At 44.5% G+C, this 72089-nt stretch overlaps 1 protein-coding gene and 1 long non-coding RNA gene across 9 annotated transcripts; both read left to right on the top strand.

Moving 5' to 3' along the window:
* Positions 1–48109: 48109 nt before the first annotated feature.
* Positions 48110–59798, top strand: LOC125513246. Of its 4 annotated transcripts, none has more exons than XM_048678299.1 (9): positions 48110–48369; positions 55824–55974; positions 56074–56202; positions 56313–56428; positions 57805–57886; positions 58067–58126; positions 58214–58321; positions 58411–58456; positions 58808–59798. In XM_048678299.1, the coding sequence occupies exons 1-9, from the start codon at positions 48296–48298 to the stop codon at positions 59023–59025; spliced, it is 984 nt and encodes a 327-aa protein (XP_048534256.1). In that variant the 5' UTR covers positions 48110–48295; the 3' UTR covers positions 59026–59798. The 4 variants fall into 4 exon arrangements, with proteins under 4 accessions (XP_048534256.1, XP_048534260.1, XP_048534259.1 ...); XM_048678303.1 differs by lacking the exon at positions 48110–48369 and adding an exon at positions 54833–55344 and having other exon boundaries at positions 55848–55974; XM_048678302.1 differs by lacking the exon at positions 48110–48369 and adding an exon at positions 54834–55344.
* An 832-nt stretch (positions 59799–60630) lies between these two features.
* Positions 60631–66791, top strand: LOC125517197. Of its 5 annotated transcripts, none has more exons than XR_007287466.1 (4): positions 60631–61051; positions 61145–62140; positions 62249–62390; positions 66732–66791. It is a non-coding gene; the product is annotated as an uncharacterized LOC125517197 (long non-coding RNA). The 5 variants fall into 5 exon arrangements; XR_007287469.1 differs by lacking the exon at positions 66732–66791 and having other exon boundaries at positions 61145–61239; positions 61533–62140; positions 62249–62491; XR_007287467.1 differs by lacking the exon at positions 66732–66791 and having other exon boundaries at positions 61145–61239; positions 61522–62140; positions 62249–62491.
* Positions 66792–72089: the final 5298 nt, after the last annotated feature.

Here is a 72089-nt window from a genome sequence, read left to right as displayed (position 1 = left end):
GAAAAGAATTCTTGAAGATCGGAACAAAATAAGAGGATAGCAACAAGCTAGCACCACGAATCTCTGAGAGAACGGAAAAGATTTAGGGGAAAACTCTTCTTCGGTCTTCAAATTTTGAGAATGACGACGAGGAACAACACCAAAATTGTTGGGATTCTTCGGGAGAACGGAAAGTGAAGAGGTTGAGCCAACAATGAAAATAATTTGAAATCGATCTTGGACAAGCATCTGACTAATGAAATTCATACTTACGTCATGCTTCGAAAAGAATTTGAGAATAACTCCGGAAAATTAGAAGAGTTAGGTAAGATACTAGGAAAAGACCTGTGGGTTAGGGACCACTGAAAAGAAACACCGTTGGAAAGGATTGTTGAAGAGATGATGCACCGGAACAATTGAAAGACTCGAATGAGGTGACAACCTTGAATTAATTGAATGCAAACACGAATCTTCTCATATGTCTTCAGCACTCTGGAAGGATTAAATGGCGAGAGGTGAACAAGAAAGAGGAAATATTTGAGTAATGTGAAAGAATATGATCACGACCGAAAACTTTAATTGAACCCACCGGAAAGGAAAGCGAGACAAACAACGATGAACTTGACGAGAATTACACCGGTTGAGACCATTGAGAAAAGAATGAAGAGGCTCTGCATGAATGAAATTGATGCTCGAATAGAGGCTCTGACTCTGGGAATAAAAGGGGTGGGAGGGCGGGTAAAACAAAGGCAACTTGGAATGGGGAACCGACAAATAAGAGAAAACACCAGTTGAAATAAGTGAGGAAAGAATGCAAAGGCTTCGCACGAGTAGGATGGATACTCGATTATGGACTCCGGCTCCGAAAAAAAAAAAAGGGGGGGGGGGGGGGGGGAAAAAAGAAAGACAACTTCATATGGGGGAGCAACATTTTTGAGAAAGCACTGAGGATTGACCTTGCAAAAGATGAAGAGAACCAAATCAGCTTGACGAGAAATGCATCGGATGAAAAGAGCTGGCATCGCAACGAATGAAAACAAATTGTGTGATCCTAAAAATAATTTGAAGGGGAAGAGGAGTATATCGAAACACCTATGACAAGATTCCTTACCAGAGCGACGAAAGGGGTTGAGGAGTAAAAACAATTCCTACTCTCCGATATAACTAGACTCCGAAAAAATTTCTTCTAGAATCGACAAAGACCAAACTATACGATCAAACAAGGGGGATCCTATGGTCGGTCGAGGCTCTGATACCAAGCAGCCTGTCATGCCCAATATGCGACACTATCCTAAAGGGACTCGAAGGTCCCACCAAGGATAGAACTGCATATTGACACGCTTTTGCAAGGTGGATATCATTACATCGTACCATTACATAAAATATGGGGATACATACAAGGCATACAAATGCCGCAAGAATACATGAACATCATATATGAGAACAACATCCAACTATGGATGAATCACAAACAAAAGCTCTAACGACATCCACCCTGCTATCCCAGGCTGCCGACCAGGAACCTAACCCAAGATCGAAGAAGAAGAAGAAGAAGAAGAAGAAGAAGAAGAAGAAGAAGAAGAAGAAGAAGAAGAAGAAGAACTCCAAGTCAAGCAAACATCGCTCTCACGTCATGATCATCGCATTACTGTACCTGCAACTGTTGGTGTAGTAATCTGTGAGCCACAAGGACTAAGAAATCCCATTACCATGGGTATCAAGACTAGCAAAGCTTAATGGGTGAGGAAGGGGTAAACTGGTGAGGTTGCAGCAGCGGCTAAGCAAAGTATGGTGGCTAACTTGCGAATACCAGAATAAGAAGAGAAACTACACAAACGGTCGCCAACTAGTAATGATCAAGAAGTGATCCTGAACTACTTACGTTCAAACATAATCCAACCGTGTTCTCTTCTCGAACGCACCCGAAAAGAGACAGTCACGGTTACACACGTGGTTGGTGTATTTTAAAAGAGTTTACTTCAAGTCATCTACAACCGGATATTAACAAATTCCCATCTGCCACATAACCGCGGGCATGGCTCTCGAAAGTTTAAACCCTGCAGGGGTGTCCCAACTTAGCCCATGACAAGCTCACGATCCGCGGAGACAATCCTCCATCGTGGGACCCTCCGATCAGACTCGGAATCCCGGTGCACAAGACATTTCGACAATGGTAAAACAAGTTCAGCAAGACCTCCCGATGCACCAACCTAGCCTGATAGGAGTTGCACGTATCTCGTTCTCAGGGTACACCAGATGGGCAAGACGTCAGGTTGGCTGAGACCCTAGTTGCCCAGGGGGCACCGAACATCACCCAGTTTGGACCAACACTCATGCGGAGCATTGTCTCGGGGGTTGATTAAGAGTCATCGGGTGCTAGCTGGTCCTTATGCAAGTTTTAGTTGTTATTAGGCAAATGGTAAAACCAATGTTGGGTCTTGTTGGAAAAAATTTATTCAAAGCAAACTGTCAAGAGGGCCCCATACCCCTCACCGTGTTAGGGATGCAAAATCAAGGAACATAACACCGGTATGACAGAAACTAGGGCGGCAAGAGTGGAACAAAACCAAGAACAAAAGGCCGAGCCTTCCACCCTTTACCAAGTATATATGTGCATTAATTAAATAAGAGATATTGTGATATCCCATGATATCCATGTCCCAACATGGAACAACCTGCAACGGCACGTGCAACTAGCAATGTTATAAGAGGGGCTGAGCAAAGCGGTAACATAGCCAAACAACAGTTTTCTAGGAAGGGTAAAAAAGGGTAGAGGCTATCAAGGCAATTTGGGAGGCTTGATAAACAAGTGGTAGGTAGCGCGACATAACAATAGCATCAAGAGAACTAGCATAGCAAAGATAGTAGTGAGATCCAAGGTGACGGTCATCTTGCCTGAAATCCTGCTAGGAAGAAGAACGAGTCCATGAAGAAGACGATCCCACGTAGTCAAACGAATCCTCACAATCGCAATGAAACAGGAACTATCAGGAAGAAGCACAACTGGAAAGAAGCAAACAACATGGTAAACACACAAGCATGAACAAGACATGATTCTCAACCAAGTATGATGCATGACAAGGATACATGATGCTACTCATGGCAAGAGATGATGCATAGAAGAACAACACATCAAAGCAAGTTTAAATGAGGCCAGAAACAACATATAACAATTCCGGTAAGTCCCTATATGCAAATTTCGAAATTGGTCCAGATCTGAACAAAACATTATGTTAAAGTTGTTAATAATCAAGTTAAACTGCACAAGATGATCTACACGGTTTTCTAATCAAGTTACATATAAAGTTCGTTTAATTCGGAGCTACGACCTAGAATATATGAGCAAAACAAGTTAAACATGGCATTGATGCAAATGCAAGCAAAACAACATCACAAACACTCCAAAACACGGATGCAACAAGGTAACATGAAACTACATGCAAAATCAAGAAGTTTCATATAGAGCATGCTCAAAACGGAGCAACGGTTCAACACATACAGTCAATACAAGTTTCAAACTCAATCTGCCCAAAACAGCAACTAATCACTTTGCAATCAAGGAAACAACATGCTACAGGAATCATATGGTCACGAACTTGATATGCACTTCAAGTACATATAGCATACTTCAAATACCATTAAGGTTCAGGTTTATAAGCATCAAGATTAAACCAATATGATCAATGCAAGAAGCAACTTAATATCACAGATTATGACTTAGTGAAAAACAAGGCATACATGAGCAGAAATAACATGTTGACATGTTGGAGGCATGAAACAAAGATGATATAGGGCAAGATCATGGCAAACAAAATCATGGCATTAAAGTACAGGTTAAACATGGAAAATCATGATTACTAAGCATCTCCATATGAGCCCTAGATCAATGGCAATCAACAAGACAAGATGCAACATGACAAAAGCTGATTCTCAGACTTACAGGAAATCTGGGAATATAAAACAATATCATTATGATGCTGACTTTGGAGGTACATAACAGCAAGCATAGAAACTTTAATAAACATGAAAAATACATGGGCATGTGGTATACATGATATACTTGAACTTAGTCCATGGGCACAACTTCATATGATGCATGGAGTAATAACTATGATACTTGAAAAATGGAACTTACTATTGACAGATTGACAGATTTAGCATGATGGCAACTTGAGAGCAAGAAAGAGACAAACTACAGCAAGTTTTATGGCAACCAAGGGAATGGCATCAAAGTACAAATAACAAGGAGCAAATAACCACAAGGCATCATATACATATGACTCATGGACTAGTGGGAACCATCAAGACAAGTTTGAATGTAGTAACAGTTTTAGCAAGTGTAAAATAGCAACATCAACATAGCATGTTTGCAAGCTTGGAACATGGGTCATATGAAGTCCAAAATTATCAAACTTAGCATGTGGACAAATTAATCATAGTATACTTCAAATCATATAATTGGAGCATCTCCAAAATAGGCATAGATTAATCAATAACAAGCTCACAACATGGCATCATGAAGTTAACAGAAAACTGGAACATCATTTAGGCAAGTTCATGGCAATGAAAACATATGCTAAAGGACATGTATGAGACAACAAAAGGCCTGGCATGATAGAGTAAAGCATGGACATCAAAACACGTCAACTAGGCATCTCTAGATTATGCATGGAATATATGGTAGCATCAAATTAACATGGCCACACAATGTAACAGTTACACACTTAGCAAAAATCACTGTCTCAGAAATCGGCAACATTAAGTAGCACACTTAACAAGCTTGTGCTAGTCACCACAAGGCACATAAAAATACATGGATGGCACCACTGTAAAGAAGTCATGAAGATGCTCCTAAAACATGTAGACATGATGCTCAAAAGATAAACACACAAAATACTATGAAAAAGAAAAATCAGCAAGTTATGTCAATCTTCAGCAGTTTATATCATTTAGCACTTTTGCAACGATGATTAAGGCATCAAGATTAACATTAACATGCATGCAAACTACACCACCATCTATAGGACTCAGAGAGGAACACCTGCATATGAAGAACATATCAATCGGACAAACATGCACATAGTTATCAACCACACAAGATGCACATATGACATGATTTTCTAGGACTTAGCCAAGATCATAGGCAACAAAATAGTGGGTGCCACATAACTAGACAACGCACAGGGCAGGGAATAGTGGGCAGCTCACCATTGGGCTCGGCCCAGGACGGCGGAGACAGCGGAGCGGGCCGGCAGATCTGGGCACTGTTGGGCCTCTAGCGCGCGATCGAGGCCGGCCCAGGTCGCGGTCAACACCGGGGAGGCGGCCCATGGGTCGATGTCGGGGTCGAGCAGGACCCCGACGGCGACGGCGACGGCGGCGGACCCCGGCGATGGCGGGCGGCGGCGAGACAGGGGACCGGCAGGGACGGGAGGAATGGCGCAGGGAGGGTCGGATCCGGGGGCACCAAGCCCGGATCTGACCGGAGCAGGGGCGGCGGGGCCGGCCTGTGGCTGGAGTCCGGCGAGGCAGCGGGTGCCGGCGACGGGCGTGGGGCGGGGCGCTGGCCTAGAAGGGTGGCGGAGCTCCCCGGCGGCGAGGTGGCGGCGTAGGGCGGCGGTGCACGACGTGGAGGTGGCGCCGGCGACGGGGACGGGAGGAGCTGGGCAGCACGGGGGCTCGGGCAAGCGGCGCGGCCGGATGGGCTCGCGCAGGCCCGATCCTGGTCCGGCGGGCTATGCGGCGGTGGAGAGGCTGGGTGGACACATGGCGACTCCTGGTTGGACGGGGCGGCAGCTGTGGACGCGTCCGGCATGGAGTGGACATGTCCAGCAGCGCGGGGAGGAGAGGGACTAGGGTTTGGACCCAAAATTTCAGAGGGGAGGCTTATTTATAGGTGGAGGGAGCTAGGAGAGTCCAAATGAGGTGCGGTTTTCGCCCACATGATCGTGATCCAACAACGGAGAGCATGGAGGGGGTTTAGATGGGCTAGTGGGCTATTGTGAAGGGGTGCTGGGCTGCAAAGAGAAAGGGTCCGGCGGTTAACGTGGTTAACCGTTGGGGTGTCAAACGACCTCCAAATGGAATGAAATTTGACAGGTGGTCTACCGGTGATATACCAAGGCCACTTGATAAATCTTGTCCCATTCCGAGAACGTTTTTCTCCCACTCACGAAACAAGATCTGAGAGGTGCAACAGGTGCATGTGAGAGTGTTGGATTCTGAAACGGACAACAGAGAAAGTGACCGGCTACAAGAGACGGACATGAATGCAAATGAGATGCACATGATGACATGACAAAGTGCAACATGCAAGAAAATGACATGGCAATGACGGCGAATAACTGGAAGACACCTGGCGCATCGGTCTCGGGGTGTTACATAGCTGTAGCGAGCCCATGGAGAGGCGCGGCAATAACCTTTACCGCTGACAACGAACCAAGGGCCCGCTCAGTCCGAGCACCCTCCGCTTTAGTACTAAACCCCATTGTGGACGGCTTTCGACTTACCAAAGTGCTCATGAACGGCGGCAGTGGGCTAAACCTCATTTATGAGGACACGCTCGACAAAATGCAGATCGATAGAACACACATCGAGCAAAGCAATACCACCTTTCGAGGCATCATCCCCAATCGAGAAGCATGATGTTCGGGGAGAATCAAACTTGATGTAGTATTCGACACGCCTGAAATTACAGGTCAGAGGAGTTCCTCTTTCATGTTGTTCCCTTCAATAGCGGATATCACGCCCTTCTAGGGCGGGGCGCTTTCTCACACTTCCAAGCAATACCCCATTACGGGTACATGAAGCTTAAAATGCTAGGGGCCAATGGAATAATCACAGTTATGAGTGATCCAGATAAGGCACTCCGTGCCGAAAACAAAACCACATCCTTGGCTCTCGAGTCACTATCCGAAGCCTTTGCGGCCGAAGAAATAACCACCCTACGATCCACGGTGGACAAGGATGATGTAATACTTGACAAGAGACCTAAATCCACCTCTTTCAAGGCAGCAGATGAAATAGTTAAATTTCAAGTGCACCCGATGGATCCTAATAAAACAGTGTCCATCGGAGCATAGCTGGATCCGACAGTTGACGCCGCTTTACGCGCGTTCCTACATGAAAATTGGGATATCTTCGCCTGGAACCCTTCAGACATGCCTGGGATCCCACACAGACTGGCCGAACACAACCTCAACATAATCAAAGGGTTCGAACCAGTCAAGTAAACGCTGTGGCAATTTTTCGAACCCAAACATCGGCTATGGGGGAGGAGCTAGCCAAATTACTTGAGACCGGGTTCATCAGAAAAATCAAACACCCGAATTGGCTAGCCAACTTGGTCATGGTGCCGAAGAAGGATAAATCTTGGCGCCTTTGTGTCGATTTCAAAGACCTCAATAAGGCTTGCCGCAAAGACCCTTTCCCGTTGCCCCGCATTGACCAGATCATTGACGCAACTGCGGGACACGACTCACTGTGTTTCCTTGATGCTTACTTTGGATACCATCAAATTAAAATGAAGGAGTCCGACCAGGCCACGACGGCATTCATCACCCCGTACGGGCCTTTCTATTTCAACACTATGCCTTTTGGGCTTAAAAACGCTGGTGCCACTTACCAACGCATGATTCAAACGTGCTTGGAAAAACAAATCGGCAAGACAGTTGAAGCATATGTGGACGAGTAGTCATCAAGACTAAACACGTTGAATCATTGGTGGATGATATCCGCCTCACATTTGACAACCTCCGAACATACGACATACGGCTCAATCCGAAAAAATGTGTCTTCGGTGTTCAGCCGGAAAGCTGCTAGGGTTCATTGTCTCCCGTAGAGGAATTGAAGCAAACCCAGCTAAAATCTGAGCCTTGTCGCAATTGGCTACACCAACAGACTTAAAGCAGGTCCAAAAGCTAGCAGGGTGCATGGCGGCTTTGAGCATTGTCGGTGTCAAAACCGGCGGATCTCGGGTAGGGGGTCCCGAACTGTGCGTCTAGGCCGGTTGGTAACAGGAAACAAGGGACACAATGTTTTACCCAGGTTTGGGCCCTCTCGATGGAGGTAAAACCCTACGTCCTGCTTGATTAATATTGATGATATGGGTAGTACAAGAGTAGATCTACCACGAGATCAAGGAGGCTAAACCCTAATAGCTAGCCTATGGTATGATTGTTGTATGATGAAGTTGTTCTACGGACTAAACCCCTCCGGTTTATATAGACACCGGAGAGGGTTAGGGTTACACCAAGTCGGTTACAATGGTAGGAGATCTTGAATATCCGCATCGCCAAGCTTGCCTTCCACGCCAAGGAAAGTCCCATCCGGACACGGGATAGAGTCTTCAATCTTGTATCTTCATAGTCCTGGGGTTTGGCTGAAGGTATAGTCAGGCTACCCGGACACCCCCTAATCCAGGACTCCCTCAGTAGCCCCCGAACCAGGCTTCAATAACGACGAGTCCGGCGCGCAGATTGTCTTCGGCATTGCAAGGCGGGTTCTCCTCCAAATTCCGTGTACCTGCTGAATAATGTCCGATTTTCGTAATGTAGCGCACCTTGGCTCCCACGCCCAATAATGGCCGTCTTCCACGTGTCAAACGAATGTGAAAAGTTGGGGTGTTTTTACATTCACACCCCTAGCCGCATAAACGAGCCACCTATTTAATGGGATGGGGATTCAGATCCAAACCACACCTTCTCCTCTCCGCGAGTAATCATCAGAGCGCCTCCAGCAAAGGTTCATTCCAACATGGCCAGCCGTCACAGCTCCTCCTCTCGCCCTTCCAGTCCTAAACCTGGAGACTGGGAGAGGTGCTCCATCCCGCACAGCGAGCTAGTGTCGCATCAGGACAAGGGATTTCTCCCTCAGGCCTATATGGTCCCGGTCCGAGCCGGACTCGCCACCTATAATGGCGGAGAGCAAGCGGAGAGCACCCCCTGTCCCTCCAAAGGAGAGCAGGTGTGCCTCGTCCCTTATCTAGTAAGAGGACTTGTATTTCCAATCCATCCATTTCTCCGTGGGCTTCTGGAGTTCTATGGCCTCCAGCTGCACGATCTCACGCCCGCCTCTATATTGCATATCGCGGGCTTCGTCGCTCTTTGCGAGCTATTCTTGGGTGTTGAGGCTCATTTCGCGCTGTGGAAGAGATTATTCTGTCTGGTGCCCCGCTCTCAAGAGGGGTCTATATATCAAGTGGGCGGAGCCGAAGTGTGGCGTATCGCCGGGACCGGATATCTATCCGGAACCCCAAAGAAGGCGTCTGAGGACTGGCCTTCGGAATGGTTTTATATAGATGATGTCCTGCTACCGGACCCTATCCGGGTCGGTCTCCCCGAATTCAATAGTGCTCCCTTAAAGAAACGCCTAAGCTGGCGTCCGCGGAGCTCTCAGAGAGAAAGCGATAGGGACGTCCTTCACCTGATGGGCCAGATAAGACTATTGGCTCATTCTGGACTAACCATGATTGGAGTCATGGCCGCATGCATTATGCGGGGGGTGCAGCCGCTTCAATATAGAGGCCACCCCATGTGGGATTTTAACGGGGAGGATGACGCCACCCGTTACGGTCGTAAGGGGCTAGCCTCAGCTGCCGCTCTAGTAAAGATCTTATCCTCTTTGTACAAGGGAGAAGAGGAGGAATTCCTCCGCGTCAACCCGCAGGGCGGATTTAGTATGAACAACCCCCCGAGTTGGGTAAGTGAACAATTGTGCCTGCCCATCCGCTTTATATTCCCATGATTAAATATGTAGTCCAACGATTTCAACGCAGGAACTACGTCAGGAAGTAAAGGATATAAACAGCCGTCCCCCACAACCCGAGGATCCAGAACGGTCCCTCGATCCGGACTCCGAAGAGGATCCAGATATATCGGTGGAGTTGATTGACGGGGTGTTTCGTCAGTTAAGCAAGGACAATACATTGGTGGCCATTACGGCTGATTACCCAGGGTTAATCCCGGCCTCCCAGGTAACAGAGAGCGGAGTCTCATCCCTTTGAGAAGGAATCCATTCTCACTCATTTCAGTTTTCCTGACCGTGTTTTGCAGGGGAGGTTTCCAAGGCGGGAGGCCGAACCTGCAGCGACTAGCCAACGAGGGGCCGCAGGGCCCCGTGGGGCAAAAAGGAATGTAGTCCGGACTCGGACGCCGGCGCAAAGGTATAGCGCATCCTCTTTTTACCTAGTGTTATTTCTTCAGGGCATATTAATGTCCGTGCTATCTTCAGGACGAAGAGACCTCGCCGGACTACATCCGGAGAGGTTGCCAACCGCGCCTCCACCAGCCAGGCTCCAACGCCTGGCCCGGAAGCGGGAGCGAACACGAGGCGCGCACCGGACGCTCCTCCGACAGAGGATGCGGACAGGCTGTCTGCCACCAATTCCGAGGTGGAGAGTGCCATGAACCACAGGCGTCGCCGGACAGTTCTTCGCGACGCTTGTTTCTCCCGAGAGGCATTAGATGCCTTCAATTCGGGAGATGCGTACCTCCGTGCCGCTCAAAATGGTTTAACCAGAGCCACGGAGCAATATGTAAAAGACATACGGGTAAGAAAATTTTGGTAAATATATATGTATATACCAGTAGCCCCCGAGACTTGAAACAGTTAGAGTAACTGGTTTAAGGATCATTTGTTATGCAGGTTCTTACAGAGAAGAATACCGTACTGTCCCAGGAGCTGAAAGAGTGCAAAGCCCAACTGGAGGCCGCACTAGCCGCGGCAGGGGAGCCTAAAGAGACCCCCTCTGGTAAGATACACTTCGAAAGATTAATATCTTGCGAAGTGCGGCGTGGGTATGAATCTACCAAATCATATTGCAGATGGCGCCGGACTGGATCCGGAGAGGCAACAACTCTTACGCCGGCTAAAGGCCGGTGAGAGTATGTTGACAAGGGTGAGGCGTGAGAAGAATGAGCTTCAGGATGTCAACACCAAGCTGGACATTGAACTTAAAGATGTTCGTGGCCAGCTGTCGGACTCTACTAAGGAGAATCAGCGGCTTCGACGCGGCATATTTAGTAAGTGCTTAAGCGAATCTTTGAAAGAAAAGAGTTCGGCGAGGAAGTCGACTAACAGAGTAATGTCTGTAGGTATGCTAACGGGTCGTCCTGCAGAGGAGATGCCCGGTTCTATGGGTGACCTTCTTCCCGAGCTCTCGCAACTGCACGAGCGAGTTCGGCAGGTGATGCGAGGCGTTGCCCAAGCCTTATGGCCTTCCCACTCCATGCCCGAGGGCCTTGGAGAGCTTTTGGAGAAGCTTAAGGGAGCTCGGCGGCGCTTCCGGTTGTGGAAGATATCGGCCTGCCGACAAGGCGCTAGGGAGGCCTGGGCCATGGTGAAGACGCGGTACACGAAGTCTGACCCAAACCACATGGCCGAGGTCGGACCTGTGGGGCCTGACGAGAAGGAGATCCCTGTCAGTTTAGTGTACGGCCAAGTAGAATTGGCCGCAAAGTATTCCCAGCAGGACTGTAAGTTAGACAGCCTGTTAGATGGTATTGAAGAGGAATACAATCAGTCAGAGTGACTATATAATTTTTAATTGACATGTGTAATGCCTTCTAGCCGGATTGTAGATCATTTGTCGTTGCCGACCTTTTTGCTTCAACCTCAGGACCTGACGGTCCGGAGTGTGTCCGAATACCCTACCGGTTATGTAAGAACCGGGGTATGCATGGAGACCAGGCGTAGGGGTCATTAGTGCTTTATCAGACAAGTGCCCAACTAGTTATGTTATATTACATGGTTAGTAAGAAACATCTTCCAGAGAGAATAGTTCCGTTAGGGGTTCCTTTCTCTGGGAGGCATGCCCTAACGTGCATGTCCGGACTGCAAACACAGGAAAATCATCTGGGGGCATATACATAAATAAGAAAAAAGGTCATCTTTTAGTTCACCGACCGAATATTCCCTTAAGAACGCTAGCTTTCGGCTTCACCCAGTCTGAGGTACACATCCGGCTAATCTGGCAGTAACAATCGCAGAGGTGCTCCCTTTACCACCTAGCCGAACAATCGGGGATGTAGGGGTAAGCACAGGAGCCAGGCAACCCAGCTTGGCCAAAACTTAAGTCATATCGATGCATATAATGGTGAAGAAAAGGTACATGCGGAAGTTTGACACATGTGGTGGGCGTGAAGCCCGTATAAATAAGCTTCTGTTAAAGAAGCCCCCAGGTTTAATGAGCGCGAGTAGCACATCACTTGAGGAGCCTTTAAGGGCTATAAAAGAGAAGAGGGGAAGGAGAGAAATGTAAGACAGAAAATGTAAAAAATGGACAGAGGAAGGAGACAAACACAGAGTCCAGCGCTAGGCATAGAATCTTTGGAGACGGGCTGCGTTCCATGGGTTCGGCTCGAGTCGGTTATCCGACGCATCTCGCAGGCGGTATGCTCCACCAGTCAGGACTTGGTCGATTATGAAGGGACCTTCCCACTTGGGCTTCAGCTTGTCCTTTTTCTTGTCCGGCAGGCGTAGAACTAATTCGCCAACGTTGTAGCTTTTGGCCCGCACTTCTCTGCTTTGATATCTTCGAGCCTGCTGTTGATAGAATGCGGAACGGGCTTTTGCCACGTTGCGCTCCTCCTCTAAGGCGTCCAAACTGTCCTGCTGATCGAGCTCGGCCTCCCTTTCTTCGTACATGCGCACTCGAGGTGAGTCATGAATTATGTCGCAGGGCAAGACTGCCTCTGCGCCGTACACCATAAAAAATGGTGTGCATCCGGTGGTGCGGTTTGGCGTGGTCCGCAGCCCCGAGAGTATGGAGTCGAGCTCCTCTACCCAGTGCGTGTTAGATTCCTTGAGGGACCGCACTAATCTAGGTTTGATGCCGCTCATGATGAGACCATTTGCACGTTCGACCTGACCGTTAGTTTGTGGGTGATAGACGGAAGCATAATCGAGCTTGATGCCCATGTTTTTGCACCAGAGTTTTACCTCATCGGCCGTAAAGTTCGTGCCGTTATCGGTGATGATGTTGTGGGGGACGCCATAACGGTGTACGACCCCGGATATAAAGTCTATCACAGGTCCGGATTGGGCCGTCTTAACAGGCTTGGCTTCTATCCATTTGGTGAACTTATCCACCATGACCAGTAAGTATTTTTTCTTGTGGGTTCCGCCTTTAAGGGGTCCCACCATGTCAAGCCCCCAGACCGCGAAAGGCCAAGTGATGGGGATAGTTTGGAGGGCGGTGGGTGGCATATGGCTTTGGTTTGCAAAAAGCTGGCAACCGACGCATTTATGGACCAAGTCCTGAGCGTCCGCCCGGGCCGTCGGCCAATAAAAGCCTGTACGGAAAGCCTTGCTTACAAGGGACCGGGCTGCGGCGTGATGGCCACCGAGTCCGGCATGAATTTCAGCCAGCAGGTTCCACCCTTCCTCTTCGGAGATGCACCTTTAAAGGACTCCGGTAGTGCTTTTCTTGTAAAGTTCTCCCTCATGGACTTTATAGGCTTTAGATCGCCGCACTATACAGCGTGCCTCGTTTTGGTCCTCTGGGAGTTCCTGCCTAGTAAGGTAGGCTAGGAATGGTTCTATCCATGGGGCGATAACATCCATTAGTACGTGGGCTGAGGTTGTTATTTCATTGGCAGAGCCTCCGATTATGTCAGATTGTTCGGCGTCGGACAGTGCGGTTGGGTCCGGACTAATATTGCCATGTTCCCCTTCCCGTACTATGGATGGCTTGAACAGCCTTTCCAGGAAGATGTTGGGGGGACCGCATCGCGTTTTGCGCCGATGCGTGCCAGGACGTCTGCCGCCTGATTGTTTTCTTGGGCTATATGGTGAAATTCGAGCCCTTCAAACCGAGCTGACATTTTGAGGACGGCGTTGCGGTAAGCTGCCATTTTTGGATCCTTGGCATCGAAGTCTCCATTTATTTGGGATATCGCGAGGTTCGAATCCCCGCACACCTCTAGGCGTTGAATGCCCATGGATACTGCCATCCGGAGACCATGTAAAAGGGCCTCATATTCGGCTGCATTGTTGGAGTCCATGTACATAATCTGGAGTACATATTGAACTATATCTCCTATGGGGGACGTCAGAACGACGCCGGCCCCTAGTCCGGCCAACATTTTGGAACCGTCGAAGTGCATGATCCAGTTTGAATATGTGTCGTACTCTTTAGGGAGTTCGGCCTCTGTCCATTCTGCAACGAAGTCGGCCAAAACTTGCGACTTGATAGCTCGCCGTGGCCTATAAGTTATGTCGAACGGGAGGAGCTCGATGGCCCATTTTGCAATCCGGCTCGTTGCGTCACGGTTGTTTATAATATCATTGAGTGGTACTTCTGATGCTACTGTGATTGAACACTCTTGAAAGTAGTGTCGTAGCTTCCGGGATGCCATGAATACCGCATATGCAATCTTTTGATAATGTGGGTACCATGATTTGCATGGGGTGAGGACAGTGGACACATAGTAAACCGGCTTTTGAAGGGGGAATTTGTGTCCGTCCGTTTCCCGCTCGACAACGAGTACTGCGCTGACAACTTAATGGGTTGCTGCAATGTACAATAGCATTGGTTCGCCGATGTTTGGCGCGGCCAGGACGGGGTTTGTTGCCAATATGGCTTTTATTTCCTCGAGTCCGGCCGTGGCGGCGTCCGTCCACTCGAAGTGTTCGGTGCGCCGAAGGAGGCGATAGAGGGGTAGCGCCTTTTCTCCCAACCGGGAGATAAAGCGGCTTAGAGCCGCCATGCATCCGGTTAATTTTTGTATTTGTTTGAGGTCCTTTGGGATACCCAATTGTGACAAAGCTCGGATCTTGGCTGGATTTGCTTCGATTCCCCTACCGGATACAATGAAGCCCAAGAGCTTTCCGGCTGGAACGCCGAAAACGCATTTTTCCAGATTTAGCTTGATGTCATATGCTCGGAGGTTGTCAAATGTAAGCCTCAAGTCGTCTACTAGAGATTCGACATGTCTTGTTTTTACGACCACATCATCCACGTATGCCTCTACTGTTTTACCGATCTAGTTTGCCAGACATGTCTGAATCATGCGCTGATATGTTGCACCGGCGTTTTTGAGCCCGAAAGGCATTGTGTTGAAGCAGAATGGGCTGTATGGGGTGATGAATGTCGTTGCGGCTTGGTCTGACTCGGCCATCTTGATTTGATGGTAACCGGAGTATGCGTCGAGGAAGCACAATGAATCGTGTCCTATAGTGGCGTCGATAATTTGATCGATGAGGGGGAGGGGGAAGGGATCCTTTGGGCAGGCCTTGTTGAGGTCTTTGAAGTCAACGCACAGGCGCCAGGATTTGTCCTTCTTTGGTACCATCACCAAGTTTGCTAGCCAGTCCGGATGTTTTATATCTCTGATGAATCCGGCCTCCAATAGTTTGGCTAGCTCCTCTCCCATTGCCTATCTCTTGGGTTCAGAGAAACGCCGAAGGGCTTGTTTGACAGGTTTGAATCCTTTTAGGATATTTAAGCTGTGTTCAGCCAGCCTGCGTGGGATTCCTGGCATGTCCGAAGGGTGCCATGCAAAAATGTCCCAGTTCTCCCGTAGGAGTTCTCGCAGTGTGGCGTCTACATCGGGGTTTAATTGTGCCCCGATGGAAGCTGTTTTATTAGGATCCGTTGGATGGACCTGGAATTTGACTATTTCATCCGCTGGTTTAAAGGAGGTGGACTTGGATATTTTGTCGAGTATCACATCGTCCCTGTTTACCGTGGAGCGCAGCGTAGTCAGTTCCTCAGCCGCTAGGGCTTCGGACAGTGCCTCAAGGGCCAGTGCGGCTGTCTTGTTTTCGGCGTGGAGTGCTATGTCCGGATCACTAGCGAGAGTGATGATTCCGTTCGGCCCGGGCATCTTGAGCTCCATGTACCCGTAATGGGGTATTGCTTGGAAGATTGTAAACGCTTCCCGCCCCAGCAGAGCGTGGTATTCGCTGCTGAACGGGGCCACTTGGAATGTGACCTCTTCGGACCTATAATTATCCGGCGTGCCGAACACCACATCTAGTGTGATTTTTCCTGTACAGCGTGCTTCCCGACTGGGGATTATTCCTCTGAAGGTTGTGCTGCTTCGCTCAATGCGGTTCCAGTCTATTTCCATTTTTTGAAGGGTTTCCTCGTAAATGAAGTTCAATCCGCTGCCTCCATCCATGAGTACCTTGGTGAGGCGAAAGCCATCCACTATAGGACTGAGTACCAATGCGGCTGGTGCTCGAGCTGTTCGGAATTTAGGTTCGTCGCTGGCATTAAAGGTAATAGCCGTGTCACTCCATGGGTTTATTGTTGCTACTTGATAGACTTCGGCGAAGCTGCGGAGTGTTCTTTTTCGCATTTTATTTGATGCAAAAGTCTCGAAGACTGTTAAGACTGTACTGGAGTCCCTGAGGTGGCTTTCTGTGGCCTCCGGAATTAGGAGATCTTCGCCCCTTTTGGCCACCTGCCGGAGTATCCAACATGCTCTAAGGCTATGAGTTGGTGTGGCGTCCTCTGTACTATGAATTTTACAGGGTCCATTAAGCCATCCCTCCAGTACGGTTCCATGCCCTGTAGAGGGTTTTGGTTTTTTGGTTTTTAACCCGGGTGTCTGATGATGATGCACCCTTTTATTTCGGACGAGGTTTCTATTCAGGGCCGGATTGTCCCAAAATTTAGTTTCGGTTTTCCGGGCGCTTTCCATCGCACAGTACTTTTGTACTATGGACGCCAAGTCAGCAAAGCGTGCAAGATCACAACGACCTGTGGCGTTGAGGATTCCCTTGTCCGTGCAATTATTGCAGAAGATTGAGATTGCGTTTTCCTCGCGGCAGTCCTTTATCATGTTCATAACCAGGAGGAACCTTGCCCAGTAATGATGTACTGTTTCTTCGGGCTTTTGCCTGATTTGGGATAGATCGCTTATGTTCGGGCGGGTGGGTGGAATTAAATCCGGAACTTCACCCAATCTAAGACTCAGAGGCCAAGGAGTTTCCGAACTCTGAGGTTCGGTTTCTTGGATGTTGTCCAGTGAATCTAGCCCTTTGCCTGATTCTAAGTTCAGGTCTTGAGTTACATCCTCCCCTCCGCAGGTATCCGGCTTGGAGGGATTTGGAATCCGGACGTAGTTAGTCCTTAAGATAGATGAAGAGTCGCCGCACTATGCCTCTACTACGGCAACGTGATGGGTGACTTGGGGAGAATTAATTTCTCTTAGATCGGGTTTAAGCCCAACCTGGTCATAATCCGTAGTGACCCCCAAGGCGGCGATGCGATCCAAGAGCTCGTTTACGGAAGAGAGCTCCATTGGATCTAACTGCTTGATGAGTTCTGAGCTGACGTGAAGATTGCTTTTGATGACCCGAGAGGTCACCGTCGGCGTAACGGCCGAACAGGCGGTCATGAGAAAACCGCCTAGCCGGAGAGTTTGGCCGACAGCCAAGGCTCCCTTAGTAACGGCGCCGTCTTTAAATACAGGAAGAGGCATCCTTCCTGATTGCGACGACACAGAGGAACTCTCAATGAAAGCACCAATGTCAGTGTCAAAACCGGCGGATCTCGGGTAGGGGGTCCCGAACTGTGCGTCTAGGCCGGATGGTAACAGGAGACAAGGGACACAATGTTTTACCCAGGTTCGGGCCCTCTCGATGGAGGTAAAACCCTACGTCCTGCATGATTAATATTGATGATATGGGTAGTACAAGAGTAGATCTACCACGAGATCAAGGAGGCTAAACCCTAATAGCTAGCCTATGGTATGATTGTTGTATAATGAAGTTGTTCTACGGACTAAACCCCTCCAGTTTATATAGACACCGGAGAGGGTTAGGGTTACACCAAGTCGGTTACAATGGTAGGAGATCTTGAATATCCGCATCACCAAGCTTGCCTTCCACGCTAAGGAAAGTCCCATCCGGACACGGGACGGAGTCTTCAATCTTGTATCTTCATAGTCCTGGAGTTCGGCTGAAGGTATAGTCCGGGTACCCGGACACCCCCTAATCTAGGACTCCCTCAAGCATCTTCATCTCTAGATTAGGGGAAAAAGCATTACCACTTTATAGACTGCTTAGACGCACCAATAGCTTCGAATGGACGAAAGCGGCCACAGTCAGATTGGAAGAAATAAAAACCTTATTAGCAGGCAACCCTATCCTAGCCGACCCAAGTGTTGGCGAGCCTATGTTGCTTTGTATCTCCGCAACTCACCAGGTAGTGAGCGTTGTACTTATCGTCGAGCGAGGGGAAGAGGGACATAAATTCCCCATCCAAAAGCTAGTCTATTACGTATTGGAGGTCCTTACACCATGCAAATCCCGATACCCTCACTACCAAAAGATAGCTTACGCGGTCTTTATGGCATCCCAAAAACTCAGGCACTATTTTCAAGTGTGTTCGATCACGATGGCATCCGAAGTACCACTTAACGACATTATAAACAACAGGGACGCCACCGGCCACATAGCTAAATGTGCCATCGAGCTCTTACCGTTCAAAATAACATACAAGCCACGGCGAGCTATTAAATCTCAGGTGTTGGCCGACTACGTTGCAGAGTGCACGGAAGCCGAGCTCCCTAAAGAGTACAGTTCCTACTCCAACTGGATAATGTACTCTGATGGCTCTAAAATACTAGTCGGGCTGGGGGCTGGCGTCATCTTGACATCCCCTACGGGGGACACAGTCCGCTACGTGTTGCAAATCATGTATACGGACTCCAATAATGCAGCCGAATACGAGGCACTTCTACATGGTCTCCGCATGGCTGTCTCCATGGGCATACAACGCCTAGAGGTGTGTGGTGACTCAAACCTCGCAATATCTCAGGTAAACAGAGAGTTCAATGCAAAAGATCCAAAAATGGCGGCATATCAAAACGCCGTATTAAAAATATCGGCTCGGTTCGAGGGGCTTGAATTTCATCACGTCGCTTGAGACAGTAACCAGGCAGCGGACATACTCGCTCGCATGGGCGCCAAGCGCGACCCCGTCCCGCCTAATACCTTTTTGGAAAGGCTCTTCAAGCCATCCATGGTATGGCAGGACGAGAGCGGAGACGCCAGTTCGGACCTGATCACGCCCCCAGCAGCCAAACACAATACATATATCATCGCGGGTTCAGATACTGAAATAACACCCTCTGCTCATGAGATCATGGACGTTATTGCCCCATGGACCGAACCCTTCCTGTCCTACCTTAATAGGCAGGAGCTTCCTGATGATCAAAATGAGGCCCGTCGCATAGTTAGGCATTCTAAAGCCTACAAAGTTCACGAAGGTGAGTTGTACAAGAAAATCACTACCGGAGTTCTCCAAAGGTGCATCTCTGAAGAGGAGGGATGACAACTCTTGGCTAAAATACATGCTGGCCTAGGTGGCCATCACGCCGCAGCTCGGGCCCTCGTAAGCAAAGCTTTTCGGACATGTTTTTTCTGGCCAATGGCCCGAGAAGATGCACAAGCCCTTGTCCAACGTTGTGTGGGATGTCAGCTTTTCGCCAATCAAAGTCATATGCCTCCCACCGCCTTAAGTACAATCCCCATCACTTTGCCCTTCACGGTCTCGGGGCTCGATATGGTCGGACCCCTTAAAGGGGGAGCCACAAAAAGAAATATTTACTGGTTATGGTGGACAAAATTAACTAAGTGGATAGAGGCCAAACCAGTAAGAACGGGTGAACTAGGACCAGTGATTGACTTTATATCTGGCGTGGTACACCGCTACGGTGTCCCGCACAGCATCGTCACTGATAATGGCTCCAATTTTACGGTCGGTGAGGTGAAAAACTGTTGTGCTAAATTGGGCATTAAACTCGACTATGCATCCATCTACCACCCTCAAACAAATGGTCAGGTCGAACGGGCTAATGGCCTGATAATGAGCGCCATTAAACCCCGACTGGTGCACTCCCTACGGGAGTCAGACAAGCACTGGGTTGAGGAACTCGATTTTGTGCTCTGGGGGCTGCAGACTACACCTAACCGGATACACACCTTTCTTCATGGTGTACGGTGCAGAAGTTGTCCTGCCCTGTGACATTATTCATGACTCTCCTCGAGTGCGCATGTACGAAGAGAGAGAAGACGAGCTCGATCGGAAGGATGACTGATGTCTACTACACAACCTTCTTCTAGTAGACGTTGTTGGGCCTCCAAGGGAGAGGTTTGTAGGACAGTAGCAAATTTCCCTCAAGTGGATGACCTAAGGTTTATCAATCCGTGGGAGGCGTAGGGCGAAGATGGTCTCTCTCAAACAACCCTGCAACCAAATAACAAAGAGTCTCTTGTGTCCCCAACACACCCAATACAATGGTAAATTGTATAGGTGCACTAGTTCGGCGAAGAGATGGTGATACAAGTGGTATATGGATAGTAGATAATAGTTTTTGTAATCTGAAAATATAAAAACAGCAAGGTAACTAATGATAAAAGTGAGCGTAAACGATATTGCAATGCTAGGGAACAAGGCCTAGGGTCCATACTTTCACTAGTGCAAGTTCTCTCAACAATAATAACATAATTGGATCATATAACTATCCCTCAACATGCAACAAAGAGTCACTCCAAAGTCACTAATAGCGGGGAACAAACGAAGAGATTATTGTAGGGTACGAAACCACCTCAAAGTTATTCTTCCCGATCAATCCATTGGGCTATTCCTATAAGTGTCACAAACAGCCCTAGAGTTTGTAGTAAAATAACACCTTAAGATACAAATCAACCAAAACCCTAATGTCACCTACATACTCCAATGTCACCTCAAGTATCCGTGGGTATGATTATACGATATGCATCAAACAATCTCAGATTCATCTATTGAACCAACACAAAGAACTTCAAAGAGAGTCCCAAAGTTTCTACTGGAGAGTCAAGACGAAAACGTGTGCCAACCCCTATGCATAAGTTCACGAGGTCACGGAACTCGCAAGTTGATCACCAAAACATACATCAAGTGGATCACGTGATATCCCATTGTCACCACAGATAAGCACATGCAAGACATACATCAAGTGTTCTCAAATCCTTAAAGACTCAATCCGATAAGATAACTTCAAAGGGAAAACTCAATCCATTACAAGAGAGTAGAGGGGGAGAAACATCATAAGATCCAACTATAATAGCAAAGCTCGCGATACATCAAGATCGTGCCAAATCAAGAACACGAGAGAGAGAGAGAGGTCAAACACATAGCTACTGGTACATACCCTCAGCCCCGAGGGTGAACTACTCCCTCCTCGTCATGGAGAGCGCCGGGATGATGAAGATGGCCACCAGAGAGGGATCCCCCCCCTCCGGCAGGGTGCCGGAACGGGTCTAGATTGGTTTTCGGTGGCTACGGAGGCTTCTGGTGGCGGAACTCCCGATCTCCATTTCTTTCTGGAAGTTTGGGGTTATATAAGAGGTGTTGGAGTCGGGAACAAGTCAGGGGGGTCCCCGAGGCGGCCACGAGGTAGGGGGTGCGCCCAGGGGGAGGGCGCGCTCCCCACCCTCGTGGTGGCCTCGGGACTCTTCTGGCCCAGCTTCGGTACTCCGTGGGCTTCTTCTGGTCCAAAAATGATCTCCGTGAAGTTTGAGGTCAATTGGACTCCGTTTGGTTTTCCTTTTCTGCGATACTCAAAAACAACGAAAAAACAGAAACTGGCACTGGGCTCTAGGTTAATAGGTTAGTCCCAAAAATCATATAAAATAGTATAAATGCATAGAAAACAATCAAGGGTGATAGTATAATAGCATGGAACAATCAAAAATTATAGATACGTTGGAGACGTATCAAGCATCCCCAAGCTTAATTCCTGCTCGTCCTCGAGTAGGTAAATGATAAAAACAGAAGTTTTCATGTGGAATGCTACCTAACATGTTTATCTATGTAATCCTCTTTATTGTGGCAAGAATATTCAGATCCATAAGATTCAAGACAAAAGTTTAATATTGACATAAAAATAATAATACTTCAAGCATACTAACTAAGCAGTCATGTCTTCTCAAAATAACATGGCCAAAGAAAGCTTATCCCTACAAAATCATATAGTTTGGCTATGCTTCATTTTCGTCACACAAAAATGCTCCCATCATGCACAACCCCGATGACAAGCCAAGCAATTGTTTCATACTTTAGTAATCTCAAACTTTTTTCAACTTTCACACAATACATGAGCGTGAGCCATGGACATAGCACTATGGGTGGAATAGAATATAATGATGGTGGTTGTGTGGATAAGAAAAAAAAGGAGAAAGTCTCACATTAACACGGCTAATCAACAGGCTATGGAGATGCCCATCAATTGATGTCAATGCGAGGAGTAGGGATTGCCATGCAACGGATGCACTAGAGCTATAAATGTATGAAAGCTCAACAAAAAAAAACTAAGTGGGTGTGCATCCAACTTGCTTGCTCACGAAGACCTAGGGCATTTGAAGAAGCCCATTGTTGGAATATACAAGCCAAGTTCTATAATGAAAATTTCCCACTAGTATATGAAAGTGACAAAACAAGAGACTCTCTACCATAAAGATCATGGTGCTACTTTGAAGCACAAGTGTGGAAAAAGGATAGTAGCATTGTCCCTTCTTATTTTATTTATTTTATTTTATTTATTTGGCCTTTCTTTTTTTGGCCTTTTCCTTTTTTGGCTTTTTTTTGGGACAATGCTCTATTAATGATGATGATCACACTTCTATTTATTTACAACTCGATACTAGAACAAAAAATGACTCTATATGCATGCCTCCGGCGGTGTACCGGGATGGGCAATGAATCAAGAGTGACATGTATGATAAATTATGCATGGTGGCCTTGCCACAAATACAATGTCAACTACATGATCATGCAAGGCAATATGACAATGATGGTGTGTGTCATAATAAACGGAACGGTGGAACGTTGCATGGCAATATATCTCGGAATGGCTATGGAAATGCCATAATATGTAGGTATGGTGGCTATTTTGAGGAAGATATAAGGAGGTTTATGTGTGATAGAGCGTATCATATCACGGGGTTTAGATGCACCGGCGAAGTTTGCACCAACCCTCGAGGTGAGAAAGGGCAATGCACGGTATCGAAGAGGCTAGCAATGATGGAAGGGTGAGAGTGCGTATAATCCATGGACTCAACATTAGTCATAAAGAACTAACATACTTATTGCAAAAATCTACAAGTCATCGAAAACCAAGCACTACGCGCATGCTCTTAGGGGGATAGATTGGTAGGAAAAGACCATTGCTCGTCCCCGACTGCCACTCATAAGGAAGGCAATCAAAGAAACACCTCATGCTTCAAATTTTTCACACAACGGTTACCATGCGTGCATGCTACGGGACTTGCAAACCTCAACACAAGTATTTCTAAAATTCACAATTACTCAACTAGCACGAGTCTAATATTACCATCTTCATATCTCAAAACAATTATCAAGTATCAAACTTCTCATAGTATTCAATGCACTTATATGAAAGTTTTTATTATATCCCTCTTGGATGCCTATCATATTAGGACTAAATTCATAACCAAAGCAAATTACCATGTTGTTCTAAAGACTCTCAAAATAATATAAGTGAAGCATGAGAGTTCAATAATTTATATAAAATAAAACCACCGCCGTGCTCTAAAAGGATATGAGTGAAGCACTAGAGCAAATGACAAACTACTCCAAAAGATATAAGTGAAGATCAATGAGTAGCCAAATAATTGTGTAACTATGTGAAGACTCTCTAACATTTAAGAATTTCAGATCTTGGTATTTTATTCAAACAGAAAGCAAAATAAAAGAAAAGAAAATGACGCTCCAAGCAAAACACATATCATGTGGTGAATAAAAATATAGCTCCAAGTAAAGTTACCGATGAATGAAGACGAAAGAGGGGATGCCATCGGGGCATCCCCAAGCTTAGGCTCTTGGTTGTCCTTGAATATTACCTTGGGGTGCCTTGGGCATCCCCAAGCTTAGGCTCTTTCCACTCCTTATTCCATAGTCCATCGAATATTTACCCAAAACTAGAAAACTTCACAACACAAAACTCAACAGAAAACTCATAAGCTTCGTTAGTGTAAGAAAATAAATCACCACTTAAGGTACTGTAATGAACTCATTATTTATTTATATTGGTGTTAAACCTACTGTATTCCAACTTCTCTATGGTTCATACCCTCCGATACTAGCCATAGATTAATCAAAATAAGCAAACAACACATAGAAAACAGAATCTGTCAAAAACAGAACAATCTGTAGTAATCTGTATCAAAATTATACTTATGTTACTAAAAAATTCTGAAATAAATTGGTAGACCTGATTAATTTTTCTATTAATCATCTGCAAAAATAATCAACCTAATCGCACTCTCCAGTAAAAAATGGCAGCAATTCTCGTGAGTGCTAAAGTTTCTGTGTTTTACAGCAAGATCATAAAGACTTCACCCAAGTCTTCCCAAAGGTTCTACTTGTCACAAACACTAACTAAAACATAAAACAACATATAAACAGAGGCTATATGAATTATTTATTACTAAACAGTAACAAAAAGCAAGGAACAAAAAAAATTGGGTTGCCTCCCAACAAGCGCTAACGTTTAACGCCCCTAGGTAGGCATGATGATTTCAATGATGCTCACATAAAAGATAAGAATTGAAATAAAGAGAGCATCATGAAGAATATGACTAGAAAATTTAAGTCTAACCCACTTCATATGCATAGGGATTTTGTGAGCAAACAACTTGTGGGAACAAGAATCAACTTGCATAGGAAGGTAAAACAAGCAAATCTTCAAGATTTTCAACACATAGAGAGGAAACTTGATATTATTGCTATTCCTACAAGCATATGTTCCTCCATCATAATAATTACATGTAGGATCATAAGCAAATTCAACAATATAGCTATCACAAAACATATTCTTGACACGATCCACATGTATGCAAAGTTGACACTCTTCCAAAATAGTGGGATTAACATTAACTAAAGTCATGACCTCTCCAAACCCACTTTCATAATTATCACAATAAGATTCAACACCCTCCAAAATAGTGGGATCATTACTTCCTGAAGTTGACACTCTTCCAAACCCACTTTCATCAATATAATCACCATAAATAGGAGGCATGCTATCATCAAAATAAATTTGCTCATCAAAACTTGGGGGACAAAAAATATCATCTTCATCAAACATAGCATCCCCAAGCTTGTGGCTTTGCATATCATTAGCATCATGGGTATTCAAAGAATTCATACTAACAACATTGCAATCATGCTCATCATCCAAAGATTTAGTGCCAAACATTTTAATACATTCTTCTTCTAACACTTTGGCACAATTATCGGAATCCTTATTTTCACGAAAGACATTAAAAAGATGAAGCGTATGAGGCAACCTCAATTCCATTTTTTTGTAGTTTTCTTTTATAGACTAAACTAGTGATAAAACAAGAAACAAAAGATTCGATTGCAAGATCTAAATATATACCTTCAAGCGCTAACCTCCCCGGCAACGGCGCCAGAAAAAAGCTTGATGTCTACTACACAACCTTCTTCTTGTAGACGTTGTTGGGCCTCCAAGTGCAGAGGTTTGTAGGACAGTAGAAAATTTCCCTCAAGTGGATGACCTAAGGTTTATCAATCCATGGGAGGCGTAGGGTGAAGATGGTCTCTCTCAAACAACCCTGCAACCAAATAACAAAGAGTCTCTTGTGTTCCCAACACACCCAATACAATGGTAAATTGTATAGGTGCACTAGTTCGGCGAAGAGATGGTGATACAAGTGCAATATGGATGGTAGATAAAGGTTTTTGTAATCTGAAAATATAAAAACAGCAAGGTAACTAATGATAAAAGTGAGCACAAACGGTATTTCAATGCTAGGGAACAAGGCCTAGGGTCCATACTTTCACTAGTGCAAGTTCTCTCAACAATAATAACATAATTGGATCATATAACTATCCCTCAACATGCAACAAAGAGTCACTCCAAAGTCACTAATAGCGGAGAACAAACGAAGAGATTATTGTAGGGTACGAAACCACCTCAAAGTTATTCTTTCCGATCAATCCATTGGGCTATTCCTATAAGTGTCACAAACAGCCCTAGAGTTCGTAGTAAAATAACACCTTAAGATACAAATCAACCAAAACCCTAATGTCACCTACATACTCCAATATCACCTCAAGTATCCGTGGGTATGATTATATGATATGCATCACACAATCTCAGATTCATCTATTCAACCAACACAAAGAACTTCAAAGAGAGTCCCAAAGTTTCTACCGGAGAGTCAAGACGAAAACGTGTGCCAACCCCTATGCATAAGTTCATGAGGTCACGAAACTCGCAAGTTGATCACCAAAACATACATCAAGTGGATCACATGATATCCCATTGTCACCACAGATAAGCACATGCAAGACATACATCGAGTGTTCTCAAACCCTTAAATACTCAATCCGATAAGATAACTTCAAAGGGAAAACTCAATCCATTACAAGAGAGTAGAGGGGGAGAAACATCATAAGATCCAACTATAATAGCAAAGCTCGCGATACATCAAGATCGTACCAAATCAAGAACACGAGAGAGGGAGATCAAACACATAGCTACTGGTACATACCCTCAGCCCCGAGGGTGAACTACTCCCTCCTCGTCATGGAGAGCGTCGGGATGATGAAGATGGCCACCGGAGAGGGATCCCCCCCTCCGGCAGGGTGTCGGAACGGGTCTAGATTGGTTTTCAGTGGCTACTGAGGCTTATGGCGGTGGAACTCCCGATCTCCGTTTCTTTCTGGAAGTTTGGGGTTATATAAGAGGAGTTGGAGCCGGGAACAAGTCAGGGGGGTCCCCGAGGCAGCCATGAGGTAGGGGGCGCGCCCAGGGGGGTAGGGCGCGCCCCCCACCCTCATGGTGACCTCGGGACTCTTCTGGCCCAGCTCTGGTACTCCATGGGCTTCTTCTGGTACAAAAATGATCTCCGTGAAGTTTCAGGTCAATTGGACTCCGTTTGGTTTTCCTTTTCTGCGATACTCAAAAACAGCGAAAAAAACAGAAACTGGCACTGGGCTCTAGGTTAATAGGTTAGTCCCAAAAATCATATAAAATAGCATATAAATGCATATAAAACATCCAAGGTTGATAATATAATAGCATGGAACAATCAAAAATTATAGATACGTTGGAGACGTATCAATGACCTAGACGGCCTCGGAGAGGAGCGCGATATCGCACAAGCTCGTTCCGCATTTTACAAACAATAGGCTAGGCGATACCAAAGCAGAGAAGTGTGCGCCAAGACATATAACGTTGGCAATCTCGTCTTGCGTCTCCCAGAGAAGAAAAAGGATAAGCTCAAACCACGATGGGAGGGCCCCTTCATCTTTGATGAATTTCTCACAGGTGGAGCCTATCGCCTTCGTAATGCATCGGATAGTCGCCTTGAGCCGAATCCATGGAACGCTGCTCGGCTCCGACGATTCTACAGATAGTTTGGTAGCACCTTTTTTTACTTTGACTAGGTTCTTTTTCTCCTCTCCTTTTTTATTTTTCCTTTTAATATCCCAGGGTGCGTCCAGATCTACCTAACTGTTAGGGATACACATCTTTAAATGTACACACCCCACTGTAACTGGGGGCTTCTTTGACGAAGCTTATTACTAAAAGCTTGTTGCTTACATTTTTTACGTCATTTGTTCTATACATCTTTTGCCATTATATGCCAAGCTGTGTTGCCTCGCTCATGTGTTTATACCCTATGTTCCCGATTGTTTGGCTAGGGTGTAAAGGGAGCACCTCTATCATTGTTACAACCGGGTAATCCGGATCTATACCTCGGACGGGTGAAGTCGAAAGCTAGCGTTCTTAAGGGAATAATTGGTCGGCAAGAAACGACAGATTATTTATGTTTATGTCATTCTTCTAAAAAAATAAGGGATAGGCTGCCCATAATTCTATCTTTCGTATCAAAGACTAGGCATGCATAATTAAGCATGCTGCCCCAGGGGAAGGAATCATTAACGGAACTATTTTCCCTCGAAGATGTTTCTTATGTTAAATAGTAATATAACATAACTCCCCGAACAAATTTTGCCTGCTCGAGCAATATGACCGGGTTGTCTGGTTTCCGGACATAATGAATGTTTATTACATTCAAACATGGTATCCGGAAACACTCCAACTTCTTGGTTTAGAGGTTGAAACCGAAGTCCTGCGATGACAAATTTTGAACAAGTTTGGTTGGAGATAAGTTCGATGATAAAGTACATTGATACATCGAATCGAACACCTACTCTTTATCTATGTCATCTATAAGAATATTTAATCTACAGTCTTCTTGCGAATATTTCGCAGCTATCATCACTTGGTCATATACCAAGTTCACAGGAATCTCTTTTCCATCCGGTCCCCAAGGTCCAACTCGGGCCATACGATTCGGATCAAGCCCGGTGTAGCGTGTTTTCACCATTGCCCATGCCTCTCGTGCACCTTCCCGGCATGTTGACGCCTTCCATAGCTCAAAACGGCGCCGGGCACCTTTGAATAGGTTCGCCAACTCCTCCATACTTTCTGGAGGGGCATCGGATGGCCATAAGGCTTTTACCATACTCTTCATGGCTTTTCGGGCTCGCTCATGCACTACGGACAGTTCTTTTATTACATCGCCTCGGAATTCAGATACTTCTTCTTCATGAGGCCCGATTAATAGACCTGCAAGAACAGCATTATAATACTCCAAATTACTGGACAATATGAGTCGCATGGATGGTTGAAAGGTCATACCAAATATGCCGCCTTTCAACTTTTTATTCTCTTTTTGTGTGTCCGATAATTGAGCCTTTAAGCTCTTTATCTCTTCGGCTTGCTTATACTTTTCCTCCTCCAGTTTGTTCTTTTGATCAATGGTCATCATGAATTTCTTCATTTCCTCTAGCTCTGTGGTGGCGGCATTTAGCTTTGTCTGGCTCGTTTCAAGCTCCTGGGATAGCGCGTTGTTCTTCTCTTTGAGAACATGCGGTCATAACGATCCTTAAATCGGTTGGTTTAGCTGCTTCAAGTCTCGGGGGCTACTCGCATATATCTACTAAATTTTTACAAACTATTACATGCATATCCTTTGAAAACAGGTGAGCAACTCCTGCAAGTCCGTCCCGGGTGGCTCGGATATATGCATCCACGGAGCTGAGGGTAGTAAATTCTTGCTCAGTAAAAGCTGGAGCACGCATGGTCTCTTTCAGTCGCCGATGATTCATCACGCTCTCTACTTTGGAATTTGTGACAGATACGTCATCCGAATCCTCATTAGGTGGATGCGTTGGCGCTGCATCCATATTGGCTCTCGTCCTGGTTGATGAGCCCGATGTTGGATTAGCTGATGATCGGCTAACTGGGCCTTTGGACACGGTTCACCATGTGCTCCTCCTGAAATAAGATGGGAGGAGAAATATGAAAATCTAGTCTTATGCCTAGGCACATATTAAAGGTTATACCTCTTTGATGAAGGAGGGGGCTCAACGGCGCTCCAGGTTTTCTTTCATTTTGAAGGCTCCCCCTGCATAGATGCTACCTTCCTAGGGGCCACCCTCGAGGGAGTGCGGCTCACTGAGCGCCGATCTTATGAAGCACGATTCGGTGTGATGGGTGAAACACAAGTGGGGGGCTCCTTTTTTAAGGATGATTTCCGAGTACTTACATTGGAGAAATGGAGAATGCCGGGGTATTCGGCCATAATAACCACTTTCGAGCCGTCAAGGCTCGCTTGATAAAAGACTCCATCATCAAACTCTATAAATATATCTGGATCCTCGCAGAAGCCAGGGTCTTCATTGCGAGCATAGTCCTCTGGCTGTGGGGATGGGCAATGAACATTTTCGACCACCTTCCTCCATGTCTGTTTTAAGACGACCAGAACAATTTTATTAGCACACCTCGATAATGAGGTAGGACAATGCTGATAATCAAAAACTTACCCATTCAATGGGGTTATACATGGAAAAACCTTCCCGGCAATTTAAACGGGTGAATTCTTCTTCCTCCCCCTTATAAAGATTTACCAGAATGGCGGCCAAAGCGGCTGGGGTATCCGGGCCCTCGCGCTTATAACAAGATGTGTCGTCCTTTCCGTTGTAACACCATAAAGGGGTCACTCTAGACTGAAGGGGATGGATGCATCGCTTTATCGTGATGGCCATGACTTCGATTATCGAAAGTTCGGAATGGGAAAGTACCCTAACCTTGCTAACCAACCTCTTTACATCTGCACTGTCTTCTTGTTTGGGGCTCCAGAGGCACCAATTTAAGCGTTTCCTCAAAGGAGCACTGGAGAATTCGGGAAGTCCAAGCCGAACTAGGTCCGGAAGAGGAACGTCCTCAATATAAAACCATTCCGAAATCCATTCTTCGGATTCCATCTTGGGAGTTCCGATGAGGTAACCTGATCCGGCTATGTGCCATACTTCAGCGCCTCCCACCTCAAATATCGAACCCCCTTGGGAATGAGGGACGAGGCAAAAGAACTTTCTCCATAGTTCAAAATGAGCCTCGCAGCCTAAGAACAGTTTGCAGAGAGCGACAAAACCCGAAATGTGCAGGATAGAACCTGGTGTGAGGTTGTGCAGCTGGATCCCGTAGAATTCCACTAGACCTCTAATGAAGGGGTGGATCGGGAATCCTAAGCCCCTCATAAGAAATGATATGAATCACACCCTCTCCTCCTTGTTGGGGTTGGGGAAATTTTCTGCTAGCACATAATTGTCAATCAAGGCCAATCCCGCCCGCACGGAGACTATATTTGCGGGAGGGAGATATCCCTCCATGTGAAGTCGATTCAGCTGGAGGTGAGACACGGAGCAGCTTTACCAATCACCCGCTTGAGTGCCATGAGGGTGCAAAGAAGATCTAGGAGCGTTGGCCATGTTTTGAAGTTTTTCGTGGTTGGCTCTGATGATATTTGCGCGATGTGGATGGCATTCAGGGATCTAACCTCCTTATATAGATGCCGCCCTTGCGTGGTAAGGGGCTTATTTGTAAAAGATTATTATGGACCATTCGCATTCGCCCGGAGCATGGAAATCGAGGCGACAACAGGAAGGAATCGTAAAGGCAGAACATGGAGGTCAAACCGGACTGTCGTCAATCCAGAGTATAATGAAGAACCCTCCTTGCAAAGCCGAAGACATAAGATTGATACTACATCGTCATTGAAGGCAAGTTTGGGGGCTACTAAGGGGGTCCTAGATTAGGGGGTCCTCAGGTGTCCGGTCTATCCGATATGGGCCGGACTGATGGGTAGTGAAGGCGAAGCAGAAGACCACCTCCCGTGTCCGGGTAGTACTCCTATGTGCGTAGAACGACAAGTTTGGTGTCCGGGTGTAATACTCCTTTCCTTTGTGAACCGACTTTGTACACCCCTAGGCCCCTCCTGTGTGCATATAAACCAGAGGGTTTAGTCCGCAGAGGAGATCGGAATAATCATAGGCTAGACAACTAGGGTTTGGCCATTACGATCTAGAGGTAGATCAACTCTTGTAACCCCTATACTCATCAAATACAATCAAGCAGGATGTAGGGTTTTACCTCCTTTAAGAGGGCCCGAACATGGGTAAACATCGTGTCCCCATTGTCCCCTATTACCATTGATCCCTAGACTCACAGCTTGGGCCCCCTACCCGAGATCTGTCAGTTTTGACACCGGCAGTGATGCCTATATTCATGATCATTGCCTTAGATATCGTCATAACTTTGCGCTTTTCTATCTGTTGCTCGGCAGTAATTTGTTCACCCACCGTATTATTTTCTATCTTGGGAGAAGCCTCTAGTGAAATCTATGGCCCCGGGTCTATTTTCCATCATATAATCTTCTATTTTCCATCATACAAGTTTCCGATCGACTATTTTGCAATCTTTTACTTTCCGATCTATAAACAAAAAATACCAAAACTATTTACTTTACTGTTTATCTATCTCTATCAGATCTCACTTTTGCAAGTAACTGTGAAGGGATTGACAACCCCTTTATCGCGTTGGGTGCAAGTTGTTTGATTGTTTGTGCAGGTATTCGGTGACTTGTTCGTTGTCTCCTACTGGATTGATACCTTAGTTCTCAAAACTAAGGGAAATACTTGCTCTACTTTGCTGCATAACCCTTTCCTCTTCAAGGGAAAAAACAACGCAAGCTCAAGAAGTAGCAGTGATGCCTATATTTCATAATCATTGCCTTAGATATCGTCATGACTTTGCACTTTTCTATCAATTGCTTGACAGTAATTTGTTCACCCACCGTATTATTTGCTATATTGAGAGAAGCCTCTAGTGAAAACTATGGCCCCCGAGTCTATTTTCCATCATATAAGTTTCTGATCTACTATTTTCCTTCATATTAGTTTCTGATCTACTATTTTGTAATCTTTTACTTTCCGATCTATACACCAAAAAACCCAAATATATTTACTTTATCTTTTGTTTAGTTTTATCTATCTCTATCAGATCTCACTTTTGCAAGTGAGCGTGAAAGGATTGACAACCCCTTTATCGCGTTGGGTGCAAGTTTGTTTGATTGTTTGTGTGGGTATTGGTGATTTGTGCATTGTCTCCTACTGGATTGATACCTTGTTTCTCTAACTAAGGTAAATACTTATCTCTACTTTGCTGCATCACCCTTTCCTCTTCAAGGGAAAAACCAACGCAAGCTCAAGAAGTAGCAATGAGGTGATCAAAAGCATTTGGTTTTATACAGACTTATAGTGAAGTCTGTATTTACAAGAAAGTGAGTGGGAGCTCTGTAGCATTTCTGATATTATATGTGGATGACATATTGATGATTGGAAATTATATAGAATTTCTAGATAGCATAAAAGGATATTTGAATAAGATTTTTTCAATGAAAGACCACGGTGAAGCTGCTTACATATTGGGCATCAAGATCTATAGGGATAGATCGAGACGCTTAATAGGACTTTCACAAAGCACATACCTTGACAAAGTTTTGAAGAAGTTCAAAATGGACTGGTCAAACAAAGGGTTCTTGCCTGTGTTGCAAGGTGTGAAATTGAGTCAGGCTCAAAGTCCGACCAAGACAGAAGATAGAGAGAGAATTAAAGTCATTCCATATGCCTCAACCGTTGGTTCTATAATGTATGCCATGCTATGTACCAGACCTGATGTGTGCCTTGCCATAAGTTTGGCAGGGAGGTACCAAAGTAATCCAGGAGTGGATCACTCGACAACGGTCAAGAATATCCTGAAGTACCTGAAAAGGACCAAGGATATGTTTCTTGTTTATGGAGGTAACGAAGAGCTTGTCGTAAAGGGTTACAGCGATGCTAGCTTCGACACAGATGTGGATGACTCTAAGTCACAATCTTGATACATATTTATATTGAATGGTGGAGCTGTCAGTTGGTGCGGTTCTAAGTAGAGCGTTGTGGCGGGATCTACATGTGTTGTAAAGTACATACATATCTAAATGTGGGAGACCCGTTGACTAAACCTCTTCCATGAGAAAAACATGATCAACACCAAGACTCCATGGGTGTTAGATTCATTACAATGTAATCTAGATTATTGACTCTAGTGCAAGTGGGATACTGTTAGAAATATGCCCTAGAGGCAATAATAAAGTGATTATTATTATATTTCCTTAATCATGATAAAGGTTTATTATTCATGCTATAATTGTATTAATCGGAAACTTAAATACATGTGTGAATACATAAACAAATAACAAGTCCCTAGTAAGCCTCTACTAGACTAGCTCGTTGATCAAAAGATGGTTAAGGTTTCCTGACCATAGACATGAATCATTAGGAGAATAATGTGATGGACAAGACCCATCTATTAGCATAGCATATGATTGTTCAGTTTATTGCTACTGCTTTCTTAATGTCAAATACATGTTCCTTTGACCATGAGATCATGCAACTTCAGGACTCCAGAAGAATGTCTTTGGTGTATCAAACGTCACTTCATAACTGGGTGATAATAAAGGTGCTCTACAGGTATCTCCCAAGGTGTCTGTTGAGTTGGCATGGATCGAGATTGGTATTTGTCATTCCGTATGACGAAAAGGTATCTCTGGCCCTTCTCGGTAGTACAACATCACAAGAAGCTTGCAAGCAAAGTGACTAAGGAGTTAGTTACAAGATGATGTATTATGGAACAAGTAAAGAGACTTACCGGTAACGAGATTGAAGTAGGTATTGAGATACCGACGATCAAATCTCGGGCAAGTAACATACCGACGGACAAAGGGAACTATGTATGTTGTCATAAAGGTTCTACTGATAAAGATCTTCATAGAATATGTAGTAACCAATATGGGCATCTAGGTTTCGCTATTGGTTATTGACCAGAGAAGCGTCTCGGTCATGTCTACATCATTCTCGAACCCGAATGCTCCGCATGCTAACGTTCATTAACGATATAGTATTATATGAGTTATGTATGTTGGTGACCGAATGTTGTTCGAAGTCCCAGATGAGATCACGGACATGACAAGGAGCTCCGGAATGGTCCGAAGGTAAAGATTGATATATATAGGATGATATGGTTGGGCCAACGGGTAAGGCCCACGAGGCTTTAGGTTGGTGCAAAAGGATGTTTTGCGGAGGTGAGGGACTAGACACCAGGGACCCTGGCGTCTGGCCCTGGGCCAGACGCTAAGGACCATGGAGTTTGGGCCAGATGATACGTATCCATCATATCTATAATTTTTGATTGTTTCATGCCAACATTCTGCAAGTTTCATATACTTTTGGCAATTTTTTATATTATTTTTGGGACTAACATATTGATCCAGTGCCCAGTGCTAGTTCCTTTTTGTTGCATGTTTTTTATTTAGCAAAATATCCATACCAAACGGAGTCCAAACGCGATAAAAATTTACCGAGATTTATTTTGGAATATTTGTGATTTTGGGGAAAAAGAATCAACGTGAGACGATGCCCGAGGGGCCCACAAGCCATAGGGGCGTGCCCCTCTACCCAGGGCGCGCCTGGGAGGCTTGTGGCCACCCCGTAAGGTGGTTGGTGCCCTTCTTTCACCGCAACAAAGAGAATATCCGGATGAAAATCATGTTAAAATTTCAGCCCAATCGGAGTTACGGATCTCCGGGAATTTAAGAAACGGTGAAAGGCCAGAAACAGGGAACGCAGAGAGAGAGAGAGAGAGAGAGAGAGATCTAATCTCAGAGGGGCTCTCGCCCCTCTGCCACCATGGAGGCCAAGGACCAGAGGGGAAACCCTCCTCCCATCTAGGGGGAGGCCAAGGAAGGAGAAGAAGGAGGGGGTCTCTCTCCCGGCCCCTCTCTCCCACTGGCGCCGGAACACCGTCGGGGCCATCATCATGACACCGATCTACACCAACAACCTCTTCACCGTCATCACCAACTCTCTCTCTCCCGCTATGCAATGGCGTAACACCTCTTCTCCCCACTGTAATATCTACTTAAACATGGTGATCAACGCTATATATTATTATCCAATGATGTCTGGCTATCATATGATGTTTGAGTAGATCCGTTTTGTCCTATGGGTTAATTGATGATCATGATTGCTTTAAGTTGTGTGTTTTATTATTGGTGTTGTCCTATGGTGCTCTTCGTGTCGCGCAAGTGTGAGGGGTCCCCTTGTAGGGTTTGCAATATGTTCATGATTCGTTTATGGTGGATGGCGTGAGTGACAGAAGCACAGACTCGAGTAAGTAGGTTGTTTGCGTATGTGAGTAAAGAGGACTTGATACCTTATAATGCTATGGTTAGGTTTTACCTTAATGATATTTAGTAGTTGTGGATGTTTGCTAGAGTTCCAATCATAATTTCATATGATCCAAGAAGATAAAGTATGTTAGCTTATGCCTCTCCCTCATATAAAATGACATAATGATTACCGGTCTAGTTATCGATTGCCTAGGGACAAATAACTTTCTTGTGACAAAAAGCTCTCTACTAAAACTAACTTAGTTGTTTCTTTATCTAAACAGCCCATATCTTTTATTTACGTGTTCTTTATTATCTTGCAAACCTATCCCTTCACACCTACAAAATACTTCTAGTTTAATACTTGTTATAGGTAAAGCGAACATTAAGTGCGCGTAGAGTTGTATAGGTGGTAGATAGAACTTGAGGGAATATTTGTTCTACCTTTAGCTCCTCATTGGTTTCAACATTCTTACTTATCGAGAAAGGCTACAATTGATCCCCTATACTTGTTGGTTATCAAGGCATTTTTCTAGCACCGTTGCCGGGAGCAATAGCGTGGGGCGAATATTCTCGTGTGTGCTTGTTTGCTTTATCACTAACTATATTTTATTTCCTTTCTAAGTTGTTCTCTATGTTTAGTTATGGATATTGAACACGAAATACCAAAATATTAGGTGTACTTGCTACTCATGGAGATGGGGAACCTCCTAAAACCCTCGATGCTCGTTATGTGAAAAATATTAAACACTACTTTGATAATCCTGAGAAAACCCCATTCAACTTGATAATCAAAGACACATTGGATCAACATGAATACTTTAGGGATTATCGCTTGACTCAAAAAGGGAAACTCTTATGGGATCAAATTGAAATGTTGCAATGGTATACTTGGAATTTATGCTTGAGATATGATTATACTTGTTGCTCTAGGATGCAAATTTAATGATAATGAAACTTTAGCTTCTTATGCTAATGGTATATATGATTACTATGATGTGGAACGAATAGAAGAATTCATTGCTTTTAAGGTGCTTATGAAATTGAATCTTTGTTTGAAAAGTGTGAAAATTATGATGATGTTGTTTACAGACCTGAAAATTATGCTATACTTAAATATTGCTATGGGAATTATGAATATAATACTGATATTAATGAGTTTATTGAGAAAGTCTCCGCTGTCCAAGAAGAGACTAATATTTTGCAGGAATCTATGGAAGAAGAAATTGATGACACTGTGAGCTCATTGGATGAAAAAGATGACAAGGAGAGCCAGGAATAAAAGGAGGAAGAGCGGATTAGCTACCCGTGCCCACCTTCTAATGAGAGTAACTCTTCAACTCATACATTGTTTAATCTCCCTTCATGCTTACCGAAGGATGAATGCTACGATGATTGCTATGATCCCTTGGATTCATTTGAAATATCCCTTTTGGATGAAATTGATGCTTGCTATGCTTATGGCCAATATGCCAATATGAATTATGCTTATGGAGATGAACTTGCTATAGTTCCTTATGTTATGAAAGAAATTGTTGCTATTGCACCCACACATGATAGTCCTATTATCTTTTTGAATTCTCCCAAATAGACTATATCGGAGAGGTTTGCTCTTATTAAGGATTATATTGATGGGTTGTGTTTTACCACTACACATGATGATTTTGATGAATATAATATGCATGTGCTTGCTGCTCCTGCTTGCAATTATTATGAGAGAGTAACTACATCTCCACCTCTCTATGTTTCCAACACAATAAAATTGCAAGAAACTGCTTATGCTATGTATTGGCCTTTACTTGGTGTGCATGAATTGTTTTTTATGGCATGTCGGTGCACAGGAAGAGTTTTAGACTTTGTTGTTGCATGATATATGTTACTTTGTGCTCAATACTAAAATACAAATCATTGGTAATTAAAATTGGCTTTGATATACCTTGGGATCCGGGTGGATCAATTACTTGAGCACTTTATGCCTATCTTAATGCCTTTAAAGAAAGCGTTGTCAGGGAGACAATCCAGAAGTTTTAGAGAGTCATTTTTTCTGTTGAGTGCTTTTATAAAGTTTAAAAACCAAAAAATATATATGGGAACTTAAAAACTTTTTCAAAAAGAAAAGCGAAAGTGAGAAAGGCGAGCATTGTTAATGTGGGAGCTAGCCTTGAACTTTGTTCATGCGCATGAAAACTTTGTGAACCTTGATTACAGAAACTTTTCAACAAAAATAATTATCAACTTGTAAAAAACCATTGTATTATAAAAGTAATGTGCCAACATTTTCCTTTAGGATGATTAGATTGCTTGTTTGGTTTGTGCAGTGCAAAAACAGAAACTTTGGCTGTAGTGCGTGAATTTACATTTTTTACTGGAACATCAAAAGTTTCTGAAATTTTTACACAATACTTCTATGCAACTTTTTATTTCGTCCTAATTTTTCATAATTTTTGGAGTTACAGAAGTATGGTCAATGTTCAGATTGCTACAGATTGTTCTGTTTTTGACAGGTTCTTCTTTTGATGCATCGTTTTACATGTTTTGATGAATCTATGGAATGTATCGGTGATATAAGCCGTGGTGAAGTTAGAGTACAATAGTTATAATGCAAAAATAAAATATGAATGGGTTTGCAACAGTACTTAAAGTAGTGGTTTTTTTTATTATACTAACGGATCTCATGAGGGTTTTGTTAAGTTTTGTGTGATTGAAGTTTTCAAGTTTTGGGTGAGATCACGATGGATGAAGGAATAAGGAGTGGCAAGAGTCTAAGCTTGGGGATGCCCGAGGCACCCCAAGGTAATATTCAAGGACTCCCAAGCAACTAATCTTGGGGATGCCCTGGAAGGCATCCCCTCTTTCTTCTCACGACCATCGGTAATTTTACTTGGAGCTATATTTTTATTCGTCACATGATATGTGTAAATTCTTGGAGCGTTGTGTGCTTTTTATTTTTATTTTAGTAATGCACCATGCCGGTATGATAAAGTCCCTGGTTGATTTATAAAATGCTCTTTGCACTTCACTTATATCTTTTGAGTATGGCTTTATAGAATGCCTCATGTGCTTCACTTATATCATTTGAAGTTTGGATTGCCTGTTTCTCTACACACAGAAAACCGCCATTTGTAGAATGCTCTTTTGCTTCACTTATATTCGTTAGAGCATGGGCATATCTTTTGTAGAAAGAATTAAACTCTCATGCTTCACTTATATCTATTTAGAGAGTTGACAGGAATTGGTCATTCACATGGTTAGTCATTAAATCCTACATAAAACTTGGAGATCACCGAATATAATATGTTTGATTCCTTGCAATAGTTTTGCGATATAGAGATGGTAATATGTGAGAGGTACTGGTGAATTATTATGGTTTAGTAAGAATAATGGTGTTAAGGTTTGTGATTCCTGAAGCATGCACGTATGGTGAACCGTTATGTGATGAAGTCGGAGCATGATTTATTTTTTGATCGTCTTCCTTATGAGCGGCGATCGGGGACGAGCGATGGTCTTTTCCTACCAATCTATCCCCCTAGGAGCACGTGTATTAGTACTTTGCTTTGATGGTAATAAATTTTTGCAATAAGTATGTGAGTTCTTTATGACTAATGTTGAGTCCATGGATTATAGGCACTCTCACCCTTCCACCATTGCTAGCCTCTCTAGTACCGCGCAACTTCCGCCGGTGCATAAACCGTCCTTATACCTTCCTCAAAAAAGGCACCATACCTATCTATCATGTCATTTCCATAGCCATTCCGAGATATATTGCCATGCAACTTCCATCATCATCATATAAATGACTTGAGTGTTCATCGTCATATTGCTTTGCATGATCGTAAGATAGCTAGCATGATATTTTCATGGCTTTTCCGTTTTTTGATATCTTCGCTATGCTAGATCATTGCACATCCTGGTACACTGCTAGAGGCATTCATATAGAGTCATCATGTATTAGTTTTATCGAGATGTAAGTAAATAAAAGTGTGATGATCATCATTATTAGAGCACTGTCCCATGTGAGTAAAGGATGATGGAGACTATGATTCCCTCGCAAGTTGGGATGAGACTCCGGACTTAAAAAAGAGAGGCCAAAGAGCCCCAAACAAAAAAATAAAATGAGATAAAACGAGAGAAGGGGCAATGCTACTATCCTTTACCACGCTTGTGCTTCAGAGTAGCACCATGTTTCTCATATAGAGAGTCATCTATGTTGTCACTTTCATATACTAGTGGGAATTTTTTATTATAGAACCTGACTTGTATATTCCGATGATGGGCTTCCTCAAATGCCCGAGGTCTTTATGAGTAAGCAAGTTGGGCACACCCACTTAATTTTCAGTTTAAGCTTTCATACACCTATAGCTCTAGTGCATCTGTTGCATGGCAATCCCTACTCACTTGCATCGACATCAATTGATGGCATCTTCATAGCCCATTAATTTGCCTAGTTGATGTGAGACTTTCTCCTTTTTTTCTTCTCCTCACAACCTCCACCATACTCTGTTCCACCTACAGTATTATATCCATGGCTCACACTCATGTATTGCGTGAAAATTGAAAAGGCTTGAGAACATTAAAAGTATGAAACAATTGCTTGGCTTGTCATCGGGGTTGTGCATGATGAAATATTTTGTGTGACGAAGATGGAGCATAGCCAAACTATATGATTTTGTAGGGATAACGTTCTTTAGCATTGATATTTTGAAAGACATGATTGTTTGTTGGGATGCCTGAGTATTAATGTATTTGTGTCAAATGATAGACTATTGCTTTGAATCACTCATATCTTAATATTCATGCCATGATTAGATTATATGATCAAGATTATGCTAGGTAGCATTCCACATAAAAAATTATCTTTTTTATCATTTACCTACTCGAGGGCGAGTAGAAATTAAGCTTGCTGATACGTCTCTGTCGTATCTATAATTTTTGATTGGTTCATGCCAATATTCTACAACTTTCATATACTTTTGGCAACTTTTTATATTATTTTTGGGACTAATATATTGATCCAGTGCCCAATGCCAGTTCCTTTTTGTTGCATGTTTTTTGGTTTCACAGAGTATCCATACCAAACGGAGTCCAAACGTGATAAAAATTTACGGAGATTTATTTTGAATTTTTCTGATTTTGGGGAAAAAGAATCAACGTGAGACGATGCCCGAGGGGCCCACAAGCCGTAGGAGCGCGCGCCCCTACCCAGGGCGCGCCTGGGTGGCTTATGGACACCCCGCAAGGCGATTGGTGCCCTTCTTTCGCCGCAAGAAAGAGAATATTCGGATGAAAATCGTGTTAAAATTTCATCCCAATTGGTGTTACGGATCTCCGGGAATTTAAGAAACAGTGAAAAGCCAAAAACAGGGAACGCATGAACAGAAGGAAACAGAGAGAGAGATCCAATCTCGGAGGGGCTCTCGCCCCTCTGCCGCCATGGAGGCCAAGGACCAGAGGGGATACCCTCCTCCCATCTAGGGGGGAGGCCAAGGAAGAAGAAGAAGGAGGGGGTCTCTCCCCCTCTCTCCTGGTGGCGCCAGAACGCCGCTGGAGCCATCATCATGACGGCAATCTACACCAACAACTTCGCAACCGTCATCACAAACTCTCTCCCCCTCTATGAAGCGGTGTAACACCTCTTCTCCCCGCTATAATCTCTACTTAAACATGGTTCTCAACGCTATATATTATTATCCAATGAGGTGTGGCTATCCTATGATGTTTGAGTAGATCTGTTTTGTCCTATGGGTTAATTGATGGTCGTGATTGGTTTGAGTTGTATGTTTTATTATCGGTGCTGTCCTATGGTGCTCTCTGTGTCGCACAAGCATGAGGGTTCCCCACTGTAGGGTTTGCGATATGTTCATGATTCATTTATGGTGGGTGGCGTGAGTGACAGAAGCACATACCCGAGTAAGTAGGTTGTTTGCGTATGGGAGTAAAGAGGACTTGACACCTTATAATGCTATGGTTGGGTTTTACCTTGATGATCTTTAGTAGTTGTAGATGCTTGTTAGAGTTCCAATCATAAGTGCATATGATCCAAATAGAGAAAGAATGTTAGCTTATGCCTCTCCCTCATATAAAATTACAATAATGATTACCGGTCTAGTTATCGATTGCCTAGGGACAAATAACTTTCTTGTGACAAAAAGCTCTCTACTAAAACTAACTTAGTTGTTTCTTTATCTAAACAGCCCCTATCTTTTATTTACGTGTTCTTTATTATCTTGCAAACCTATCCCTTCACACCTACAAAATACTTCTAGCTTCATACTTGTTCTAGATAAAGTGAACGTTAAGTGCACGTAGAGTTGTATCGGTGGTCGATAGAACTTGAGGGAATTTTTGTTCTACCTTTAGCGCCTCATTGGGTTCGACATTCTTACTTATCAAGAAAGGCTACAATTGATCCCCTATACTTGTGGATTATCACCAGACGCCAAGGACCGTGGCTTCTAGTGCTAGAATCTGAGACGTACTCTTCCTTGCGTTCCAAACCGACTTTGGGGAGGCCCTCTCCCCAAGTAACGACCACAGGGCTCAACATGTAAATAGAGGAGCAGGGCTAGCCCCTATAACACAAGTTTCTGAGCCTCCTCTAGTTGGTCTTAGTTGACTAATTAGAGCTAGCCCTAGCTACCTCTAATCCTCATAGTTAGGAGCCAGCGTGGTTCTAATCTCCTCCCTCTAGTTCATCCTTCGCTCTAAATCCGTTGTGCTTGGCGAAGCTATGCGGAAATAGTTTCACCACCATCGTCACCATGCCATCGTGTTGCCGGAACTCATCTACTACTTCGCCCATCTTGCTGGATCAAGAAGGCGTGGACGTCATCGAGCTGAACGTGTGCTGAACGTGGAGGTGTCATACGTTCGGTGCTTGATCGGAATGGATCGTGAAGGTGTACGACTATATCAACCGCGTTGATAAACGCTTCCGCTTAGCAATCTACAAGGGTATGTAGATGCTCTCCCCCTCTCATAGCTATACATCTTCATGGATAGATCTTGTGTGTGCATAGAAATTTTTGTTTTCCATGCAATGTTTCCCAACAGCAACGTACACGGAGAAGAGTCCCACACTGGATCACTCAGTCCTGTCACGTTGCACATCACGTCTAAAAGGAGCTTGGGTCAGTGTAGAGTGCTTGGAACGAACAGGAACACACTTCTTGGATGTAGGCTCCATGAAGAAGAAAGCCTGATATGGATCGGTGGCAAGGATGAAGTGTTGCAATGCATTCGGGATCAATGAAGGTTTCGGTGGCTCTACTTTTGTCCTATCATTGCGGGATCCCTCGCTCCAGCGTACGCCATCATTCGCTCTCTCGACCGTGTCATTGATAGGAAGCTATGAGGAAGGGAGCCCTGTCGAATTGTAGTTACTTTATTGGTAATCAAGTGCATGTGATTAAATGGGTGCTCTCACGGAGTTGCAGTGTTTTTATTGAAGTTTTAGAAATATTCATTTTGCATGGATTACTACCACACATAAGATGTCTTCAAGAAGTTTCGTCATAATTCTTAGTTGTAGGAGTTACTTTGTAGTTTTTGGGTTTTGGATTCAAAGCATTCTAACGTAATAGTTGCCAAAATGAATAGAGTTAAGATAATTTAAAAAAAATGTCACCATAGTTTTTTCTGAAAAAGAAACTTATTCCCTTAGTAATCTAACAACACAGAACCAGCAACAACACCGATGGGTGCCGCTGACCTATGGCCAAGGGGTGGCCGTCACGCCCCCTTCCTATCCAGCAATCCAGACAAGGCCCTACCTACGTGACACCTAGGCGCCACGAGCAGCAATCCTAGGTAGCAACATCGACAGTCGACGGCAATCAACGAGCAAGGCAAAACCATCGATCTCGTGTTCCTCCCTGTCTGAATCCTTCCCTCCTCTCGTGATCAAGGCCCATAGGCACCCCCTATGTCCACAAGAGCTCCAGTCGACGCCAGCAATGACTACGGACAGCGGCTTGATGACAACGTCACAAGGTGACCCTTCTCCACACATTAGTTATCACTTCTGATCAGTCCAGCTTCTCCTCTAATTTTCTCTATCTCCCCCGTGAGTCATGAGAGTAATAGGAAAGAGGAGAGTGGGGAGAAAGAGGTAAGAAAGACACAGAAGAGGGAGTGAGAGAGGGCAGGGTGCAAATGGTCATTGGAAATGTGAGATTAGTGTGAGAAATACACTAATAGGAAAATATGGCATCTTATCGAATAGTCAAAGCAATTTATCTAATAGCCCAACAAGAACAGGCTCTGGCACACGCGAGGTGACGAAACAAGGGGAGCGGCTAGTCATCGGGTACCCCCTACAATGGGGTAACCAGTGGAGCCACCCAGTGTGGTGCACCCGGTCGCCTCCACATGTCGCGCGTTGGACGCACAAGTGGGCACGTGTTTTTTCCCGATTTTTTTATTTTCGTTGGGTTTTTCCTAGATTTTTGTGTTTTTTTACGGTTTTTGTTTTCCTTGCGTGAAGCATACTGTGTGAAAGAGCACAATTGTGCTTCCCGAAAGTGACAACCACAGTTATTCTTCGGCGAGAAGAACACTTGTGCTTCACATAGTTGTGCTTTTTAAAAGAGGGAAAACGTAGTTGTACTTCATCGTGCAACAATTGTCCCGAAAAGTAGAATACACGGTTGTGCTTCCAATAAAAGTGAAAAGCACTGTTATGGTTCTGGTTTTCTTTTTCTGGGTTTCCCTTTTTTTCTTCTAGTTTCGGTGATTTGGGTTTCCCTTTCTTCTGTTTCTAGTTTTTTTAGAAAAAAAATATTTTTCTTGTTAACTTGGGATTTAGTTTCAAAGATCTTAACGCAAGAAATGAAACGGTGAAAACGGTTTATGATTTGGACGCAGGGCACAAGAGATAAAACGTTTTGAAAAATAATATAAACAAAAACACAAAACTCCCTGTAGCAAAAAATATCAAATATGTAGTGCAACTCTTGTAACCATGAGATTTTTATTAGCATACAAGAGGGGAGGGGCGATTTGGCTCCCAAGCTCATCTACACCCGCCATGAACAGTGAAAATATACTGGACAAATTCAAAGAAAAAAATACTGGACAATTGAGGATCTAAACTCATGAACAAAATTACAAAAGAAAAAAACAAAAGAACTAGAATGATGAACGATTCTTGAACAATATCCCCATAGCTTCCGGCACTCACTTGCTTAATCTCATTCACAACTACCTTGCATTCTGAAGCCACCTGAATCCTCTATAGATAGAGATTGTCTACAAAGGCCAACACCTCCCTTATTGCCATCGCCTCCAAAGTAGGTGGGTCACTCGCGGATCATTGACAGCACTATAGCAAAGGCACCTAAGAATGTTCCATGGTGATTTCTACATGTCGCTCCAACAGTCCCCAAAATGCTTAATTCTTGTCAAAGCGCCATCCACATTGATCTTGGAGATACTCTCGTGAGGGGCAAGCCATCGCGATAGTCTTGATGTTGTTCCTCTTGCAGCAGCCATAGTTGGCTTGTCCCCATATTGCATGTCCGAAATAAAAGAGTTGATGAACATGTGTGTAGACAAACGGCCTCTAAAAAATGTCCTCACATATGGCCTTCCTTCTGGCTCCCTAAATCGCCCATAGTGTCACCACCAGTCTAGTAAAGTCCACATGCCATAATGAATCATGTAAGGACACAATCCACTTTCTAGCACACGGCTCTTGGTCAAGACACATTCGTTCAACTGGCTTCTCTAAATATAATGACCACACACTCTGAGCCATGGAACACTCAAGCAAAGCGTGTCGCCACATGTCATACACACCGCATATGGGGCACGCTGGTGTTGTGGACACGTTGCGATGTTGTAGTAGTTCACCCATGGAAATTGAATGTTGCACGAGTCTCCAGACAAACACCCGCAGTTCTAGATGGCATATTGATCTTCCAAAGCTTCGTCCAACTCTTGCCTTCTGATGCAGTGCCAGAAGGCCTGCCGTTGTGCTCCATCCAGTCCAGCCTAATTAGTTTCGTCGATAGGATCATCATATACCCTGAACGCACTAAAAAGTTTCCCCGGTTCTCCTCGCTCCATGCCCAGAAATCCTCGACTCTCCTCATACACAAAGGTATTTTCAAATTTTCTTCAGTATCAATCGTGACAAACACAGTGCACACCAAGTCCTCCCACCATGAGGACGAAGTGGGATTCGAGGGGAGCTGCCGGGTGGGAGCCCTCAACCAGGGGCGGGCGACCGAGATGGGTCGGCCCGTGCACGCGGCAGGCCCAGGCTCTTTTTTCTGTTTTTGTTTTTTTGCTTTATTTTATACTTTAAAATATTCTAAATATATATTACAAAAAACATTTGAAAAGGGGTTGAAGAAGTATTTAGAAAATATTGAATAAGTATTTTAAAAAAATTGATCATGTATTTGAAAAATGTTAATCAAGCATTTAGAAAAATGTTGAATGTAAATAGAAAAATTGTTGATCATGCATTAAAAAAATGCTGATTTTTTTATCATGTATATAAAAATGTTAATGAAGCATTTTGAAAAAAAAATGTTGATCAGGCATTTGAGTTAACCAAGCATTTGGGAAGTGTTAAATGTGTATAAAAAATGTTGACCATGTATTAAAAAATCATGAATTTTTTTGATCTTGTATATAAAAATGTTAATCAAGCATTTGAGAAAATGTTGAACAAGTATTCGAAAAATGTTAATCAAGCATTTCGAAAATGCTAAATGTGTATAAGAAAAAAAATGTTGACTATGTATTAAAAAATGACGAATTTTTTAACCATGTATATAAAAATGTTAATCAAGCATTTAAAAAAATGTTGGACAAGTGTTTGTAAAATGTTAAATGTGTATAGAATTAATGTTGGTCATGTCTTATAAAAATGAACTTTTTAAAACTATTAATCAAACATTTTAATATATAAAAATATATAAAAAATGTTGACAATGTAACAATAAATGTTAATATTTTATTTAAAAATGTTAGTCAAGCACTTGAATTTTTTAAATATGCATAGAAAAAATATTGACTCTGTATTACAAAAATGTTTAATTTGTATTAGAAAAATGTTAGATGTATATTAGAAAAATATTGTTGACATACACAATAAATGTGGAACAATAACCAATAGAACAAAGAAACCCGAAAAAGAAACAAATAAACATAAGAAGAAAAAAAGGAAGAAACAAAATGCGAAAAAATGAAAAAATGGAGAAGAAAAAAAGGAACAAAAGAAAACAGAAAAATAGGATTTCTTTTGACTACGTAACCACGAACTCGTGTGTAACCACGAACGGAAAGACAAGAAAAAAAAAGTCAAGTCTTTTACCGCAAATAGTTTGCGCCTCTGTGTATCCACGAAGACAAAAATGGCGCAGTGGCTAGCAGCTTGTTAAGCTATCGAAGTGACCAGGGGTCGAATTCCTTGCCCCCATTTTTGTTCCTAGTTTTTCTATTCTTTGTACGTGCTAATGGGCTAGCCCGATTACTCCATACGCTTCAGTAAGAGAACCATCTGTCTCGCTTAATGCGAGAAATAGCACTCACGCTCAACCAGTGATTTCACGGAACAAGCCGTCTAGCGAAGGACGGATCTACATGGGTGGGTCGTGTTTTGGTCAGCCTATTTATATAGGATTCGGCGCGGCCGCGCCCCGGGAAAACATAGAGGAGATGGGCTGCAGTCAAACAAATAAGCCCATCAAGCTGTCTAGCGTCCCTGGTGCGAAAGGACTCACCCGAGTGGCCCAGTCCCTTATTCCTCTCTGCTCGCTCTATGGCTTTCCATATTTGAACTCGCCGCCAGCCGCCTCCCAACTACCTCCTCCGTTCTAAATTACTTGTCTTGAATTTGTCTAGATACAGAGGTATCTAGCACTAAAATGAGTCTAGATATATCCATATCTAGACAAATCCAAGACAAGTAATTCGGAACGGAGGGAGTACCTCCGTGGTCCATTTCTCGCCGGCCACTCGTCGTCGCCTCCTGCCGCTTCATTCCCTGCCTCGTCGCGCCCTTCCTCACACGCAACTGCCACGCCCGCTCACTCACCGCACCCAGCCGCCCAGCCCATAGCCTAGTCCTGTTCGGCGGTCGGCGGTGTGCAAGCCTGCCCACGTGATACGTGCACCCTACCTTGCACTATAGCAGCAACCTGCGACCACCGGCTGCTAGCTAGCCCTCCCACCGTCCCACGATTAAACACGCTACACATGTACGGTTATCCTAAATTTCCATGGTCCCTAATTTTGTCAATTTCGGATTCAAACCTTATATTGGTTGATTTATTTTCTATTGTTCAGCTATGTTTGATACTAATGCAAGGGATGTTAAAATGTATTTAGAATTGTTGAAGAATTGGTATGTACCATGTAGCCTTTTTTTAATGCAAAACTGAGACTTAACTGAGAATATTATTGTTTTTCTAATATCATATTGATTTATATCTATGTGCTATTGGTTAATTATTAGAATGTTCACATGTCATATTTGTTATCATTGTTTTGTAGATAGACTGACCTATTTTAAATTCCTAGATCCACCACTGCACAACTGCGGTGGAGCCACAACGTGGCCAGGGTGCGTCGTGGCCCACCTTTGGATTTTGGTTCAGCCTATTATACATATAAATCTCTATTTATTTATTTTTTTGCAGTGAAACGTGAGAGCTTTATTCAAACAAAGGAGCTCCTACGATCATCCGCCAACAGGCTCATGACCAGGAACAAGGGTTCTAAGTCCAACCAACTCTTAGTCACCATAAGCGAGCAGGCACGCTTCGCACATAAGTGAGCCGAAAGATTAGCTGTCCTACTTACATGTTGAATAGTAAAAAATCAAACGACATAGTAAGCTCTCCAATCTCTACCAAAATAGGAGCCACAATCGAGCGAGTGTTGTGGCGATCGTTCCAGAGATTCACAATCTCCAGGCAGTCCGTCTCCATGATCACATGTGAGTAGCCCCTGAGACTTGCAAATAGGACTCCCTCTTGTAGTGACAAGGATTCGGTGACGAGCGGGTCGGTAATACCAACCTGCGGTTTGCACCAGGCTGCTAGAAGGGCTGTCGAAGAGCGGGCGACACCTCTCGCCCCTGCCACTCCTGAATCGGAGTTGATGGCGCCATCAGTGTTGATCATGACAAAACCAAGTTCGGGCGGTCTCCAGCCATGCCCTGGAAGGATGGATGCATCTACACATGGGATCTCCAGGACTGCAAGATCCTCCCGAATACGGCGAACAGACTGCACCGGATCAGTATGCTCCTTCTCGTGTGTCCACCGGTTGCGCGAGGTCTAAATAGCCCACATAACTGAAATAATCTTTGCGCGTACCTGATCCGTGAAGCGATCATCACAGAGTATATCTCTTGACCACGTATTAGGATGCAGCCTTGGTAGACGGAAATCAAACCAAGTTTGGGCTTCATCCCAGAATCGTCTTGCATGCGAGCATGAACCAACGCATGCATTAGATCTTCCTCTTTTGCCAGGCATACATTACATATGCTTAAAGGTTTAATATGTTTGTGCTTCAGGGTAGCTTCATCCGGGAGAATTCCACGGATTACTCTCCACCAAAATACTCTCACCTTTGGCACAACTTTGAGCTTCCAAAGTGATGTCCACATCTGTTGATCTGTCTGTGAGGTGCCGGTAGCCGTCCCTTCCTCTAGAGCAACACGCTTCTTTTGATTCACGAGAGCACGGTACGCCGATTTGACAGAGTAAACACCTGAGGTTTCAAAAGCCCAAGCAAAATAATCTTCTCCTCCACCATTGCGTAGTGATATGTTTAAGATAGCCTCTGCGTCTGGTGCTAGGAAAGTGTTACGGATTAGATCATCCTTCCATCTCCAATTTACATCATCAATTAACTCCTGAACAAACTGGATTAGAGAATTGGCTGGCCTAATCATAGGGAACATGCGTATTGTACCTGGGATCCACTTGTCATTCCAAACAGAGATGGAACTGCCATCCCCAACACGCATAATCAGACCAGCTCAAAGAGCTTCCCGCCCAGCCACAATAGCTCTCCATATGGCAGAGGATGATTGCGACATTGTTGCATGCATGAAATCAGTATTTGGGAAGTACCTGCTCTTCATAACACGAGCACATAAAGAGTCTGGGCTGGTCATGAACCTCCAACCATGTTTTCCTAGGAGAGCAATGTTGAAGAGTTCCATATCACGGAAGCCCATTCCGCCGTTAAATTTTGGAGATGCGAGCGACTTCCACGATATCCAGTGCAAAGACCGTTTATCAAGTGAGCTCCTCCACCAATATTTCGCCATGTTTGCTGTATACTTCTTGCAAACTTTCTTCGTGAGGCAGAAACAGGACATGCTGAAGGTAGGTAGTGCTTGCACTATTGATTTCACAAGAATTTCACGTCCTGCACAAGCAAAATTCCTTTCAGACCATCCTCGCATGCTAGTCCGCGCCCGATCGCCAATATGATCAAACGTCTCGCTGGTGATCCTTCCCACTGCTGTAGGAAGACCAAGGTAGCGCTCACTGAATGCCTCCACGCAAATACCCAACCTTTGCTTCACTATGTGGCGTCTCCCTGTTGGTGTATTCGAAGAGAAGAAAACCGAGCTTTTTGTTTTATTCACACTCTGCCCCGAACAGTCTGCATAAATTTGTAGGATTTGATTCAATCTATCGACACTCCACCGTCGCACTAATGAAGATGAGGCTGTCGTCGGCGAAGAGTAGATGGTTGATCCAGGGTGACCTGCATGACACCTGAATACCTCTGTCCACAAAATGTCCACCAAAATGATTTAACAAGGAGGTTAGTCCTTCCGCACATAATAGAACAGGAAGGGGGACGCAGGGCAACCTTGTCTCAGTCCTCTAGATGGGGTGAAGGAAGGTAGTAATTCACCATTCATCCGAACTGAGAATCTGACGGAAGTGACGCACCTCATAATCAGACGAACAAAAAGAGCATCGAAGCCCAGTCTGAGAAGCATTGCTTCCAGGTAATGCCACTCCACCCGGTCATATGCCTTCATCATATCCAACTTAACGGCACATGAAAATTGTTTTCCTTTCTTCCTTCTTTTCATCGAATGTATACTCTCGAAAGCAACAAGCACATTATCTGTGATGAGTCGTCCCGGGACGAACGCACTCTGTTCCTCTCCCACTATCGCATCCATCCAAGGTTTCAAACGGTTGGTTATAGCTTTTGCCGCAATTTTATACGGCACTGGACAGAGCGATATAGGTCGGTACTGTGAGATAGACTGGGGGTGTCTCACCTTCGGAATGAGAGTAATTGAAGTGTCATTTCTACCCACTGGCATCTCTCCCCCGTTCAGAAAATCCAATACTACCGGCACTAGGTCCTTTTCCACAAGAGCCCAATGTCGCTGAAAGAAACCTGCTGTAAAACTGTCCACTCCCGGCGCCTTTGAGGGTGCCATCTGGAACAGCGCCGCCTTAACTTCAGCGGCAACATAGGGCTTGGTCAGTTCTGTATTCATTTCCTCGCTGACCCGCGCTGGTACAAACTGAAGCAAGCCCTCCATGTCATTAAAACCTTGAGAGGTGTAGAGCATCTGATAAAAGGATTGAACCTCTTCTTTGTCCTCTTCGGGTGTTTGACAGATCGTATCATCCCGTCTTCTCAGCCTCAAGATTTTTTTCATACGCTTATGCTGTCTTGCTTGGGCTTGAAAATATGACGTATTCCGATCACCGGCTCGCAACCAGCGGACTCGCGATCGCTGTCGCACCCATACTTCTTCCTGCCGAAGAGCTTCTCTCAATTTTTGTGCTGTAACTACCTCCTCATCAGAAGGACCACGCCCCACTGAATGTTTCCGGAGAGTTTCTAGCTTCTTCTACAACTTTTTAACAGTCCGGGAAAGGTTCCCAAACTCCCGGGCACCCCAGGTACCCAGTTCGCCCTGTAGTTGTTGCAGGGTACCGGCTATACCTGCAAGTCCCTGTCCCCGATGTAGCCTCTTCCATGATTCATTTACAAGCTCATCATAGTCTGCATGAGACTGCCATACATTCTCATAACGGAACTGCTTCTTCCCTTTATTATTCATAAGTTGATGCTCACTAAGTTCAATTATAAGAAAACAATGATCAGATTCTATGGAACTGACATGTCTCTCGAGTAAGGGGAAAAAGATTGAAAAAATCCTCATTTGCGAGCGCACGATCGAGTCGTGCTTTCACATTCGCTTCCCCTTGCTGTTTGTTATCCCATGTGTATTCCAAGCCATTCCACCCTAGATCCTGTAGGGCGCACTCTTGCACCACCTCGCGGAAGGCCCGCATCTGCCACTCCGGCCGTGCCGCCCGGCTGAAGTGCTCGGACCCATACAAGGTCTCATTAAAATCACCAACGCAGATCCAAGCTCGATGTTGGATCGCATAAAGAGTTCTCATGAAGCGCTAGCTATGGTAACGATTCTCTGCTCTCGGTGCTCCATAGAAACCTGTAAATCTCCATGGCGGAGAAACTTGTCCCTCCTTCTTAACTATGACGTCAATATGACTCAGACTATAATTCTTCAACTCAACTGAAACTTCCTTCGACCAGAACAGTCCAACACCACCACTCAGACCATCACTATCGATTGCGAAACAACCCGCAAACCCCAACGTGAGTTTCAGGTTTTCCACTCTCTTTGCCCTTATTTTAGTTTCCATTACAAATAAAAGGGCAGGACCTTCTTGCTTCACAATGCTGCGAAGCTCGCGAACTGCCTCGAGGTTCCCAAGCCCCCGGCAGTTCCAGCTCATGCAATTCATTTGGACGGGCAGGGCTGCACCGTAGCCTCTGCCGAATTTTCTGGTGTTGGCCTTCTTCTTCTTCCTAAGCCTGTCCTCTTCATTATGTCCCTCTGAACCATCCTCACTATTGCTCATGTCTTCATGCTCCACAGCAGATTTCAACAATAGTGGTTGATTAACTCTTCGGTATTCCTGGGTAGGCACCTCCGTTCTTTTTGGTAAGTGAGATTTGATCGGTGAGGTAACCTCCATAGTAGTTTTGCCCGTAGCAACATTACTAGAGTTCTTTGATTCTCGTTTGCTGGTGCTGGCTGTAGTGTGCTCTCTCTTCGTACTGTCACCCGAGAAATCTTTCCTCCTCTTCTCCGGAGCACGCAGGCCTGCCCCAAAGGGGAGATCTCCGTTCTTGTCTCTCTTCCCCGGGGTAGGGCAAAAGAGCTCCGAATGTCCCAAGCGGCCACAGGAGAAACAGAAGTGCGGCACATTTTCATATTGGTATCTCATACAAGTTCTTTGCTTCTTCCTCCTGGCTGATTCAATTAAATCCACCTCCAGAGGTTTACTCACATCAATGGTGACTCTCGCGCGCAAATAATCTCCCGTGTGGTCAAACTGCACCGAGGAAGCCTTCTTATCAATCTGCTTTGCGATTTCTTTACCCCATACATCATCCCTGAGATTGTAGGGAAGATTGATAACTCGTGCCCATAACTACAGCCGGTCAAAACTCACCTCATCCGGCCTCATACACTCCTCAAATTCAGCAAGGATTACCGCGTTCTTGCTCACATGCCACGGCGATCCGTCCCAGATCTGATCTCTGTCTCTCTTGGATTCAAACACAGCCACGAACATATTATCTCCCATGGACGTGAACTTCAACCCCCTAGGGTTTCCCCAAGCTGGGCGGAGGGCATTGCTTATGGTTCGGATATGGAGGAGATTGCGGTTCAAAACCTTCCCTGCAAGTAGCCACTTCACCGGAGCTTCGTCTTCCCGATCATCAATAACTAGAGGCGTCGCCTCCTTGTCGGTGATCCCGAGTTTTCCAAGGGCCTCTTCCAGTTGAGCCCTAGCCGCGCCCGACGATCCTGGTGCCGCCTGCGCCTTCTCTCCTTGGTTCTCTGTCCGCCCAGGCGTGGGATTAGACCCACCCCCCTGCCGGCGCCCGATGAGGACATCTTGCTCGGCCAATCACGCACCCCGCCAATCAAGATCTGGCGAGCGCCGCCGTGCTCCACGAAACCCTAATTGCCTAAGCGGAGGCTCCTAGGTTTCCGAAAAAACGTTATCATGGGCTGGAACATCTAGTTACAGGGCCAGAAAAAAATGGCCCAGTATACATACCAGTTGACAAATACAACCACGCCCAGTCCGGGCATCGCTATTCCTCGCGTTCAGCGAGTCGAGGCATCTGACTCACTGAAGCGCGTGAGCGTCTAGGCTGGGCCACCCGCGCTGGCAACACCGGCATGTTCCTTAGTTTTATTTATTTTTACATTTTTTGTTTTTGTTTTCATTTTTTATACTTTAAAAATATTATATATATATATATATTAAAAACACTCTTCAAAAATACATTTGATAAAATATTGAATAAGTATTAAAAAATGTTGAACAAGAATTTGTAAAATGTTGAGCAAGTATTTGAAAAATGTTGAACAAGTATTAAAAATGTTGAAAAAATATTTTAAATATTTTGAATAGGTATTAAAAAAATATTGAACAAGTATATAAAAAATGATGAACATGTATTTAAAAATGTTGAGCAAAAATTTGATAAATGTTGAACAAGTATTTGAAAATGTTGAATAAGTATTAAAACTGTTCGACAGTATTTTAAAAATGTTGAATAGATATTAGAAAATGTTGAACGAGTATAATACAATGTTGAACAAGTATTTGAAAATGTTGAATAAGTATTAAAAATGTTGATCAAGCATTTGATTTTTTTTGAATAACTATGAAAATGTTGAACAAGTTTTTGAGAAATGTTGAACGTGTATACAAAAAATGTTGACCACTTATACAAAAAATATTTTTGACATATATGAAAATGTAGAGTGAAAACGAAAGCAAACATAAAAAACAAAGGAGAAAGGAGAAACAAAAAATGAAAAAGGAGGAAAAAAACGAAGGGACAAATGCAAAAAAGAAAGGAAAAGTTGGAGAAGAGAAAAGAAAAGAAGAAAAATGAATAAGCATTAAAAGAGGAGAAATAGAAAAGAAAGCTCCGGTCTTTTACATCAACTAGGGTGCGAACGCGAAATGATAAGTGGCATAGCGGCTAGCAACTTTATGTAGTCAATCTGTGGTTGGATGGTTAGAGGGACTATGATATTCTCAATCCACCAGGATTCAAGTTCGAGACGTTCACGTTGACGATGAGATGCCTACGGTGACTTCGTAAATTTCAAGATAATATGCCGGCTCAGTCTTTTAAAGATGCTCATAAAAATAGAGTGTGTACATGTTTATAAGGGTGAGTGTCTGCGCGTGTATATAAGCGCTTGCGTCTGTACTGTGTTAAGAAAAAAAACTCTATGCAGTACAGAATCGAACCCAGGCCCTCATTTTCTCTTACTTTTTCTATTTCTAAACGGTTCAGCGAGCCTCGCTAAATGCGAGAAATAGTCCTCGCGGCCCAGTCCACATCGAGCAGAGCCCTTCCTCCCGACACGGCGACGCCCTCGCACAGCACTGTGCCACTGCCCGACATCGACGCCCAGCCGCCTCGCCGTCGCCGTTCCTCGCGACCTCACCGCCGGTCGCCAGCCGGAGCCCGGATCCCAGCCTCCCGGCGCCCGCGCCTCTCCTTCCCGCCCGGCCGGACGGCCCTCTGGTCCAGCCGCGCCTCCCTGCCCACGCCCCTCCCTGCGCGCGGCCGTGCCCCTGCCGCCGGCCGGAAGCCTGGCGCCCCTGCCCTCGCCCCCCTGCAAGTTTGGCGGCAGCCACTGCCGCTCAGTCACCACACCAGCCTCCGGAATTGAAGGTACCGAAATACCCTAATTTCTGATTTAGGGTTTCATTTTTGCACTATCCATACATAATTTTGCACATAATTTCGGCCTAGTCACATACATTGAGAGGGATGCTTTCTCAGAGGTGAATGAAGCTGATATAATTGATATCTTCATGGCAATGCAAAAACGTAGGCCAGAAACAGTCTTTTTGAATTTCTCAAGGTATGCACTATCTACTACTCCCTCCGTTCCAAATTACTCGTCGCAGAAATGGATGTATGTAGAATTAAAATACATCTAGATACATCCATACCTGCGACAAGTAATTCGGAACGGAGGGAGTATGTTCCATGTAGTATGTAATATGTAGGCTTCTTTATGCAAAACTAAGATTTAATTGAGAATTTTAGTGTGTTTGTAAGACCATATTGATCTATTTCTTTGTGATATTCGTAATTAGTTAGAATGTTCACATGTCCATATTGCTTATAATTTTTTTGGGGGGCAGACCACCCTGTCATCCCCTCTGCAGCCGGGCTCACGGAGAAGGGCGTCACCCCGCCATGATCGCCGCATCGGCGCGGCGGGTCGCTGCCGCCGCCGCTTCGTCTTCCCCGTCCGGCCATGTCTCCCAGCTGGCCTCGACGCTGAATCACCAGGTGAGTGTGGCGCGGATGAGACGCGCGCATCTACGTATCTATTTGATTTCATGCTCTAGTATGTTGCCAGGCGGTGAATAAACTTCTTTGTGGTTGCAGAGATGGATTCACGACCGGAACAAGAAGGCAATGGAGTTGGTGGCCAAGGGTTGGAGCGCCCTACAGGAGGTCGATCGCGTCATCGACTTCGCCGACCGCAACGACAAGCGACTAATCCCACTTCTCAGGGTACAGCTCTGGATTCACGTTCCCTCTCTTCCCCCATTTGGAACCATTCTGTTGTGACCTGTTGTTGGGGTTTTAACTTTTTGTTGTGCGATTCTTTCTCGGTGTCGAAGGGCGCAAAGGAGAACTTTGAGCTGGCTCTAGAGATCGACAATATGAATACTCACGCGAGATGTTGGCTGGCCAAGATGCATTTCAAGTACCATGTTCCCGGGGCGTGCAAGGCAATGTGAGTTAATTTTACCTCCCATGATGTTAGTGTTAATTTACTTACTTTGCTGTGTCGTTCAACCTGCTCATATGGCATGTACACTACTTTGTTGTTTCACTGCTATTCCAGGAATCTGTGAACGTGATGCAAACAACTAATTTTATCGTTGCTTATGTAGTTATGTTGTTGTTTTGACTCAATTTGAATCCTTTATAAGTGACCTTTTTTTTGCGAACTATCCTTTTTAAGGACCTGGCTATTATGTAAGTGCCATGATTCTGAATACTGGATACCATTGCGCCTCAGTTAGATAGTTGCATACCAGAATTATTTCTTAGTATTTGTTTTATCTGACGGACCAGTTGCAGATAATACTGTGCTTGTTTTATCTGACAGAGCTAAAGCTGCAGGATAATTTTGTTTGCATTGCATATAATTTGGCTAGCGCTGTAGGTATACCTTGTTAATTAAGTGTTTTAGTAATATTTACATATCAGGCAGTGTGAAGAAATCTTCCATAAAAGTGTGTCTTTGTTGATGTCCAAGTCACCGCTACTTGTATGGGTCTCGTTACTCTTGTAGCTACTATGCTTAGCAGCTCATGAGAAATACTAGTTTCCCCAACAAAGTTAAGAAGTTCGTGTGAATGTCACACAGCTTTGCTTATGAATCTCGGTTGATGTTTATAAGGTGTATGCAGCATTTGGGCAATGGGGTAATGGCCTGATGGGCATTGGTATCTACTATCTAATACTCCCTCCGTTCCTAAATATAAGACCTTTTAGAGATTTCACTATGGACTACATACAGAGCAAAACGAGTGAATCTACACTCTAAAATACGTCTATATACATCTGTATGTAGTCCGTATTGAAATCTCTACAAAGTCTTATATTAAGAAACAGAGGGAATAGAAAAGAGTAACTTGAAATTTTGTGGGTCAAAACCTCTTCAAAATCCTTTTTTTTTGCGGGTGAACCTATTCAAAATCCTAACTGGAACTGAACCTTATTGTCTTGGTCAAAATGTTTAATAAACCACTGGTATGCCTTGAGTTTGGCGCTTTGAGATAATTTGTACTGGCAATATATTTGAATTGCGGTTACTAACAACATTACGTGTCCAATTAGTCAGCAATAATTGCTGCATTAGTACTTACCAGGACAGAAGATTAACGAGATTAGCAGCTCCTTGATTGGAAAAGAAAATTGGGAACGATGTTTACTTTTTTGACCTTCAATTAAATCGTAAAATATTGAGTGAGGCAAACCATCCTTTTCTTTTGCTGCGTTTTAGTAGGAACATTTATTCCGCTACCTCCACATGAAGCAAAACTTGCCTTCAGTACACATTTCATGTGAATTATGCTCATCTCTCACTTTTCATGCGTACAGTGGTGCTGCTTTGCTTGTTGAAGCTGCGAACATGGGTGATCCAGAGGCACAGTATGAACTTGGATGTCGGCTAAGAGTTGAGGTTTTCACTCTTCATCTGCTTTTGGCATCTTTCTGTTCCACCTATTTAATTCTTTTTTTTGTGGGGCACTTTATTAATCGAATATTAGTTGTTTGCTGGGCAAATGATAGTTTCATTCCTTAGACCATTTCTGTGGAATATTTCTTCACCTCAGTTGATGGTTACCTTTGTTGCTTGTAGAATGATCATGTTCAGTCTGATCAACAGGCCTTTCATTATATAGAGAAAGCTGTTGACCAGGTATGCTCGCCACCTGAATGTTGATCATATATTTTCTACTATGCTTCTTGGTAAGCATATTCAGCTTTTACCTATCTTTGAATGCAGTTGCATCCTGGTGCTTTGTATCTTCTTGGTGCTGTATATATAACTGGGGATTGCGTTAAGAGGGACATAGCTTCAGCTATGTGGTGTTTCCATAGAGCTTCAGAAAAGGTAGTAAATGAAATAGATCACCTCAAAATTATCTTATTTACTTGCAACCCATGAATCACGTTGTTATTTCTGTTTTTCTGACATCTCAGGGACATGCCGGAGCTGCAATTGCATATGGTTCCCTTCTTCTGAAAGGTTTGTAGACAAGTACTCCCTCTGTAAAGAAATATAAGAGCGTTTAGATCACTAAAGTAGTGATCTAAACGCTCTTATATTTGTTTATGGAGGGAGTAACTCTTAGTGATCTAAACGCTCTTATATTTGTTTACGGAGGGAGTAACTCTTAACGTTTCAAGAGATAATCATGTGTCCTTATATTATTCTTCTTGTAATGGCTATTTTAGAGTAAACAGGTTGTGAAGTTATGGTTTCACCATTAATTTGGACAGCTCTTGGTCAACTGATTTTGTTTAATTTTGGCTGGAATTGTTAGATTACTCCAGACTCCAGGCCTATCTGTTTATGCTTACCGTGTGGTTGTTTCAGGTGCTGAAGTGCCTGAAGTCATTACCAGGTTCAACTCAGGCAAGAGTCCGTCAACTGGGAAGGTGCGAAAAAGGACCATACAGCAGGACCCAGTAAAGCTGGCAAAGGAGCAGTTCCAGATAGCAGCTGAGTCTGGATCTGACCTCGGTTTACGGTGGTTGAAGAGGCTTGGAGATTACGAAAAACAGCCCGAAGAGCTAAAGCAAATCCAGCAATGACCTCCAGCGAAAGAATACCGCTGCATTCGGCAATTAGGCCCAGTTCTTTTGAACAGATTGTGAAGAATCTCGTCCTGGAAAATCCTGAGCGAAAAGAACTCGATTTGCCTTCCAAAATCTCGAGCCAATTCTGCAGAATCCTAGTGCAATTCAAAATCCTCGAAAAACATAGATTTTCACAGAATCCCAGGATTCTGGTAAGTCCCACCAAAGAAAACGTTTCGGATATGAGAGTACCCCTATTGGAGGAATAATTTACAGCCAAACTGCCCCTTTTGCACGACTGAACGGCCCAGCAAACGCTCGATCCCCACGAGCGCTAGCGGCGGCGGGAGCTCCACCAGCCCGCCACCGGCCACCCCCTGGCAGCCCAGCCTACACGCCGGTTCTCGCCTTGGGGCGGCCCCTCTCCTCACGACGGCCCGCCTCGCCGCCGCCAGATGGGAACACCGACAGCACCCCTCCTCACGTCGCCGCCGGACGGGAGCTCCGTCAGCCTCGCTCCTCGCGACCCCGCTGGACGGGCAGCCCGCCGCCTCTGGTCGCCTCTGGCCGCCCTGCCTAGACGCCCGATGGGAACTCTTCTTCTTTGTCTCGTCTCTCTTCTACCTCTGTATTCTTTTCTGTTTCTCTGTTAACATCTAGGTGAATAGATGGATGGATAGATGCATGTATTGATGAATAAATGGTACTGCTAATGCATTGATGTATGTTTAAATTTGTATCTGTCGCTTGACAATTTCAATTTGGTAATTGCCAATTTGGTACTGCTACTTGGTGCTTGGTAATTTTGGTATGTGCTGATGAATAGATGCGCTAATGGCTGTATGTTTTAGATGGAGAAAGTCAGTGCAGCTAAAGCTAAAGTGTTAACAATTCATCAAACATTTTCTGTCTAAGGGCAGTACAGACATTTCGCCACATAACTGAATCCACAATCTCAAACTACAATCTTAAAAAAGAACTAGGCGACAGATTCTGTGAGAAATTTCTAGAATCTTGATTCTGCAGAATCCACCACGAAAAGAACTGGGCCTTAGTGGATGTTGCAATGCTCTTGCTGCACATTAGTAGAGAGCTTCATGTTTCATCTGCCTTCATAACGTAGAGATAATCCTATCTTCTATTATAGGAGCGTTCATGTCAACTTAACTTGCGGTCAAATCGGTTTCTAGATTAGCAGGTTGAATTGTAGTACCAAATTTATCCTTTTTTTGTCACTAAGGATTTAACATACAACGACAATTATACTGCTGGCTTTACCCTGACAATTATGCTGATGGCCTGAATAATAAGACAACAAAAATCGCTATTTCTGTAAGCTTTTCTTGCTCCTAGGTGATCTTTTGAAAAATTCTTACTCCAGCTATTATTAAGGACAGTAAAACTGAGCCTAAAGCGAGCTCTCTCACGCACTTGCAATTTTGGCCGTCAGATCATGTGTTTGAAATGTTTCTGGTCGTCAGATCGTTGTTTAGCGCTAACTAGGCCGGCTGTCCTAAGGGCTGCTACTCCAGAAACCGTTTCGGTGGCCTCTGGTTAGTTGGGCCAGTTTCACGCACAAATATTCTGTCCCACGAAGCCCATGAGCACACGAGCATCTCCTCTCTCTCGGCCCCGTTCTTTCGTCTCTCTCCCCGACCTCTCCTCTTCTTCGACCTGGCTGTGTTACCCTCACCCTAGTGTGCCGCTGCCCCCAGCCACTACCGGCGCGAACATCAAGCCACGACTCAATCTCTCGATCTCGACCCTGAGTGGCGGTCGCCACCGCCAGGCATAGGCATCGAACGGGGTGCGACGAATTTATTTCAAACTTCCTCCATGTCATAGGCATCGCGTTGCCGTTGTGGGCCGCCGGCCGCCGGACGGTCGGAGCATCCCAATCTCGCAAGAAGAGCTTATGGAAGGGATGACCTTAAACGGCCGTCGACACGTTCTACCCCCCGGCCAAGCTGGTTGCGATGAACAAGGGCTGGTCCTCCACTAATTCTGCTGCAAGCAGTTGCTTGCCCCGTTCAGCGTCAAGGTGAGAATCACCCGTATGTACCTTTTTTCTGATTTCAGGTTCTGACAAGGGAAGATTATGCACTTTCTTACTGTTAATTTGATCTGCAAGCAGTGAACAGTACAAGATATACTTACAATGACGCATACATATTTGCTGATGGTATTTAAGGTGCTCTTCACAGTGCGGCCATCACTTCTGTTTGCCTGGTAATATTTGACATTTGGCATAATAAGATTAGTAATACCCATAAGTGATCTTTATTGCCCAAACAGTGAGTCTACAATGAGAGTTTCCCATTCCTGCAAGAACTTAGAAGTGTTCTGACATAGATAGATAGTACATATTGTATAGTAAGCATTGAACTTAAGTAACTCCAATTGCAGTTGGTTAATCATTCTCTTCCAAAATTAAGATGTTACAAGTTATATCAACAACTTTTCCCATTTGCCATTAGTATTTAATACTATTGCATTCATAAATTGATATAGGATAAGTTCAGATTTACTTGACAGAGTGAAAGATGAAGGGAAGGCCAAAATTCACCTGCAACAATTTTAGCAGAAAAGTTATCGTGTGGCCGGTTAGAGATATAATAAGGGTGAGAGCTAGGAACACATTAAAAGCTAAGTCAGGCTAAATGAATGGCAAATCGACAAATTTGTTACTGGAGCAGTGGCCCACCCCGTGTAACGCTTACTTATATGCAATCGAAGCCTAGACGAGACTGATGAGAAACCAAAGGCATCGTTGTCTGCCGCCAACACACTCCCTTTTGCCTACGATGTCCTTCTCCTCTATGTGCAACGGATGATGGTTCTGGTTGTGTACTCAATAAGGTGAGTTGGCTGTTGCTTGATTTAAAATTGGGACAATAGGTTTCTTGATTTGTCCCGTGGCAACCTTTTTTCTGGTAGGTTTTTTCAAACAATTCTTCTTCTATGATAAGTTGATAACACTGAGATTATCAGGAAAGGATTCAGAGTTTGCTGAATCCAGATTACCACACACATGATGCAGAATTAACAACCAGGACTTTGAAGGATGGATGACGGTGCTTATTATGTGGTAGAAATCAAATATCGAAAGGAGAATATAATGTTATCGAAGGTGTGTGTACTGTACAAGCATACTGATTGATGTGTTTTTTCTGTTGTTCCCTCATGCAGCTGTGTCCATAGATATTGATTGATATACTTATTGTTGTGACAATTGCAGTCGAGGGGAGAGACATATGGGCTGGGAGTTCTGGATTTGATGTCGTCACACTGATCAATTCCACCGTGCTAGATGAAAATCCCGTCGCCATCGATGCCTCGTTCGCCGTGTGTGCTGGCCCTTACCTCCGCACTGGCATATGGTAGTTTCTTCCTTCCTGATGTTCAATTGATAAGCATGATCATGTTGTGTCATAGCGTGTACATTTGCTCGGAAGAAATAGGTGTCTGCTTATTTCCTTTCTTTAGATGTTCTTCTTTGTTTTGTTACTCCTACATGATGGAGAACGTAGTAATTTCAAAAATTTGCTACGCACATGCAAGATCATGGTGATGCATAGCAACAAAAGGGGAGAGTGTTGTTCACGTACCCTCGTAGACCGAAAACAAAAGCGTTAGCACAACGCGGTTGATATAGTCGTACGTCTTCACGATCCGACCGATCAAATACCGAACGCACGACATCTCCGAGTTCTGCACACGCTCAACTCGATGACGTCCTCGAACTTCGATCCAGCCGAGTGTTGAGGGAGAGTTTCGTCAGCACGACGGCGTGGTGACGATGATGATGTTCTACCGATGCAGGGCTTCGCCTAAGCACCGCTACGATATGATCGAGGTGGATTATGGTGGAGGGGGGCACCGCACACGGCTAAGAGATCAAGAGATCAATTGTTGTGTCTTTGGGGTGCCCCCTGCCCCCGTATATAAAGGAGTGGAGGAGGGGGAGGGCGCGCCATGCGCCCTAGGGGAGTCCTACTCCCACCGGGAGTAGGATTTCCCCTTTTCTAGGGGGAGGGCGCGCCATGCGCCCTAGGGGAGTCCTACTCCCACCGGGAGTAGGATTCCCCCTTTCCTAGTAGAACTAGAGCCCTTCCAAGTAGTAGGAGTAGGAGGGAAGGAAAGGGAAGGGAAAAGGAGAAGGAAGGAAGGGGGCGCCCTCCTCCCTAGTCCAATTCGGACCAGCCCATGGGGAGGGGTGCGGCCACCCTTTGAGGCCTTTCTCTCCTTTCCCTTATGGCCCATTAAGGCCCAATACAAATTCCTGTAACTCCCCGGTACTCCTGAAAATACCCGAATCACTCGGAACCTTTCCGATGTCCGAATATAGTCGTCCAATATATCGATCTTTACGTCTCGACCATTTCGAGACTCCTCGTCATGTCCCTGATCTCATTCGGGACTCCGAATTCCTTCGGTACATCAAAACACATAAACTCATAATATAACCGTCATCGAACTTTAAGCGTGCGGACCCTACGGGTTCGAGAACTATGTAGACATGATCGAGACACGTCTCCGGTCAATAACCAATAACGAAACCGGGATGCTCATATTGGCTCCTACATATTCTACGAAGATCTTTATCGGTTAAACTGCATAACAACATACGTTGTTCCTTTTGTCATCGGTATGTTACTTGCCCGAGATTCGATCGTCGGCATCTCAGTACCTAGTTCAATCTCGTTATCGGCAAGTCTCTTTACTCGTTACGTAACACATCACCCCGCAACTAACTCATTAGTTGCAATGCTTGCAAGGCTTATAGTGATGTGCATTACCGAGTGGGCCCAGAGATACCTCTCCGACAATCGGAGTGACGAATCCTAATCTCGAAATACGCCAACCCAACAAGTACCTTCGGAGACACCTGTAGAGCACCTTTATAATCACCCAGTTACGTTGTGACGTTTGGTAGCACGCAAAGTGTTCCTCCGGTAAACGGGGGTTGCATAATCTCATAGTCATAGGAACATGTATAAGTCATGAAGAAAGCAATAACAACAAACTAAAAGATCAAGTGCTATGCTAACGGAATGGGTCAAGTCAATCATATCATTCTCTAATGATGTGATCCCGTTAATCAAATGACAACTCATGTCTATGGATAGGAAACTTAACCATATTTAATTCAACGAGCTAGTCAAGTAGAGGCATACTAGTGACATATTGTTTGTCTATGTATTCACACATGTATTATGTTTCCGGTTAATACAATTCTAGCATGAATAATAAATATTTATCATGATATAAGGAAATAAATAATAACTTTATTATTGCCTCTAGGGCATATTTCCTTCAATCTCCCACTTGCACTAGAGTCAATAATCTAGTTCACACCGCCATGTGATTTAACATCAATAGTTCACATCACCATGGGATTAACACCCATAGTTCACATCGTCATGTGACCAACACTCAAAGGGTTTACTAGAGTCAATAATCTAGTTCACATGCTATGTGATTAATACCCAAAGAGTACTAAGGTGTGATCATGTTTTGCTTGTGATGGAGGTTTAGTCAACGGGTCTGCTACATTCAGATCCATATGTATTTTGCAATTTTCTATGTCAACAATGCTCTGCATGGATGTGACGTCCGGATATTTAAGCTACAATGAACCTCTGCTAATGATGTCACGTCACCTCGTTTACTGTTGCTAATTTCGCGTCGGTTCGAAACTTTCAAATTCAAAATTTAAATATTGTCAAACATCAAAATAAAAATGTTCGGTTAGTGCTAAATATTACATAGATAATTATAGTAAAGAAAACACAAATTTATAAAATACTTATATGCCCTAAGTTGAATTAAAACAGTAAAAGAAAATAAATAAAAGGAAAAGAAACAAAACAGAAAGCAAAAATAAAAGAAAAGAACCCCCGGCCCCTTGGGCTTCGGCCCACCAGGCCACAGCCGGCCAGGCCATCGGCCCAACTGGGCAAAGGCCCAGCCGGCCCACTCCCTTTCCTTAACCCCTCCCGAAACCCTAGCCGTCCACCCCGTCGCCCCACTCGCCCCGCTCGCCCCCCACTCGCTCCCCCATCGCTCCCTCGATCCGGATCGGGGTCGGGGTGACCGCGCCCTCGACGCCCGACGTCGCCGCCGAACGCCATCGGCCCCTCCCTGCCTGGACCCCGCCGGCGCTCCCCCCCACCGGCCTGCCTCCTCGACGCCGACGACGTCCCCGTCCTCCCCCACGACACCCGCTGCCCCGTGCCCTACCCCCCACCGTGAGCCCGCACCCCCTCTCTCTCTCTCTCTTTCGCTTGCGCGCTCGCGCTGCCTGTCGCCGCGCGCCGACCACGTCGTCGTGCCGCGCTGCCTTACCGCAGCTCCGCCGCGGCCTCCGCTGCCCCCCCTCCTGCACGAACGCTCACCGCCCCCCATCGCGCCTGTGCTCGTGCTCACGCATGTGCGCGCTCGCGCTCGCTGCACCGCAGCCACGCCCGCAGCCGCACGGCCCCGCCGACCCGCGTTGCTCTCCATCGTTGCCCCGGCGCGCCTGCCCCGCGCTGCTCCCCCTCACTGGCCGCCGCCCAGCCCGCCTGCAGGCGCGCCCCGCTGCTCCCGCCGCCGACCATCGCCTCGCGCCGCAGCTGCTGCTTCCTGCGCGTGCTCGCTGCGCACGCGTGCGCCGTCCTCATCCCTGCCACCGCAGCCGCCGTTAATGGGCACCCGCCCGTTGCCCGTATCCCCCTCGCCCGTTCGTGCTGTGCCCGTAGCCCACACCTGCTATGGCCCCCTTGCCTATGTCATGTGGGGCCCAACCCCCACAGAACGTTTAAAAAAATAAAAATAAAAATAATTAATTAATTAAAGGAAATAATAATTAACTTAATTAATTTTGATTAATTAAACTAATCAAATAATTAAACTAATTAAACATTAGTTATCTAATTAACCTGGTTAGTTAATTAGCTAATTAATTAGTATGGCAGTGGGGCCTACCCCCTAATTAATACTCCCTCCATTCCACAATGTAGTGCTTCCTCTATCCTTGTGTTTCAACTTTGACCATAAATTTAACTATCAAGACCGATTGCAGCGGGAGCAAAAATTATATCAATAAATTCGTATTCGAAAGAAGTTTCTAATTATGTAACTTTTTCTCCCGCCGCAGTCGGTCTCGTTCATTAAATTTATGGTCAAAGTTCGACCTCGGGAAGCGCGGGCGCACTATATTTTGGAATGAAGGGAGTACTAATTAGGGTAATTAAATTGTTCAATTAAAATGTGTCTCTGACAAGTGGGACCCACTGGTCAGGCTGACCAGTTAACCCTGTTGACTGCTGACATCAGCATGACCTCATGCTGATGTCATAAATCCATTTTCGAATTAAATTAATTAATTAATTAAATTCTAGAAATTAATAAAATCTTTAGAAAATCATATCTTTTAAACCGTAGCCAGATGAAATTATTTTCAACATGAAAGTTGCTCAGAACGACGAGACGAATCCGGATACGCAGCCCGTTCGTCCGCCACGCATCCCTAGCATAGCAAACACGCAACTTTCCCCCTCTGGCTCCTTTGCCCGAAAACACGAAACACCGGGATACTTTCCCGGATGTTTCCCCCTTCACCGGTACCACCTCGTACCGCGTTAGGGCACACCTAGCATCACGCTTTGCCATGTCATGCATCGTCTTGCATTTGTTTGCATTATATTTATTGTTTCTTCCCCCTCTTCTCTTGCTAGACACCGAGACCGACGCCGCTGCTACCCAGTACTACTACGGTGTTGACGACCCCTCTCTCTTGCCAGAGCAACCAGGCAAGCCCCCCCTTGATCACCAGATATCGCTTACTCTCCTCTATACTGCTTGCATTAGTGTAGTGTAGCATGTTACTGCTTTCCGTTAATCCTATTCTGATGCATAGCCTATCATTGTTGCTCCAGCTGTTGACTGCCATCCTAAATGCTTAGTATAGGATGCTAGTTTACCATTAGTGGCCCTACATTCTTGTCTGTCTGCCATGCTATACTATCGGGCCGTGATCACTTGGGAGGTGGTCACGGGTATTTACTTATACATAATATATGATACTTGTGGTGATTAAAGTCGGGTCGGCTCGTAGGAGTACCCGCGAGTGATTCCGATGTTGGGGACTGAAAGGGCAGGTGGCTCCATCCCGGTAGAGGTGGGCCTGAGTTCCCGAAGGCCCCCGATAGTTACTTTGTGGCGGAGCGACAGGGCAGGTTGATACCATCTAGGAGAGAGGTGAGCCTGGCCCTGGTTGGTGTCCGTGGTTATTTCAGAATAACACGCTTAACGAGATCTTGGTATTTGATCTGAGTCTGGCTACTGGCATATACGCACTAACCATCTACGCGGGACAGTTATGGGCACTCGACGTCGTGGTATCAGCCGAAGCCTTCGTGATGTCAGCGACTGAGCGGCGCGCGCCGGGTTGGACCGCGTAACGCAACTTGCAGGTGCCGTTGAACAGAGCAGGTGACGCAACCAAGCTCAAGGAGGAGCTCGTTGAAGATCTTGTCCTTTGTGTTGCTTCGTTCTAGTTGATCAGTAGTGGAGCCCAGTTGGGGTCGATCGGGGACCTTTGTCGCATTTGGGGTTCTTCTTTTATTTTGGTTCCGTAGTCGGACCTTGAGTGTATTTGGATGATGTAATGCTTTATTCATGTAATTGTGTGAAGTGGTGATTGTAAGCCAACTATGTATCTTTTCCCCTATTGTATTACATGGGTTGTTTGCGAAGATTACCTCACTTGCGACATTGCTTTCAATGCGGTTATGCCTCTAAGTCGTGCTTCGACACGTGGGAGATATAGCCGCATCGAGGGCGTTACAAGTTGGTAATCAGAGCCTTCCCCGACCTTAGGAGCCCCCACTGTTTGATCGTTTTTAGCAGCCGTTGTTGAGTCTAGAAAAATGTTTTGAGTCATTTAGGAATTATATATCGGAGAGTTTAGGAATTCTTTTTACTTCCCAGTCTCTTCATCGCTCTGGTGAGGCATCCTGACGTAGAGTTTTGACTCTTCTCTTCTCAAATTTCACTAAATTTTTTTTAGGATCACGCGGGTATCTTGGAATCGTTCCGATGGTTTTGTGACGAGAACATTGTCTTGGTGCCTCCTGTCAGGGGTTTTGTGGAAGTGTCCCGGGGAGTTGAGCTCCGAGGTGTTGTCGTCATGATCTTATCGTTGCAGTTCTGGAATACCTGAGTTTAGTAAGCCGACATCGAAAATCTCTTTTATGCAGTTCGTTGGTGAGATAACCTCGACGCCACCCAGTACTGGGGCGGGAGTTCGGGAGTATTGCCATAACTCGTATAACGGATGCTTTTCGAAGGTTGAGGTAGATGATTTCCGAAGGTTTCTTGGTTATGTGTTGAAGGATGGATACAACTGGATGTAGGATTTGCTAGTTTGGGTGAGATATTATGCTTCACCTGTATCCCCAACACCTGATTGCATAACCGGAAAGTTTTGGGAGTTTATAAGTGGGAATTCAAGTAGCTCTTAGGATATCTTTCCGACTGATGTATGATATGAAATTGGGGTTCGACGTCTAGTGGTCTGCCTATTCACGGTCGATTTTACAGTGGTCTCGTTGTGTCTTAAAGAGTCCTTGGCTATGCCGACTCGGGGACGCTTCGTATGTCATGTGCACTGCCTTGTACATGATGGTGCTGTACGATCGAGCCCGTGTAGGCCCCACCACAAAAACTTCGGACGAAAACTCCATCATATGTTTGTTCCGACTTATTTTGCAAGCCAATCCCTTGTTTTTGTTTTGAGTCGTGGTATTCGAGTTGCTTCGAAGTCAAATGTTGATTCCATACCTTTCCTAAACGGTGTTCTCATATTTATATGTGGATACCAATCCTTCTTGATCATCGAGTTTGTCATGTCAATCCTTTTCACCGGCTTGTTTCTCTTCAAGTGGATCCGATCCTTTCAACATCAGCAAGATCAAGTATCAGTTCTTCTCAACGGTGTTCGTTTCACCCATTCCAAATTGTCTTTGTTTTTCCCACCCTCCCTCCCTTTGTTTTTTCTCCTAGGACTCGGATTTCTTTATCAAGTATCCATTTTATTATGGAAGTCTCTCCATTCTTCTTCCTTCATGTTCGTACCCGGTGATGCTCATGAAGATTTTAACGCAGTTTCTAGTTCACCATTATCCATTCTTTTTCTTCTCCGGTGGAACCAATTCAAGCTTTTGGTGTTGATCATATCCTTTTTCCTCGTTTCAAATGTCTTTTCATGCCGGTGCACCTCTTAAACTTCCCCGCTTGCTATTCTATTGTTCCGGAGTGCTCAAGATATCTCGATGATTCGTGTTTTCCACTCTACATTCATTCAAGCTCTTTTGAGGATGTTATCTCATTCAAGCCATTTAATTCAACCGGTGCAATCTCCCTTCCAAATGATTCTATGGTGTTTCTTTTGAGTGGGCCCTAAACCACAGGTCTTTTTCCAGGATCTTACCTGACTCTTCTTATTTTCCCGGAGCTATACTAAATTCTTTTCAAAGTTTGACGTAAGAATGAATTATCGTCAGTCAAATGACTTCTCCAAGATCTTCCAAATTCTTTTCATAGTTGGCTCAACCTCTTCGCTTTTGTTTGTTCCGGAGTGCCTCAATAATTTATGGTGGTGTCTGTCATCATCTTTCATAACACTTGAAGACCGAAGAAGAATTTTCCTCCATATCTTGCTCCATTCTCTTCAAGATTCGTGATTCTAGCTTGTTGCCATCCTCTCATAGTTGTTTTTGGATTGCGAGAATTCTTTTCAACTATCCGGAGCTAATTCAAGAGTCTTCTCAATTTGTTATCCGGAGTCCATCAATTCAGGGGTATTCTTTCTCAGCTTTCAGTTATCATTCTCCAATCTTACCGGTGCTTCGTTTAAGTGATCTTCAATCAGCTCGTGATCTCTTTGTTCTCTTGTATCTAAATTCTCTCAAGCTTCTTCATTCATTTGCTAATTCTTACCCGGTGTTTCTTTTTCTTCTCATTGTTCTTTTCAACTTTTACGGTGGTTCGCTCAAGATCTCTTCCTTGGTTGTCATACTAATTCTTTCGTTGTTTTTCTATCCTACCGGTGACTTGCTGAAGACTTTCTCAAGTTGGCGCTATATCTATCATAATCCTTTCTACGAGAATAAGTAGTATGCCAATTCCATTGCTTGTCATCAATTTTAATTGGTGAAGGATACACATAATGTAATTCTTATTCTTGTTTCATCGAGTTTATTCAATTCCTTATTCCGGAGGTTCATCAAAATTCTTGTTTCCAATTGTTCATCTTCTCTTTTTCCCGGAGTTCCAACCTTTTTCAACTATTTCATCACGGAGATCCATCTAAGTCATTACAAGGATTCACCTTGTGCCTTCAACTTCTCTTTCTTTTGTTTGATCATTCTTTCATTACCGGAGTTCTTCATGAAGGCCCTACATGATGGTTCATCAAGGATTTATTTCCTTCTCGAAGTGTTCATTGAGATTCTTTTCAAAGGAGTTCAAGCATTCTCCATCTTGCTATCCGGAGTGCAATTCTTTCTTCCATATTATTGGAGGTGGTTTTATGTCATTCTTGATAATTGAGTTCATGTTTTCATGATTCACATGTGGTCAAGAATGAGATATTTTAAATCCATCAATCTCGTCATTGGAGTTATATTGGGTTATATTTCACCTAAAGCTTTCCCTAAGGATTGTTGCTATTATGGTGCTTATAATTGACCCAAGTTCTTCATTTATCCTCCCGGTGAAATAAGTTTCTCGTCTCCTCGTTGTTATCAACCCAATCAAATTTTTTTTGTGAGTGGCAAGTTGTCACCTCATAATGTTGAGATGCCTTCTATAAGTCCACTTCAAGTTTGTCCTTCCATTGTTGGTGTTCCAACAACTCCGTTCGACCCTTCTCCTAAAGATGCCTTTTCAAGCTCTTTGTGGCAGAAGTTGGCTTTTCTTCTCCATTCTTTTATTTCAATGATCTATATTCTATTTCTCTCTTCCGGAGGCATTGCGACGTTGTTCTTTTCACCCATCATCTCGTTTTTTCAAAGATCATGTTCTTTTCATGCCTATCCATTTAACAGGAGTGTTGTGCCCTTTTGCTCAAGTTCTTTTGGCCTTATCAAGCCTTGCATCTCTTTTCTACCGGAGTGCTGTCTGAATTTGTTCTTCCCTGTTTCTCTTTTCTAACGGAGTGTTTTCAACTTCGTCCATCTTCGTTGTTTTCTTCTTTAAATTTGTTCAACCTCGCAAGGTTCTTTGGTTTCACTCATTTGTCAAAGAAGCAATTAGTTTTACCTCTTCTCTTCCTTTTCCGTTTCCCTCCGGTGCCATCCTAGATCTCGGGACGAGATCCTCTCATAGTGGTGAAGTGTTGTGACGCCCCAAGACCGGAGCTTCAGATGCCTTCCATGTGTTCTGGGTTTCGCCGTGTGTTTCATTTGTGCCCGCCCTTTTATTCGTGCATTGCATCATGTCATCATGTCATAAGTCTTTTGCATCTCACTAAATAAATTGCATGGATTTTCGGTCCATTTAAATCGAGGGAATTCACATGGTGATTCTCTTTATAACATATCCTCCCGATATTAGGGAGCTATTATAAATATTTCTATTCTTGTGGAGTTACCGTGACGCACTTGCAATGTAACTCTCAAGTCTTTTCTGCTTCGAGTTGCTCCTCAAACATTGCCATATATCCTTTCGTCATTTTCCGGAGCTCCACCTAAATTCTCAACATTTTTGGACACTTCCAAAACCTAGTCCTAGTTCAAACCCATTTGAATTAAATTCAAATGAGTTTGAATTTACATCTTCCAATCTTGGCCTTTTATATTTTCTCGAAACAAGCGTATTTTTGTGAGTCCGGGAAAATAATCCCTTTGCCCAAATTCTTGTCCACTCATTTCTTTTCTCTCCTTTTATTTCTTTGCTTTCCTGTTTTTGTGAGAGATTTGAAGAAGAGAGAGGTAGATGCCAGCAGCAACAGCCGACCAGGCCTCTGGCCTTTCCCTCTCCATGGTCTGGCTCAGCAGATCGAGGTCCAACCAGCAGCCCCGCCGGCCTCT

This window comes from Triticum urartu, chromosome 6 (assembly GCF_003073215.2).
Source record: "Triticum urartu cultivar G1812 chromosome 6, Tu2.1, whole genome shotgun sequence".
NCBI lineage: Eukaryota > Viridiplantae > Streptophyta > Magnoliopsida > Poales > Poaceae > Triticum > Triticum urartu.
Note: the sequence above shows the minus strand (reverse complement) of the source record. Positions and strands in the feature narration are given on the sequence as shown.

Excerpts from the sequence above, each read along its gene's own strand:
- LOC125513246 (XM_048678299.1), top strand. The coding sequence starts at position 48,296 with ATGACCAGGAACAAGGGTTCTAAGTCCAACCAACTCTTAGTCACCATA. Across the intron at positions 48,370-55,823 it reads CAGGCACGCTTCGCACATAA|ACCACCCTGTCATCCCCTCT; the intron begins GTGAGCCGAAAG and ends TTTGGGGGGCAG. Across the intron at positions 57,887-58,066 it reads GATGTCGGCTAAGAGTTGAG|AATGATCATGTTCAGTCTGA; the intron begins GTTTTCACTCTT and ends TGTTGCTTGTAG.